Source organism: Saccopteryx bilineata, chromosome 5 (genome assembly GCF_036850765.1).
Source record: "Saccopteryx bilineata isolate mSacBil1 chromosome 5, mSacBil1_pri_phased_curated, whole genome shotgun sequence".
Taxonomy (NCBI): domain Eukaryota; kingdom Metazoa; phylum Chordata; class Mammalia; order Chiroptera; family Emballonuridae; genus Saccopteryx; species Saccopteryx bilineata.
This window is the reverse complement of record NC_089494.1, coordinates 42,298,667-42,370,755: the sequence shown is the minus strand read 5'-3', so window position 1 is coordinate 42,370,755 and position 72,089 is coordinate 42,298,667.

Here is a 72,089-nt window from a genome sequence, read left to right as displayed (position 1 = left end):
TAATAAAAACTATAAAATTAACATTGGTATGATACTATTCAGTGAATTATACACTTTATTGGTATTTCATTATTTTTCCCACTGATTTCATTTTTATTCAAATGCATAATCCTCTTGAATCTAGCACAAAATCTGGTGTCCAATAAGAAACATAATCAGGCTATTCTGCTACGGTAGTAAGAAAAATATCCAATCTTATTCTACAGAAAATCCACCAAAACTTTTTGCATCTGAGTTACAAAAAAATATATAATAGCGCCTTCTAATAAATCTTCCTAAGGTAGATGTGATATTGTGTCCTACTGAGAAAAGAATGAATCATAAAGCTGTGTTTTTACCAGTGTAACATTCATCTAAGTCCTGGAATAGCTTATAAATGTACTTTACAAGATTTACTTATCCCAATTTATTCTGACTGAACAGAATACACATTCAACATAAATTAGAATAATAAATGATATTAAACACAGTCACAGGTATCTATAACAAAACATATCCCTTCACATGCGCTTTTCTTATCACAATAGATACCAAATCTAGAAGAAAATCTTAGCCATAGTATAGTTGTGAAAAAGTCATGTGCTGATGGCAGACAACAGAAAAACAATTTCAAGATTAAGGATCAAGAAAACAATTTTTATTGTATGAAATTAATAAACTTAAATATGAAGATAATATAAATGCAGTTATTAAACTAGTGCTATTTACTGAATCAAAATGCATGACAATTTCTTTATAGTTATCCAACCCTAAGAATTTCATAAGAGGTTAGGGAAATGGAGTAACATAAATAAGCTAAATAAATGGTAGCTTAAAATAATATTATAAACTGATTCATGAGTATTTCCACAGAAGCTGAAAAAGTAATTATGAAGAGAATTAGTTAAATATTTGTTAAAATGTTAATAACAAATAAACAGGATTCAGAGTTATATATAATATTCATGTAAAATTTTTATGTTTTATAGATTTTTGAGATATTCTGTGGAAAGATGTCATCAAGAAAGACTTGTTTTTTTTAAGTATCTTTAATGTTTTCATTAATATTGTTACAATTAATATAATTCACGAAAAATAAAACAGAATTAAACGTGTATAAGTTATCAAACTCTGTATATTTCTTCCTTCCTTTCAGGAAATATTTTAACCATTTAAAACAGGCATAACAATACAAGTAAGGTAAAAGTTTATAGAATATTACACTCTATCCTGTATGTTATTGTTGGGCAGATAAAATATATTATGCTCACTTTGTTAAAGATGGCGCTGCCCACGTGGAGGCTGTTGCCCAGGTGATATTAATGTGTGTTGGGGGCAGGCTGTGGGCAGGCAGAATCCTTGTAGCCTGGGGCTTAGTTTTAGGACTAAGCCTTTCCCACCCTTTTTGATGTGGGGTGGTACAATCCAATCATGCCTCAGAGAAGTGACTTTGTATTAGAGACTTCCTTGTTTGTATATTGGATTAAGGGTTATGAATCTACACTATAAAGTGGGGGCAGAACGGGAGTTTGTGCTCTTGGTTCCTGAGATTATCATTAGAGGAGAGAGCAGAGAGAGGCCATGTGGCCAGGAGAAGCAGCCAAGATGGCGGAGTGTTGAGTGAGAAGTGAGTTAGTGCAGAGTTTGACGCTGGAGAAGGAAGGAGATGGGGAACAGAGGTGAATAAAGTCTGATGAGCTAGAAACCTTTGATTCTAGGAAACTCGGATAAGTCAGTAGCTTTGTGAGCACTGAATGTGAGTTGGTTTTGGAGTCCAGTGTGTATTTTTTGCTTGCCCGCCGGGTGCAAGCTAGGATTCAAGACTATGGCCCATCAGTTTTTGGCTCCGTTGTTTCTTTGCCGACTGTCCGAATCCATGCGAACCTGCATGGGCCAGGCAGCTGTGATGGTAGCCCTGGCTACTGGCTTTACAGTTATGAAAGATACCTTGACCTTGAATAATTCTGAACTTTACAAAGATATAGCCTATATAGCTTAATGATAAAAATGTAGATTCTTAACCTAGACTTTCTATGTTTAATTCTGGTCTCTGTGATCCTGGGCAAGTTGATTAACTCATATCCAAAGTAATCCTGTTAATGAAACCTTCCCCATAAGCTTGATAAAAAAGTAAATGAGTTAATGTTTGTTAATTATTTAGTGTCTCAAACATAAAAAGTTCAAGAGGTATTAGCCAATATTTTGTGTTCTTATTGTCAATGACCCACCTTAGCAGAAATACAAATTTCTAAGGGAGTAATAATATAAAAATAAATAAATAATAAATTTATGTAACAATACATTTAGAAGAAATAACATTCCTACGGAAACTAAGTATTTTTGTTTTACTAAAAGATTTCAGGTGGAAATATTTTAAAATTGATTTTTGTTTGAAAGGATGTCCCAATCTTACTATGATTATTAATAATTAATCCAGTGAAATAAAGTAACATATTTTGCTCAAGACCTTTTAAATTAAGTTACTTTCATATGCTTTCTAAACATCTCATTGAAGGTTAATGAACCAATACATCTACCAGAAATCTCTGAAATTGCAAATGCCTTCAAAAACTATTAGACTGATTGCCACTATTTTACTTCTTCTAAAAGTCATGAAATACAAAGTTGATAATGTTCTTAATCACCCTGTCAGTGTCAGAGCATCTGAAATACAAAGAAATTATACTACATAGGGTGAAAAATATTTACCTGAAGAGATGTACTACATTGGACATTGAATGAAATACCTCAGACTATTTTTTAATTGAATTCTTAACATAATAAATATTTTCAATAGGTTGTAGCATTTATGACATAAAAACATATAAGTCCAACATTCCATGAGTGTGCTTTATACATTATGTTTTAAAGTTGCAACTCTAAGTTTTAGAAGAAATATTGTATATATGTAAGACATTTTACAAAGAAAAAAGTTCTAGAAAAAGAATTTTTTTTCCAAAATGACCTTAACATTTTTCTAAGCTTGACTATATTTTAGACAGAATTCATCTCCCTATCAGCCCCTGACCTTCATATCTTAGAGCATTTACTTCAGAAAATATTCAACTGTAAATTCTTTATCTTTCCTTTTGATATGTAAATTTTATCCCAGCCTCTTGTTCATTTTTCAACCTAAGAGTGTCTTTCTCAAGGACCTGGGAGTCACCTCTTTGAAATGTAAATTTTAAGATAGTATCTTATCTCCCAGTGTCTACTGGAGGCTAAGATCCTAATTCCAGAAGAAAACATAGATGGCCTAATTATATTGACTATCTTCCTCCCTAATATCTTCCATTTATTTTCCACTGGGTCAGTCCAGGATATAAAAACTCTCTTGCCTTTTGTTTTAGTAAGGTTGAGTTCAATCTCTCTCCAGTATTGCAATAGTCTTGAATAAAATCTTACTTGCCTGTTCAACTTGTCTGGTTCAATGTTTCTTTGATATTTATTTCTTTACTTGGATATTTTATTTAAAGTAACATTTCACTGATATCAAAGGTAATCAAGTCTCAATATAATAAACTGAAAGGATGTATCTTCATTCTATTTCACTGAAGTTTGATGCATGCCCCTTTTTTGACAAAAATTATGACATGTCACCCAGGTCGGATTTTTATAAGAAACACTGATAATAATATTCTTTTTGCACAAATATCTTTCATGATTCAAGTAAAAAAATTGACATTTTGTAACAGTTTCTCAAACAGTCTATTATAGAATCATTTAATGCTTCTTTGGGAAATAGGCCTTAGAAGAAAAGCTTTATGTTTGAAGTCCACATATGTGATACCAGTTAGACTTCCAACAATTTTCTATTATTTTACAGTAAGAATATTTGGTTTAGAGAACAAAGAAAATGTATTCTTTTTGGAGCAAAGAGGCCACATGCACACACACACAAACACAGAATACCACATACTTATTCTGTTGCTACAAATTGATTTCTTATGTGTTACTTATCACTAGACTGGGGAGACAAGATGCATATAGTTTTGTTTTATTCAGAATTTGCTTAGAAATACAATCTGCCAAAAATGATAAATGCTTAGAGAGATGGAAAACTAAAGAGCAATTAAGGATAATTGACACCTCATTGTCTTTGAAAAGCATCTATTCTGAAGACGTAAGGAGCACAATACATTGACATTTTTTTACTTGGTAAAAAGCCAAAGTCTACACAGGAAATGTGCAACACTTGGCTAAATTTCTAATATTGCTAATTATGTTGAATAATTGCAAGAGGGAAAAGGAGAGAAGAATTGGATTTGCATGAATAGAGTCTTGTAGTAGAGAGCAGCCAATTTAAAGAACAGTTGAAAGAAGTTTTACACAGCAATTTGGGGGAAAGAAAGTCAACATATTCATCTTAGGTTTTTTATATTGACTTGTTCCACTTTAGATTTGGGCCATATTTAGCATTATTGCTCACACATATTTCATAGATGCTACTGTCTGTGTAGGAAGGAACAATTCTCTTACTCATTAGTCCCTTACATAGCTTGACCAAGTGGTGGCACAGTGGATAGAGTGTTGGCCTGGGAGGCTGAGGACTGAGGTTCAAAACCCCAAGGTCACTGGCTTGAGCGCAGGTTTACCAGCTCGAGCGCAGGGTTGCCAGCTTGAGTGCAGGGTCTCCAGCTTGAACACAGAGTTGCCGGCTTGAGCATGAGATCATAGACATAACCCCGTGGTCACTGGCTCAAGTCCAAAAGTAGCTGGTTTGAAGCCCAATGTCACTGCCTTGAACCCAAGGTTGTTGGCTTGAGCAAGAGATCACTTGCTCAGCTGGAGCCTCCCTGTCAAGGCACATATGAGAAAACAATCAATGACACAACTATGAGTTGTGTCTCTCCCTTCTTATCTATCTGCCCCTGTCTGTCTGTCTCTCTCTCTTTCACAAAATAAAATAAAAAGTACCTCACAGAAAATTAAGCTTTTATAAGCATTAGTATGATGGAATAATATCAATTAGTTTCAACAGTTGAGTAAAGCAGGCACTTATTAGCATGATTTATGGGTTTTATAAACCCTCAGTGACCAAACACAGCTCCACCCACAAGACTGTCATCTTGTTGTTCTTGCCCATTTTTGACCATTATACCCTTCACTAGAACAAAGCTCCCAGATCGGGAACAAATAAAAGTCGTTATTAAGTAGACAGTAGTTTCAAAATTACAGTTGCTGCTAGGTCAAGATGTAAATAATAGCCTCTGCAAAGGGTATTCAATATTAATGAAGTAAAATTGTCACTGCCTTGAAAACAGTAAAGCAATACTTGAGTATATATATATATATATAATATATTTCATAATGTTGTGGAGAATTGGTTATGTCAGTCCCTGATACATTTTGGAAAAAGTTAGCCAGATAAAAAAAGCTGAGGGAAAATCTTTTAACATATAGAGAAAGAACTGAGATTAAGGTTAGGAGGAATTGTTTTACAAAGTAAGCCAGATACTGATGAAGAGCAATGTCCTTACTCCTATTTTTAACCTACGCATTTTCTTCCTTTGACGTCTTTTCATAGCTAGCTCTCCTTTCCCTATTCATTTTGGTTGTCCTTCTATATCTGATTTGCAAAAGATCTAGAAGTAAATGAGCTTAAGCAACAGAAATTATTATTACAGAGAATTAAAAATACTTAAGATAATTGGAAACCTTTTAGAACTCAGTACTGTTTGAGTTTGGGTCCATCAGTGACATTTACTTCCATTAATTTGTACAAAATTTAAATTTTAAATTCATATTGACTCATAATTATAAATATAAATAATGCACTACCTTTAGGATAAGTCAGACTTGCTCACTAATTCACAAATACCTATTTCTTGTTTTTCATACATTTTTTCCTTTTCTACACACATTCTCTTTTTTTCAACTTATATTTTTAAAGTGATAAAAATGGAAAAATAAGAACAATTTTATATATCATGGCAGATACCTGAAACCAGTACTCTGGACCAATAGGTAAATGACAGCTAGTAGGACCGTGAAAGAATAATGCAGACTTAAATGGGCAGATCTTCAGCAAATCAAAGCAATGAAACACTAGTAGGGAATTTGAAAACACTTCTCCGCTATGATATACATCTATCAGATTTTTCTCCAATCATGTTCAGTAATACTGACAAAATGGTTAGTTTTTGGAAGTTGTAAAAGGAGAATTAGCATAATTGAGAGAAGATAGTCAACTAAGTCAATTTGTCCTTGTTGAAAAATCTTCAGCAGATATTTCATCCAAATACTGAACAACTGACAATTATCATATCATTAATTTTAGTTGTAACTACTGTTGCACAGAACACTCTGAAGGTAAGATTGGCTGACTTGAAGGAGAAATTTATAAAGGAATAAATGAATTTAATATTAAAGTTTCATGTCTATGATAGAATATGAAAAAAAGTACCTATGTGTATAGAGTAAAGAAACAACTGAAAGAAATGATTAAAACATTATCTCTCTTTCTATCTCTCTCTGATATAGATATAGTTATAGATACGGATATAGATACCAATTATAGAGCAATAGAGATAGAACTTTAGCTCCATAGAGAGAGGAAAAATTACTTAATAATTTATATAAAAGGAAACATATTTAGTACACATACATCACTAGGGATGAAGGGAATGTCCAATGTGTAACACATTCAAAGTATGGCAGGTTTTTATTAAAAAATTTTAAAGGTCCTTGCAACAAACATTCTATTATCAAAGCATCAAAGACAAATTACTTTAAAAAAAACTCTTAATGTTAAAACATTTTATAATATGTAGAAGAGAGGGGTTTTTGGCATTTCTTAAGAAAGTGAAGACTCACTCACCTTTATGTGGGAATGGACAGGTCTGTCTGTCTGTCACCGTGACTACTTCCACTACTTCCACCTTTGCAGTCCTTTTCTATAGTAATTTATTCTTGATCTACAGCCTTCACTTGCAAAAGTACTGTAATTCTCATCTTCAGAAATTATGGGGTTCACTGAATTGGGGTGTGACTTAAGCATCATGTTTTTAGTAATCTTTTAGCATACTTCTAATGTGTAAGTAAGAGCAAAGTTACTTAGGAGTAAAGGGCAGGGATTGCAATGATTACAGCAAGATAGGTATAAATACTGGTAGAATGTGATTATTTGAAGATACATCACATGTTTTCATCTCTAGTTTCTCTGATGCCTACTTGAGATTTGAAGAATATTAATATTTTCTTATTGGTACTTTTATATCTTCTTTGTAAACTGCCATTGTGTGATATAATCAAAATAAATCTGTGTTCCAGCTGTATAAATGACAGATACTTATTTAAGTATATTATAAATTATGTTAGGCATACTACATGACTTAGCTCATTTATTTTTTTAAAAAAACTCTGAGGTTCAGATTTTTTTTTAATCTCTGTTTTAAAGAACAGAAAACAGGTAAGGAGAAGTAAAGTACTTTCCCCAAATTCTCATAAATAATAAAGAAATGGTGAAGTCATGATTTAAACCCATGTACCTGGCTTAAAGCCTTATATTTGTCTGAGCTATATTGATTTTCACAGGATTGTTTTTAATTAATAGAAACATTACTCCCAAATTGAAAAACTACTCACATCAAAATAGGCATCTGATATAGAATGGCAAAAGAAATGTTTAATTGATTTTATTCAATATACACATATTGAATACTTATTATGCAATGATTATTGAAACAGATAGTGGAGATTCTAACTAGGATGAGAATTTAATGTATCCACTTTCAAAGAAACTCAGGAACTATATTAGTTATTAAAATTAAATTAAATTGAAAATGTACAAGTACTATTATTTGGCCTGCCTCTCTTGAACAAATGATTTTTATACATCATTATATTAAAAATAGTATAATACTTCAATGCAGATAATAAGAACCCTCTGTAAAAATAAGAATATATGATATTACAGATAGAAAAAATTAACCCATTTTCTGCATGGAGTAGAGATTTCTAAATGCAAATGCATTCTTATTTTCAAATCTTTACACACTGTCTTCAATTAAGTCATTGCTGTTGAGATCAAAAGGAAAAGAGAAAATACTGATCAATAAACTTAGTCAAATAATTAATGTTTACCTAATTCTTATGATAAACCAATATTAGTTTCCTATTACTGTTGTAACAAATGATCACAATTACATTAGTGGCTTTTTAAAACAATGCAAATGCATTATCTTACAGTTTTTAAGGTCAGAGGTCCAAATTAGGTTTTATGGGGCTGAAGTCACAGTGTTACAATAATTCAGTGCCTTTCAGAGACTCAGGAGGAGAATGTATTTCTTGTCCCTTCCAGTTTTGATGGTCTGCTTATTGGCACATTACTTGAGCATGTGTTTCCTTTGACTCTGACATGCCAACTTAATTGTTTTTGACCCATTGGCTTAATCTTGGATAATCTTTCTTCACATAATCATATATAGTAAGTACGTTTGATTTATATGGTAACATATTCACAGATTTTGGAGATTGAGGTATAGATATCTTTATAGGACCATTATCTTTTTTACTACATCATACAAACATTGCTTCACTTAATTTTTGCAACCAAATTCAGTAGGTGTTGTATAATGACAGTTGGGATTTAGAGTACAGCTGATCTCCCCAGTTCCCAGTAGCATATATTTAAACATAGATCATGCTTAGATTTCTAATTCCTTTTTGCTGCCTCTGCCACTTTATATTAAATGATCACAACAGATTTTAAAGTTTAGTATTACCCTGCAAAATTTGTTATTTGAAATGAATAATGAACATATATTTGAATTAGTTAATACATACATACATTAGTGAAATTATTCATCTGAAACTACTCATCAAACACATATATATTTAAAATCATTTATCAAAAACTAAAAAAAATAAAGATATGTTTTTAGATTCCTTTTACTACAATATTGCATAAAGTAGGAGAAGATAAATACCACTCACAAATTTATAATAATTGAGAGAAGATACATTACAACTGATAACGCCCAAATGCTAAAAATTCATAAGAAACTATATTGAAAAAATTATATGCTAACAAACTGGATAAACTAGAAGAAATGGATAACTTCCCCAAAATATATAATCTAACAAGACTGAATCAAGCAGAAATAAATTGTATCCATAAAAAAGATCAATCTCCCAACAAAGTCTAGAACCAGATGGCCTTCACTGATGATTTCCATTAAATGTTGAAAGAAAAATTAATACCTATTTTTCCTAACATCTTCCAAATAATTAAGAGAAGGGAAACTTTCAAGTTCATTTTATGAGGCCAACATTACCCTAATGTAAAATCCAACAAGGATACTAGAAAAAAAAAAATCACAGGCCAATATTTCTGATGAGAATAAATGTAACAATTCTCAACAAAACATCAGCAAACTGAATTTAACTGTACATTAAAATAATCATACATCAACCCTAACCAGATAGCTCATTTATTTAGACATCATCCTGATACATCAAGGTTGGGGGTTCGATCCCTGGTCAGGACACATACAAGATCAACCAATGAATGCATAAATAAGTGAAACAACAAATGGATGTTTCTCTCTGTTGCTCTTTCTTTTCCTTTCTTTAAAATCAATAAATAAATATTAAAAAAGAATCATGCATCATAATAAAGTAGAATTTGTTCCAGGACATGAGTATTTTTTAACAGTGGCAATCAATTAATATACCACATTAACAAAATATAGAAAAAAATTATGATTATCTCAATAGATATAAAGACACATTTCACAAAATTTAACATAGTTTATGACAAAAATCCAAATGGAGAGAAAATAGAAATGTCATCTCCATTTGCAAAAATATGTCTTTATATGTGGCAAACCATAAAGATTCCACCAAAAAACTGTTAGTGCTAATAAATGAATTCTGAAAAATTACAGAATATGAAACCAATATTCAAAAACAGTTTCATTTTTATACAGTAACAACAATAAAACAATTAAGAAAACAATCCCATTTATAATAGCATCCAAAAGAATAAAATACTTAGGCCTGACTAGGCGGTGGCACAGTGGATAGAGCGTCAGACTGGGATGCGAAGAATCCAGGTTTGAGACACCGAGGTCGCCAGCTTGAGCACGGGCTCATCTGGTTTGAGCAAAGTTCACAAGCTTAGACCCAGGTCACTGGCTCGAACAAGGGGTCACTCGGTCTGCTGAAGGCCCACGGTCAAGGCACATATGAGAAAACAATCAATGAACAACTAAGGTGTCGCACCAAGAAACTAATGATTGATGTTTCTCATCTCTCTCCGTTCCTGTCTGTCTGTCCTTATCTATCCCTCTCTCTGACTCTCTCTATGTCTCTGTAAAAAAAAAAAAAAGAATAAAATACTTAGGAATAAATTTAATTAAGGGGTGAAAAATCTATACACTACAAACTATTAAACGTTGATAAAGCAAATTGAAGAAGTCACAATAAATGAAAAAATATCCATATTTATTGACTGGAAGAATTAACATTGTTAAAATATCCATATGACCTAAATATATCTACACATAAAATTATTAATGGCATTTATATTTAGTTACAAGATTTCTAGGTGCAAATGCACCTCTTACACTCATAGTTTCTTCATGTATCAAAGCCTACCAAAACCTAAAATATTTCCTTCTGGCAATTCAATGTTATCAAACTCTTTTCACTCTCTTCCCTCCCCGTGGATCCTGACAGGGCCAACAATTCAGCTATTTATTCGCAAGTAAAGGTAGACAGTCCTTCATAGAAATTTTGCCAATATTCCATGACTAGGTAGATTACTAATACTATTTGTGAACCAATCTTGTATGTTTGTTCCCTCCAAGAGCCTCTTGTCTCTGCTCCTTCCTACCTGCCAGTAGTTTTATTCTAATCACAATATTTGATCTATTCCTTCCCATTCAGACCTGTGCTGACTAATTTCTTTATTTTATGTGAATAGCAAACACAAAAGTAAGATTTATAACTGTCTCAAATAAAAGGAGATGTGATAGTTTCAACAAAGGAATCAGCAGTTACAACATACTTAGTACACCTGCTTGTCAGTAAAGATAAGCTCCAGCCCGAAGCTCAGCACACTATCAATATCCTCCAGGACTTTCTGTTTTCTTTTTGTTTATTTGTTATTGCAATAGTCACCATAGAACCAACATTCTGTCTCAAGAATGCAACAAAGAAAGAAAATCTGAACTGCTCTTCTGTAACTGTGGCAGAATATGCATTAATAGTCTCCCTCACCAGTGATGAGAGCCAGTTTCTTTGTTTTCCTTAGTTGTACATATTTTGCAGAAGCAGGACAATAAGGTAGTTTAGAATAGATTCCAACCACTTCAGTTCAAACAGCTCTTTCACCTTCTTGGCAGTATATGATCATGGGCACCTGCATACCTGGGTGCATATCTGGCAAACTTTGTTTCTTAGCTTTTCATCTTTGAAGTGTGTATAAAATGATTTCTTATGTGTATAATTCTGATTAGGAGAAGTAGATGAGTTTATGCATTAAACATTCTTATAAAAGGGTTACACAAATATTAAGTATGATGTAAGCATCACTAATTATTATGTAGAACCTGAAGTTTCCCTTAGAAATGCACCCTCCTCCCAAACACCCACTCCTTCAGTGACCACCCTGAGCACAGGATGAACATTCAATTCATTCTAATACTAGACAGAAAAAAAGAGTAGTAACTGTGAGTCATAGTTGCTTGGCATTGGAAAAAGGAGCAAAAGTCACACAGAGCATCCCAAAATATGATATTGGAATGATACATCACTGCCATTTTCCTGAGATACCTAGGTCTTCAAAGTCCTTTCTAATGAAATATCAGGCCCATTATTATGGCTCAGAATCATGTAGCTGAAAAAAAGTTTGAAGGTACATGCTATATTTAGCACTTATGAGAGGGAGAGAAGCAGGCAGGGAAGAAAGAAGGAAGAAAGAGACAGAAAGAGAGAGGATCTATTTTTTTTTTGCCTTAGTTTTATGTACATTTTCTTCTAAATCTGTGAGCTTCCTAAATTTCAGCAACATAAAGACATGAGTTCTTGTTTTTCTAAATTCATCTTTCTTGTTTCATATTATTAGTTCTGAAATGTTTTTTAGATTTTCTAACCCCAATAATTTCACTTTTGTCCATTAGTAAATCTTTAATTATTCTGAAAATATTTAAAAGAAAAAATAATGAACAAATAATAAAGTAAATTTTCACTTTACAAGTGGATACTATTATCCCTCCTCAAAGAAAAAATATCTTGCAAAATAGACATTCTGTGCTGAGGAGTAGGTCAGAGACACTAAGTGGATATTTTGAATAAAGGGCTTTTCACAAGATATTTGTCGATTTTACCTCATGATCGATTGCTAGTTCAGACTAACCTCAAATCTATTAGAAAATATTCTTTTTTTGTTCCATAAATCCATAAAGAGTTGGCAGGTGCTTCTTTAAGCATTAATTCTCCTGGTCAGACTGAAAAATACTAAGATGAAGAATCCATTGTGCTAACATGAAAAAGAGAAGAGGGTATTCTTATCCAATCAAAATGAGTCACACATACCCTACTTCAATCTTTCCTGCTTCTGAATTTCATCCAAAGGTTACTGATGGATACAAAATTTTATAGTAAAATATTAAAAAACTACTTTTAATTTATTAATATACATACTTTTATAGTTTTAAAATAATACTGGAAATATATATATATATATATATATATATATATATATATGCCTTTCACTGTAAAAATTGCTGAATTTCAACCACATGTTGGCAAAAGTTTTGCTTCTATGTCTCTTGTGTTTATTTTGGATCAGAAGACTATAAATGTGGCCCCTCCTACCAAAGAGCACTCTGTAAAGATAATACTATGTTTTAATGCTCATACACTTTACTTCTCCTTCCACATAGTTTAATTATTACATGTTGCAATTACTTTATATAATAAAGTCCTCTGTATTTTTATGCCTGAAAATTACTTGATTTACATGTGATATATTCCATATTTTAAAAATAAGTTATTTTTCTATTATCATTATTACTGGAAAAGGTATTTCTAAGTAAAATAAAATTTGAGAAATTTAAATTTATTAATTAATTATTAAGTTTGGATGTTAAACTTAGCTGTGCTCAGTCAACAACACAGATTGAATTCTCTGAAGAATGATGCTTATAAGCACTTATTCTGTTAAAAAAAAAAAAAGCCAAAACAAACTATGAAGAATATGAAAGTCAAATACCTAAATAAATCCTTTGAAAGAAATACCTTTATGGTGATACTTCATAGATGTGTGTAATGATGTGTTATAAATCTAATCCTAAATTTTTTGTTAACTTTTTTTAAAATACTGTTAAGAATGGAAAATATAAAAGATACATTGAGTTTGTTCTAAAAATAATAACATTCAAGTTATAGTTTCTTTTAATTCACAGGAAAGCTTTTGCACACAAACATGTGTCAGTTGATGTAAGAAGGACTTCACACTTAATTCAGTGACTCAATTATTTCCTTTGTTCATTCCTATATTAATAAAAAACCTTAGTTCATTCCCACCCCAATTTCATAAAACATGTTTACATTACTTGCTAGATAATCATTCTAACCTTACCCAGTGGTTTATAATACTCCTTTATTATGTGTACCATATCCTTATGTATTTTATCAATCCTGGAATTTCATATATCGCTTTTATGAAACAACAGTGTATTATATTATATCATAAAATAAGTAATGGTAAATATTTTTATCATATTAATACTTTATTTCAATATTTATAATGACCTATAAGATCTCTACGTAGTAGCATTGCCCCGCTTTCAGCCCTCTACGTTCTTTTCACTAGTCTGGTGATGCACATATGAACTGGGTTATATTTACCTTAAAAGGTTGTCATCTACCTAGAAATGATAATAGTATCCCCTTAATTTTAATACAATAATTCACAAAACATGTGAATGTACCCCTTCAGGTAGGCCATTTGAAATCTTTGACGGAAATATGATGCCTGATTTTTCTACAAACCAGTGTATATGAAATCACGTAAAAACTCTTACCACTAATGCTTTTTTTAAAAAATTCTGAAGTGAGGTATGGTAGAAGCGTTTCCTTAAATGGCCACAGGTATGTATAATTTTCTGGAAACAATGTCAAAATACTTAAAGTCTCTGAGATTGTACCAATTTAGTGAAAATTACCATTGGTACCTACTGTTTCTCTTTACATGTACTCTCATATAGTACCCTCCTTCGTTCTTTAGTTTCTGTCTCAGGTTGAAGGCTGATTTTAGCTTTATTAAGTTATTACTCTAAAATATCCTCAATTTTCCTCCTCAAAGTATTCATGATATGAAGCTCATTCTCTTAGGATTTACTGAGAAATTAATTTGCACCAAAGAAATGGCTGATAATAATATAACATTTTGTTCCTAAGAGGAAGCATTTACTATTTCATCAAAGACTTCTGGAGTGAGCATGATTAGCTTGCATGACATAGCAAGGACAGGACTGAGGGTGCTGGGACCCGTGGGCTCACTCTGCCTCTGCTCGTGGATTACACTGGAGCGGAGGCACTGTCCAGATTAAACAACTGCCACCTGCACTGTCTCGTTCTGAAAAATAGAAGAAAGGAGAAGCAAAGTCTAATGTGTATTCAATGGATCAGAATATTAAGATTGAAAAGTATCAAGATGATTAGATTCAGGCAGATCTTAGAAAATGAAGTAGACGAGAGATTTAATAAAGGGTGAAATAACTGCAGATTAGGTATAATTGGAGCTTTCCTTTTATTAGTTATCCCTACTGTCTTTCTCTTTCTAGCACTTACACAAATTCTTCTTTTATTCTTTATTCTTTATTTTTTATTGAATTTACTAGGGTGGCACTGTTAACATAATTATACAGGTTTAAGATGCCCAATTCTACTAAACCTCTATCTGTACACTGCATTGTGTGTTCAACCCTCTCCAATTCAAGTTTCATCCATCACCATTTATGCCCCCATACCCTCCTCCACCTTCCTCTCTCCTGGAAATCACTACACTGTTGCCTTTTCCCTTTTCTTCTCTATCCCTCCACCTCCTTTGCCCCACCGCCTCCCCTGAGACCTGTCAGCCTGTTCTCCATGTATGACTCTGTCTCTCTTTTGCTTGTTAGTTCATTTTGTTCATTAGATTCCACATACAAGTAAAATTAATCTGGGACACATATTCTTAAATTCAATATCAACAGAGGGAGTATTAAAAAGTCAGCATAAGAATGTTCATAGCACTTCATGCTCTGGGTTATTTATGGTGCTAAATATTTATATATACAATTCTATTAAAACATAACTTATAATGCATATAATTTGTTCTCTGAGTTCTTGTTTATATTTGAATTCTAAACTAAGAGCTGTAATTAGGACATTTTGTAAATGAAAAGTTTTATGTTATTATTTTATCTGAAATTTGACATTTTAATTATTTCATTAGTTGATTGATTAGTATATTAAAAAATCAAATATATTTATAGTAGCTTGCCAACTCTTTTGTGGTTTTCTCTTTTAGAATTATATAGATCACATTTATGTTAACTGGAGATTTCTTAGAAAAATATATGTTACAGTATTAACTATCTACTCTAGAAAACATCATGTTATATATGCATTGCAAAAAAGATTCAAAGTCTACTTAAAATGATGAGAACACTGAGTTACATTTTAAAAATGTGCTTTGATAAAATATCTATATGGGGATATTTACATGTCTGAAAAAAGAATGTAGCTGCTGGAGAAGATTAGCCATTAGGAAATTCTAGATGACCACAGGATACAATTTTGCCAGGAAGGAAATAATTATCATCATTGGATTAACAGTCAGTAAATTGATCAATCTGATAAATATACATCCTCTATTACAATTCAAACTATTAATGTGTGTTTGAAATGCATGTGAGAAAATAAGCTTTTGCAAGCCCACATGATAACTCTTCAGACATGAAAAGTATTTTTGTTTAAAAAAGTTGCATATAGAGATAATTTTTGTTTCTATCTGAATTCATTTATTTTTCCCAAAGTTACCTTTTAGACTATGTATACAATAGACTCGATCGCAGATTATAGGTGCTTATATTTTTTATCTTAGCTTCTTTTGTGGCACAGAAAACATCATTAGCTTCTGTTCCAGTCAGCCAAGGTAAAATAACATGAAAGGCATAAGAAGTAATGACCTTCTCTACAATTTGGGCTAAAGAAATATGGTAGGTAAATTGCTTGACAAAATATCCATGATTACTAAGAACATGTATCATCCTCCTTCATTTCAGAATACAAGACACCGATAAGAAAGACTCTCTCAGCCGTTCTCTTCCACCCAGTCACCAAATAGAATGCTTTTGTTTGTGTGCTTGTTCTTTTATTGTTTCATCTGTTACCTTGACAAGGTTCTGTTTCCTTCTTCACTTCAGGTATTTACAATGAGAAGTGTTTTATTTTCATCAGGATAGATAATACAACACTATGCATGTATTAATATGAAATGTGTAATAGCACATTTATTATCATGACAAATATTTTATACCTATTTTGATGACAAATTGAAAAAACAGAAATCTCTTTGCTCATGTAATTTACCGAGAGATTAATTTTGTGATCGTAGTTTGTGTGATGGCTCCAGAATTTTAAGCAGGGCTGTGTATAAGTGCTATAATGGGTAGAGAAACATATAATTTGTCTTCTAAATAGGGACACTTTTAGTAATGAAAAAAGCACAACAATAATTACCAGCTGCCAAATGATCTATAAAAGGCCTAAACCAAGACTGCCTTTGGAAAATTTAGGAATAGTGATAGCATACTATGTGGTAAGATTTAGAAAACTCTTCTAGATTTATATGTGTGTGTATGTGTGTGTAGTATATTTCCTTATATTGTTCTTCTTTCAAGACATTGAATAAACAACTGTATAGTCATTCCAAATGGCTGAAAACAAAGGTAGAATTATTTTAAGAAGTCAGAATTATAATGAGCATCATTAGCATATAAGTAGTTTATCCTACATTCATTTATATATTTCCTTAAATTAATGTATTAGATTAGAGAGAAATGACACTTTGAAAGCACAAGAAATCTGTTCTCAAAGGCAAGTATAAAACATAGAGTGGTTCCAGGGCATGACAAATAGAACACAGTTATCCCCAAGTGATAGTGGAGGCTAATCTAGCTGCTAAGTATTGGTTTGGCTGGAAGACTGGGAGTTCTTGGAAAAAAAAAAAGTAACTTGAGCAAAGATACAGTCGTTAAAAAGAAGATACAAAAATATTAATCCATTATTTCACTAGTTAAGAATTTCAGAGTTGCAAAGGGCATTAGGTATAACTTACTTAAAATTGCAAATTTTGGGGATAAAATCATTGAAACTACAGTAAGTAGGATAAGTTTAATTGTTTTTTAAGAAATTTTATTATTTTCTTAGATGGTAAGTACGGATAAAAATATTTTTAAAATATTATTCCTCATTCCCACATGATTAAGATATTATAGGAGTATAACAGAAGTGAGAACAAATATGAGTATGAGTGTTCTTAAAAGATTTTTATAGCTTAACGATATTTTATAAGATTTAGACGAATTAGACACCCATTGCTACTTGTCATTTGAATTGTTAGGACAAGAATTAACTACTTTTTTTAATGTTTAACATTTTGATAGTTAATAGTAGCAAAATTTAGTACCTACAATATTATTAGATATTTGTTAGATATTTAGTAGACAGTATGTTTTTTTTATAGCTTTGACCTTCAGTAAGATTGGTTGGCAACTCCTTCTATACCCACAGGTTACTGAGGCCATAAAATGAGAAGAAAATTAAATAACTAATGAACTAGATGCATTATATAAAAGGCCAAAGAGGAGGAAGTCTATGGCTTCAGAATTCATAGAAAGTATAAGATATTGAAATATCTGGAAAACAAGGCTTGTACTGTGTGGGAAGGTGAGGGAAGGTTTTTAATCCTTGCTAATAATAATAGATTTGCTAAACTCAGAATTCAACCTCAAAGTAATGTTTTACATACCAGTAATATAGGGTTAGAAACAAAGGTGTGTGTTGTTCAGAGGATTTCTGTAATACTCTTATTCCTTAAGGAAATGGGTAGACAGCTTTAAGGAACTCTGCTCTATAAAGATTGTTCAGTGCCGGTGACAGAAGCTAACATTAGGCAGGAGGGATTATATTGGGGCATGCATTTACTCTGATTTATTCTGAGAAAAAGCAGTAATTCTTGTTCCTACATTCTCACACAGAAAACAAAAATAAATAAATAAATAAGCTCACTGAGGTATTTATTCATCTGTCCCCCATCATTACCCCCCCACTTAGTCTATGTCAGTCTGTCTGAATAAAAGGACAACATGAAAGATTTTAACTTGTTTTTTGCTTATATGGAAATATTTAGCTAACTTCTTTTTGGGTGACTTTAAGTATTCACAGAGCTTAGGTATTTGAATCCTATTTGTGAAAAAATTATATTTACATAGTACAAAACAAAATAAAAGAAATACTAATACAATATTTAGTTTTAAAATTTATAGAGCTTTATAAGTAATGACATTTGTAGATTCTTTTATATTGAGAATAACAGGAAACTACTAACCAAATATTCCAAAATATATATTCTCTCTTAGATCACAAATTCTGGCAGAGTAAAGAATTATTACAGTGATGGTATTACAAGATATATAAATATATTTCTAAAATTACTTTCTCCAAAGAAAGACAATAAGTTGCTTTGAGGGTGAAAGTTAAAACATGAATTTATGCAACAGTCATTCAATAAAATCCATATATTTGTAGTCTACTTTTGAGTGTCAAGTGTTTAAAAATTGGGGCTTTATCTTAATATCATTGGTAAGACATCAAAAATTTTAAATGCTAAATATAATGCAAATTTTTTGAATTTATAAATGTCTATGTATTCCGCAGTTACACATGTATATATATAAACATTTAAATTAACAAATATTGTAAATTTATTGCAATAAAGATATTCATTAGTACCAAATACAGGGTGCTTTCATGTTACAACAGTCTCAACATATGACGCTCACTTTCATAAAATCTAAAAACATTTGAGACGTGAGTGTTTCTGCTTATGCCATTAGCGTTGTACTTAAGAACTACGTGGGTGAACTTGTTTGCGCAGAGCTGAAGAATACACAGTGATGTGAATCCTTGGGCATGTAAAAGGATAAGCCCCTAAGACCCAGTATCTCCAGCACCCTCTGTAAGTTCTCCTGCCTCTCCAGATTCCTCCTCCCAATAGGTCACTCTGTCCCACCTTGCAATGCCCCTTCCAGTGTGCAAGCCAACCACAGGAATAAAGGTAAGAAATTTTATTTCACACTAATTTTTTGTAACTACAGTATAGTGTACCTACAGTACAATATATTTATTGACCTTTCCTTTTTCCATGGCTTAGTTGTGTTTTTATGTTCTAGATTATGATTTTACAATTGTTTTAGGATAGGTAAGTGACTTAGGTTAGGGTGTGTTTTGACTTACACCAAAATTCGGGTTATGTCACTGTCATAGGAACGGAACTGTGTCGTAACAGGATTCCCTGTACATGTAAAAGAAGTTGGCCTTATTATCTTATGAACATTTAGATTAAATATCAAACTCTAAAGGTCTTATACAATAAATAATATGTTGTCTATGATTGTTCTTAAGTGTAAGATTGCATTAGGTACTGACATAATATTAATATAAGGTAGTCCAGGAAGTAACTATATAATCTAAGATATATTATGAACAAGGAGAATAATGTGAACAGTTATTTCTAAAACATAAAACAGCATAAAATGTTTTCTAAATTATACTTTCAGGGGAGAAATAGTAAGCTTAGCTCTTGTGAATGCTTGATCATGATGATGAAAGTAGAATGGAAAATTATGAGAAATTGAATATATTATAGTCTAATGATTATAGTCTATGATATGATCCAGGAAAATTAAGAGAGAATATTGATTAAGGAAGCAAAGAGAAAAGGCAGAGCAATCACACACACACACACACACACACACACACACACACACAATGTATCATATAAAGTGCTTGATACATAATGAGTAAAATATGAGCCTGCCTGTCCTTCCATTCACAGAGCAAATAGCTTTTATATGCAAATATACCACTTAGTGGTATGATTTTTTAATGCTCTTGAATATGTTTTCAAATAGTTTTAAAACCATTTTTATTTTGCTTGTTTGGTATATATTTGATACATATGCATAAATATGTATGTATAGGTACACACATACACTTAAGATTGCTTGACTAAATTGAAATGCCCCACACATATAAGTGCATTGTTAACTTCTCAAAGACAAAAACTATATTTTGTTCCTGTATGCTTAAGTTCCTAGCACAGCTAACACAGTTCATGTCACATAGAAGCAAACTGATTGTTATTTTGAAAATAATCAATTAATGAATAGATTTATAAATAATAAATTCATGACAGAAAACCTAAATGTTAAATATGTTTTTTACTTTTTATTATAGAACTTTATTATTTCTTTATGTTTCTCCAAAACTTACTGTTGAGAATTAAAACTCTAATTCCATTGATTGTTTACCTCTTAAGACATATATTCTTAAAAAAATAATCATAATAACAATGTTAGTTTAAACCCTTCCAATATGACTTAAATTTTTCAATTTGTAATAAAGTCAAAGAAATGTCTACTTTCTTCATTTATGTATTTGAATGAATTTGCATTAAAATTAGTTTCCACATTCTAACAGACTTTAATTTATAAATTTAATGCAAAATACAGAGGTCTTCACATTTAGAAAACAGACCTTTGGGATCTAAGCTCATTATCGTCAAAGTGTGAAGTTTTAATTGTATTACTTATATCTCCTACATTGATATTACTCAATGCCCACAACTTCAGGAAGTGAGAAATGGAGAGGTTATAATGCAGGAGAGATTGATGCTAAGAAGATTCTGAGTTGTCACGATTAAAAATTTTCCACCCATTATGTGAATCTTATTGATCATTGCAGGAAGCAGAAAAATGTGCTGTTCATTGATTTTCTTTGGCTACTGAATGCATTAGGCTTGACACATCTGATGGGTAGGCAAGTTTTCAAAGGAAGCTCAGTTAAGCTAATCTTAGTTCAGAGGGATATTCACAATGGAATAAGAAAATTTGTAATTGCTAGAGCAAATAGAAGAGTCAGAGAACTATATTATGAGCCATATCAGCATAAAAATTAGACATGAGCCTTCCCAAGAGACTACAGTAAAATGTATCAAGACTTTGATGCTGTTTTTTACAAATGTAGCAATTACTGGATAAATTGGGTTTTAGCTTTTCACCCTTCAGCCAAGATAGTTAATGCAAAGCAATTAGTTGTTCTGTCTTCTTAGTAAGGGAGAGTATCAGAATTCTACCAAGTTCATAAAAATATAAATGAAGACATTACATAATAGCATTCTACAAATGAGATTGATAGAAATGTTACTGCCTATAAATTCAATATTTTGTTTCTCATGATTTATTCATAATTCTTCTTATTATATTGATTCTTTATAATACAAATTCAACTATGAATAATATCATAGGCTACTAAAATACAAAGGACAATAATAGCAAATGCAAATCATAAAGCCTATTCTACACTGGGAATTAATTCCCATTTAAGATATAAAGTTAGAAAGTATAATCCTCTATCCCTGTTGGAAGCTGTCTAGTTACTTATTAGTACATCAGAGTGCAGTGTTACTTCTCAGTAGTACAGGATTGGTGTCAAAATGTTATGTATATTTTTCCAGTACATTAAGTACCAGGGCACCGTGTATGCTTTAGGTGAGAATTAATTAAGTTCGCATACACCAAGTGGTCATTTACGCCCACAAACAAACATTTTAGTTTTGGCAATCACCTTTCTCATTTTTTCCAGATCATTTAGCATACAAGCATACAACTCAAATTCATAAGAGTAAGTGAAGACATATAGACTATTAATATCATATTCTAATTTAATGACATTCAGAAAGAAAATTTCTCATCCCTTGGGCACACTAACATGCCTTTCAATGCCTTTGGAGATTTGTTTTTCAATACAGAACACTTTTTTAAATTATCAGTCATGTGTGGGATATTTGGATTTTTAAGAACTATTTTGCTTTTCAATAAGTTAATCAAAGTATTATAAGAATTAAATATTTTAAAATATTACAACAACTACATGTTGCCTTGCCAATTAATCTTTGTACACAGAAGACAGTAACTCTAGTGGTTAGGTGGCAGTTTTAATAAGCAAGGAACTTAAGTCCCAGGTCTGTTTTGGGCACTGCAAAACAAATACATCTCTGTATCCACCCATAAAATCTTAAAGTTGATATAGATGCCTTAATGAGGTTCCTATGATTTTAACAACACTTTGCTCTATCAAGGCTGCATCTTGAAAATGGATCCCACTATTAAAACGGTGGGCAGAACTTATACTTTCTGAAGAGAAGTTGGAAATGAGGTAGCCTCTGATCACTTGGGTCTAGCTCGTGGGTAAACAATTCTCATAACCTTTCTCTTACCTCCTCCAATATTTCACCCTTTGTGACATGCTCTTACAATCTTATAGGATTCCCCTTTTCTGCACTGTGCTCTGCGCAGTCAGCAAGAGATTTCTTTGCACATTGTTGGCTTGTTTGGTGATAATCTGGCTGCATTGGAGACAGATACCACAGCAACAACATAGGCACATACAAAAAAAAGCATAGATTAGGATAATATCTCAAAATAAGAAACAATATTTTTCCCACCATATCCCCATGATCTAAACTATTAGTTTATTATATCCCTAGGCTGGTGTTGTATCACTCAGGATGCTCACTTGTGTCTTCATGTTATGTAAAAAAGGTGATCTATTAGCAGACTGACTGAGTGTGAATAAACAATGTTCTGTATAGATAATGGCACAGGTGCCCCCTCTGAGGCAGTACTACTGTGCAAAGCCATCCCATTTTGGAGAACAACTTTTCTCATTAAAGATATTTTAGTATTCAGTAAAGACAGACTTTGCTGGCTGTCACTGAAATATTTTTGGGTGAATTTAGTAAGAGCTTTTATGTGTACTGTAATGTCCTCCAGGCCAATGGAGGGAGCCAAAATGGCGTCCAAATGATTGTACCAGTTGATAACAGAACCTGACCACCTGGCTCTGAGGAGAGGGAGGTTGGAAATTAATCAAGTTGTGCATATCATACATGTTGACAAGGGAGGGCAGCATCATCATATGGGAGGAGATGGGTTGAGAGAGGAATGTGCCAGACAAGGACTTGTACCTTCTCTCCTCTTTCAATGTGTGTGTGATCCATTCCAGGTATTTCAGCAAGTCCAGTTTGCAGCTGGACAAAGGATCCTAGTGGAGATTGAGTGGCTCCCCTTCACCCAGGGGTGCAAAGTAACATTCATTCTGATGAGACATGCCCTTGCAAATGCTAATAGATAACACCTTTTCTTGGTGTAATGGGGTTTGATCTGTGATGAGATCAATGGGAAAATGGCTGTTTCCCATAACTTCCATACCTTTATGGTATTCAGTATCTTCACAGGGGTCCCCAATCTGGCATATGAGGCAACTAGCCCTAGTGGTTGATCATTCAAATGTGTTAAAATCTGGGATAATATTGTAGTCCACTTGAACAAGGTAGATTTACCTGTTAGTAATTTAATCTGCTGTTTTAATATTTCATGTTTTTTTCTTTCTATAATCTTCTTGCCCTCTTGCTTGTAGAGTATGCAACCTCTATTCAATGTCATGTTCTTTTGCCCAGTCTTGAATATCATGACTTTGTAAATGTGACCTGCAATTACTGTGTATTTATTTGAAGAAATTATCTGTACACAATACTCAACTTCTATAATTCTTTAATGGTAATAGTCTGATTTACATGGTGACAGGTGAAAGCTTCTGTTAGGTCAGATGCAGGGTCCACAAAAAACAAGGTATATTTAGACCTATCACTGAGAGAAATGTAGCCAGTGTAATCAATCTGCCAATCCCTTTCCAAGTGGGAACTCTGTTGAATGGCCCCAGACTACTTTGGACATTGTTTAGAACACACCGGGCATGCTGTCACTGCATTAACCAAGTCACTGTATTTCACAAGCTATCTGGCATAGTTGGCAATACATCATACCACCCAGGCATTATGGTAGCCTCTCTTTCTATGTTCCAATCTGCTGTATCCACTGAAATGTCAGTTGCTAGGGCTTGTACCCAGGCTGGAACACCAGCTTTCTGGTTACCAGGAATTATTGGAGCCTTAAGAGCTGGGAAGTAGAAAACAGTGAAGACTGCCTCAGACTCTTGCAGGTAAACCTACATATCTTTCCATAAATTCTAATCCAACAAGGGTTTATTCCCAATCATCTACCCCTCAGTTTTCCATTATCCAAGTCATAGATTTAATTCTTCAAAACAGCTCAACTTGCAGAGCAAAGTGTTAACGGCCAGAGTGATCACCAGCCATGTAGTTGAATTTAGTCCACTGGCTACTGCAATTTATTTCTGTTTTCATCCAGATGATGTCAATGTTGGGCTGAATTGAGACTGCAGTCCTTGTCGATGGGCTGCTCTGACTAGACTCATCTGTAGACCAGCCATCAGTGGAAATTTTTCCCACTCTTTCTTTAGAGCCTGCAGCAACTAAGATCACTTGAAGGATGGGCATACTCTATTGGGCCTAGTATCACTCGCGTTTCTAGATCAGTAGGCTGGCAGCCAGGATGCTCCTCTGCTGCAAACAGGCATGCCACTTAGTCAGAGTGAGAGTTACACCCATGGCAAAGGTGGGTTGATGGACCATATTTCAACTCACCCCTTGAAAGGAAGGGAAGTTCTTACCATTATATGCCTGAGTTTTTTTGTTTGTTTTTGTTTTGTTTTATTTTTTTGTGAAAAGCACTGTACACACAGCAAGGAGCTGCTGCTCTATGAGGGTGCATTAGGATTTTGTCCCCTTTCAGGGGTGGTGCATTATCCTAGAGGTATTCTTTTTGTGTTGTTTCTGCCCATAATTTCCAGAGCGCAGACACATCTATCTCAAATGATAGTCCTGTTCAGAAGATTCCCAGAGCTTTAATCTGCTTCACTAATATTTTTGCCCTCTCAAAGTTGGCTCACAGCTCTGATCTCCAGTCCCACAAGTGCCCTTCCTTTTCCAGATGGTGTAAAGAACAGAGGCACTGTGCCAGGCAGGGAATAAAATTCTTTCAATAATCCATAATCCTTGCAATGCCTTGTACCTTTTTCATGTTTTTAAAGGTTGCATAAGTTTCCATTTTGTCAATCATAGTTTCTAAGACAATACTGGTCTTACCCAACCAAATGATTCTCAAAACTGTTGTAGCGGTGCCTGGGCCTTGAATTTTCTGTGGGTTCACTGCCTATTCTCTCCCTTGAAAACAGTCTAGCAATCTGCAGCATGTTTTCAACAGAGGACTCTCTACATTATCTCTTTAACTTTATATCATGAATGTAATGGACCATTTTAGAGATGTAGGGAAGGAGAGACAGAGACAGAGCTCTGATTGCTATCCATGATATGATATATTGTGGGCTATGCAGGTAGCCTTCAGGAAGTACTGAAAAGGTTCATTTTTGCCTTATCACACATGAAGGCAAATTGATCTAGTCACTCAGAGTCTAAGCACATAATGAAAAAAAGACTTGCTGGCCTGACCTGTGGTGGCGCAGTGGGACAAAGCGTCGACCTGGAACACTGAGGTCGCCGGTTCGAAACCTTGGGCTTGCCTGGTCAAGGCACATATGGGAGTTGATGCTTCCTGCTCCTCCCCCTTCTCTCTCTCTCTCTCTGTCTCTCTCTCACACTCCTCTCTCTCTAAAAAATCAATAAATAATATATTAAAAAAAAAAAAGACTTGCTAAGTCCAATAAAGCATGGTAGTTTTCTAAAACTAGGGCCAAGGTATCTAAGATTGTGGCAATGTTGGGCACAGCTGCATGGATGTGGATCACTACCTTACTCAATTCTTGGTAATCCAAGGTAATTGACCATGACCCATCTGACCTTTCTATTGCCCACACTGCCCTATTAAAAGCACTATGAGCAAGGCCTGCCCAGTTGGCTCAGTGGTAGAGCATTGGCCTGGCATGTGGAAATTCCCAGTTTAATTCCTGGCCAGGGCACATAGAAGAAGTACCCATCTGTTTCTCTACCCTTCCCCCTCTCCTTTCTTTCTGTCTCTCTCTTCCTCTCCCATATCCAAAACTCCTTTGGAACAGAGTTGGCCCGGGTGCTGATGAAGGCTCCATGGCCTCCATCTCAGGCACTAGAATGGCTCTGGTTTCAACAGAGCAAAGGCCCAGAGGGGCAGAGCGTTGCCCCTTAGTGAGCTTGCTGGTGCATATGGGCATGTGGGAGTCTGTATTAGCCTCCTTGTTTCTCACTATAAGAAATATACAAAAAAAAAATCACTGTGAGCAAAGTGTATAATACCCATTTAGTGTATTACTCCTATTTCCATATGCAATTAGTTTAGTATGACAGTCAACTTCCTTTAGAGTCAGTAGACTTATTTGTTCCTGTTGTCACATAAGTTTATAAATATGATGTATATGTTCGCTCGTTTATACTTTGCATTGGGTGTGGGAGACAGATTGTAAACTGGCAAAGGCTTTATAGCTTAATTTTAAGATTAAGTCTTTCCCACCCTTTTAATACTAAGGTTTTTTCAACATCCTTCTAAACAGTTGCTCTCAAAGTGTGTGCCAGAGCGTGCTGATGCACCCTAGAAAATTTTCAGGTGCACCCTATGGTATTCCAGAGAAATATGTGCCTGTTGGGGAACAAAAACCAACAGGGTTTTGGAGTTTAGATTTTTGGGGGACAGAGGTGTGGGGAATTGGCTATAAGCTGACAGTCTGCCAAACCCCCCACCTCACTTGCCTGATTAGGTTGCAAAAGGCTGTTAAGCTGTGGTGCTGGATTGTTTATACTAGCCCCCATGTTCCCTGGAAAGACTGGAGGCAAGTTTCTGCTATTCTTTAATGGGTGTAAAGTTAAGATGATATGTGTGGTGGGGGTTTTCTGCACTCAACACAATTATAAGTAAAAAGAGAGGAATTCTTCAATGAATTGACAAGGAAATGAGAGTTTGCCTTTCAAATATATGCCCAAACATTGAAGAAATCACTAGGACACATCAGGCTCATGTTTCTCATAAACACAAGAATGAAAAAACTTAACACATTTGCACCAGGACTTGCCGAATTTACTAAATCTTACTAAGAATGTATCTATATATATATATAAAGATAACTTTTTTGTTGTTTTTTTTTAATTTTTAAACCCTATTTTTATAAATTCTAAAAATCATAACTCAAAAAATGTAACAAAAATGTTTTTTAATGTCAGAATAAATTTAATTTTGTCTTACTTATTTTATTTAATTACCATAAAAGTATGCTTGGACTTTATATTTTTTTCTTTATATTTGACTTAATTATTATAACATATTTGGCAGAAATTTGTATATAGTGCACCTACAATTATTTGTAGGATTTTAAATGCACCCTGACTTCAAAAAGTTTGAGAACCACTGTTCTAATACTAAGATCTTCTCAAAACTAAGTTTTTCCCCACACCCTTGACTGTTGCATGATGGGTGGTGGTGCACTCTTACGAGGAATCCCACTTATGCCTCAGATAAGTGGATTTGTATCAGACTTCTTTATTTGTATATTGGCTTAAAGGCTTTAATTTTCTATAATATAAAATAAAGCAGACTGAGGGCTCTCTCTCTGGGTTCCTGCCATCAGCATTGCATAGGAGAGGCAGCCAAGATGGCAGAGTGCTGAAGGAGAAGCCAGTTTGTGCAGAGTTTGTGCAGAGAGAAGGAGATGGGGAACAGAAATGAATAAGGCGGGTGGGGCATTTGATTCAAGGAAAACTCAGATGAGTCAGTAGCTTTGAGAGCCCTGAATGGAAAGGGAAGTGGTTTCCTCCTGTGTATATTTACTCGCTTGCCAAGGGCAGGCTATGATAAAAGATAATGGCCCACCAGTTCTTGGCTCCATTGTTTCATTACCGTCTGTCCAAATTAAATGAGATCCTGCCTTGGCCAGGCAGCTGTGATGGTGGCCGCAGCTACTGGACTTACAGTTCTCAATTAGAATTTCCTCTCAGCACTCATTTTATTACTCTAACCTAGAGGTGAAAATCATTGGTTGAAATTTGCAGATTTTGATCTTGTATAATGAAAATGTCTAATATGTTTTCTGATGTTGGAGAGTTAAAAAAATTTCATAGTTTCATGACAGAGAACACCCAATTAGCAGTGTCAAAAGGAATTTTCAACCATAACTGCTTTCCTACTGTAATCATCAATGGTGCTGAGGGGGGACATAAAACTTCTAAGGGTTACCATAAATAGGAGATTATTTGGCTCTAATACCAATCAGACTCAACATCTTTTATTTCTTTTTTCTTTTTAAAATTTACTTAGAAAATTAAGTTTAACAAGGTAACATTGATCAGTAAGAGTACATAGATTTCAGGTAAACATTTCTGTAGCATTTGAACTGTTGATTATGTTGTATACCATCACCCAAACTGAAATCATTTTCTGTCACCTTTATATCTGTCCGTCTTTATATCCTTTGCCCCACCTCCTCCGCAACATTCCCCTCTCCCACACTCTTCTTGCTCTGGAAACCACTTCACTTTTATCTATGTCCATGAGTTTCAGTTTTATATCCCATCTATGTATGAAATCATACCATTCTTAGCTTCTTCTGATTTACTTATTTCACTCAGTATAATATTCTCAAGATCCATCCATATCATTGTAAATGGCACTATGTCATCATTCCTTATGGCTGAGTAGTATTCCATTGTACATCTGTACCACATCTTCTTTATTTAGTCCTCTATAAAGGAACACTTTGGTTGTTTCTATGTCTTGGCCATTATGAATAATATTGTGATCAACCTGAGGGTGCATGTGTTTTTAAGTATCAGTGTTATTTCTGAAACAAGTGAATAGTTTCCATTGTCTCCAACAGCCCTTAACTGAAAGGAATCTTGACATGCTCTCAACACATGGGTATGGAAGGCACCCACCCAAAATAGAATTACATCCTTGAGGCTCCTGCTGGATCAGGTAGAGCATCAGGGATAGTAGAGGCAGGTGGCACAGGTCTGAAATATTGTTCAGGTTTCAAAGCTTTCCACATACTGACCAACAGAGTGCTGAGTTGCCCATCTATCTTCTTTGCTGGGATTCTGCCAACAAGGAAGTCAAACCACATTTGTTTCTGGGTTACTTTTACTGGATCCTTAAAAGCCATTATGATTGCTTTGTGGTTTCTTGAGTTTCCTCTCTGTTTTTGGTCTTTTCACAATCTATTCATTTTAGAATTTGTCAGTTTTTTTATGATCAACAATGGATTGCTAAGTATCATAAATATCTTGTCCCGTGACTGGGTTCAGCATGAGTATTGGCATCTCACACTGGGTGCTGGAGGCAAGTATCTTGGCTTTCATTTCTGTAGTGACTATGTCCTGATATGGGCCTGCAAAGATGGGCATAGAGAGTCTGTTTCATTCCCAGCTCCCTGGGAATTTGTTGTTTTTCTTCTATAAATTTTTAGGGCCAAGCCCTGGGCAGTTGACTCAGCAGTAGAATGTCAGCTTGGCATGTAGAAGTGGAAGTCCCAGGTTTGATTCCTGATCAGGACACACAGGAATCTGTTTCTCCCTTCTTCCCTCCTTTCTCTTCCCCTCCCACAGCCATGGTTTGAATGAACGAGTTAGCCTTGGGCGCTAAGGATGGCTCCCTGGCTTCTAGGTGTTAAAATAGCTTGATTGTTGAGCAACAACGCAGCAGCCCCAGATAGGCAGAACATCAGCCCACACAGGGGTTGCCCAGGTGCCTCCCAGTCAGGGTGCAGGTAGGAGTCTATTTGTCCACCTCCCTACCTCTCACTTGATAAAAAAAAATTTTTTCAGGGCCCCATGTGCCCAACTAAAAGCCTCTCATTTGTCTAAGCCTCTCTGCAGGCTAGAATAATCTAATCTATAAAGGAGTGATACACTGAATTTCCCAAGTGCCATTCAAGCAGTGCCAGAGAGCAGGGCAGGGCAGGGTGTGTGCCTCCCCACTCCCCATTTCATAGCCACACTAGCCATGCCTGGATACTCTTTTTGCTCTTTGGTTAGAAGTTGGCAACTATATCAATAAGCACAGTGGAAGTATATTCTCTCATCATGAAAGCTTCCTAGGAGTATATTCTCTCACCAGGAAAGTTTCTTGATGTGGGGGCTGCCCCAATGGCTGAGGTTATAGTTCCTATGCTTTTGCTTTCCTTTGTATAGTGGTACCTTGAGATACGAACAGACCAACATACAATTTTTTTTTTAAGATACAAGCTGCGGCCCAGTCTGTATTTTTGTTCAAGATTCGAGCAAAATTCCAAGATACGAGTCGTGATTTGGGAAGCTGCTGCTAGTTGGTGCGTTGACGCACAGGTCTAGTATCGGCAGTTTGATATACGAGTTGATTGACTTACAAGCTCGGTTACAGAATGAATTAAATTCATATCTCAAGGTATCAGTGTATTAGGGGTGGGAAGGCATATTTCATCGGTTTCACTGTTAACCACAACTTCTTCTCTTCACTCTCATTGTTGTAAAGTATTGTACCCCAGATGCTGAAAAGTACTGTACCTCTCTTCTGTGAGTTTACATAGAGACGCCAAGTCCAGATGAATTTTGAAGGGTTTTATTAAAAGGAGGAGATTTATTAAATATGCTGGCTGCATATGACTAACATGGGGCATTTGCAGGCCCAAATTGTGCACGCCAAATACATCTCAGGGGCTGGTTATATACCCTTAATCACACACGGGCTGGGAGAAGCATGATATCATGACACAAGCTACAACATTTGTTCAGGGGATACACAAAAACATTAAGACTTTCAAGGTAACGCAATCAAAGATGTTTACAATCATTCAGGGTTTATCTTCCCTCCTTTGCCTAGAGGTATGTTACTCTCAATATTCCAAGAAGAAAGGTATGTAAATTCTGTCTCTTATTGAAAGGTAAAAGAAGTTCCTCAGTTAACCTTTATTCTTTAGTTAGAACTAAATGACCCATTGTTCTTGCAAACCAGAAACTTCTACACTCTTCTCCCTCCCCTCCCCAAAGGAAAGAAGGAACAGGAAAGCCTATCTTTCCTCCTAGAATATTAATATTAATTTTGCAGCTTTTTAGTACCTTACTACTTCATCACTTCCCAGGGATTTCAGCTTTTGGTGTTCCAACAGGCTTCCTCATAGGCACTTGGATCTTAAACTGAAGCAGCTTGAACATTTTTCAGGTTTGTAAAACTGCACACTAATATCACCCTGTTTACCCTTTAAATTCTTTTAAAAGGGGAATTTTTAAAACTAGATATGAATTTGATTCCTGGCCAGGGCACACAGGAGAAGCGCCCATCTGCTTCTCCACGCCTCCCCCTCTCCTTCCTCTCTGTCTCTCTCTTCCCCTCCCACACCCAGGGCTCCATTGGAGCAAAGTTGGCCTGGGTGCTGAGGATGGCTCTGTGACCTCTGCCTCAGGCGCTAGAATGGCCCTGGTAGCAACAGAGCAACGCCCCAGATGGGCAGAGCATCGCCCCTTGGTGGGCATGCCGGGTGGATCCTGGTTGGGCGCATGCAGGAGTCTGTCTGACTGCCTCCCCATTTCCAACTTCAGAAAAATACAAAAAAAAAAAACCCAAAAAACTAGATATGAATATTGAAAGAAAAATTTAATCATGTTTTCAAAATTGTAGTATTGCTATGAATTCCCAGATTAAAGGGATCCAGTGATTTCTGAGAAATGTTAATACAAATAAATTTGAACCAGATATAATGGAACATTAACATATTGATTAAAGTGAATATCATTTAAACAATTTTAATTTTTTTATTGACTTAAGGAGTTGGGGGAGGTAAAGAGAGAAAGAGAAGAATCGATTCATTGTTTCAGTTCATTGTCCCATTTAGTTGTGTACTCATTTTTTGCTTTTCATATAACCTTGACTAGGAGTTTACTCTGAGACTTCATCATGCTTTATCCACTGAGCCACCCGACCAGAGCTAACATGACTATTTTAACATCAATAAAAGTAAGGACAACTAAAATGATGATCCAACTGACAGGAGCTTACTCATTAGCAAAGTCTCAGGTTGAGTAAAAAAGAAAAAATACATATAGCTTTATTATGTGTACAAGAGCATCCCTTAACATGATGATGTAAAATGGTATAAAATAAATGGAAAAAATTTGATAATTACAAAATATATGAGTAGCAATTTAAAAATTAAAAAAGATGTTTTTTAATAAGTAAAAAAATAGGCCCTGGCCAGTTGGCTCAGTGGTAGAATGTCGGCCTGGCATGCAGGGGTTCCGGGTTTAATTCCCGGCCAAGGCACACAGGAGAAGTGCCCATCTGTTTCTCCACCCCCCTCCCCTTCCTCTCTGTCTCTCTTTTCTCCTCCCACAGCGAAGGCTCCATTAGAGCAATGTTGGCCCGGGCACTGAGGATGGCTCTGTGGCCTCTGTCTCAGGCACTAGAATGGCCCTGGTTGCAACAGAGTGACGCCCCAGATGGGCAGAGCATCACCCCCTGGTGGACATGCCAGGTGGATCCCAGTCAGGCGCATGCGGGAGTCTGTCTGACTGCCTCCCCGTTTCCAACTTCAGAAAAAACACACAAAAAAAAAAGAAAAGAAAAAAAAAGAAAGCAAGAATGGTGGATGAGGATGAGCAAGGAAAGATTGACAAAGAAGTCCTTTGGAGAGAAGTTTTATCTCCAAAAATGTGTATTCTCAATATATATAAATCCAAAATCTTAGCATACTTCTAAGGAAAAAATTGGACACACTTCTCTCAGAAACAGATTGAATAAAAATGTAAAAATAATAATTCTAGATCAATGCTAATCATTATTCATTTTTTGTTGTTGTTGTATTTTTCTGAAGCTGGAAACGGGGAGGCAGTCAGACAGACTCCCGCATGCGCCTGACCGGGATCCACCCGGCACACCCACCAGGGGCGATGCTCTGCCCCTCCGGGGCATCGCTCTGTTGTGACCAGAGCCACTCTAGTGCCTGGGGCAGAGGCCAAGGAGCCATCCCCAGCGCCCGGGCCATCTTTGCTCCAATGGAGCCTTGGCTGCGGGAGGGGAAGAGAGAGACAGAGCAGAAGGAGAGGGGGAGGGGTAGAGAAGCAGATGGGCGCTTCTCCTGTGTGCCCTGGCCGGAATCAAACCCGGGACTTCTGCATGCCAGGCTGACACTCTACCACTGAGCCAACCGGCCAGGGCCATTATTCATTTTTAAAAAATATATCTCTATTCTTAGAATTTACTAGATAATTTGAAACAGTTTAGTAACCAATGAGTGCTTAATCAACATCATCTTAACTTCCTTTTTATGAAAAATAGTTGAATTAAAAAAATTTAGATTGTTGGCCCTGGCCGGTTGGCTCAGTGGTAGAGCGTCGGCCTGGCGTGCAGAAGTCCTGGGTTCGATTCCTGGCCAGGGCACACAGGAGAAGCGCCCATCTGCTTCTCCACCCCTCTCCCTCTCCTTCCGCTCTGTCTCTCTCTTCCCCTCCTGCGGCCAAGGCTCCATTGGAGCAAAGATGGCCTGGGCGCTGGATGGCTCCTTGGCCTCTGCCCCAGGCACTAGAGTGGCTCTGGTCACAACAGAGCAACGCCCCGGAGGGGCAGAGCATCGCCCCCTGGTGGGCAGAGCGTAGCCCCTGGTGGGCGTGCCGGGTGGATCCCAGTCCGGCGCATGCGGGAGTCTGTCTGACTGTCTCTCCCCGTTTCCAGCTTCAGAAAAATACAAAAAAAAAATTTAGATTGTTAAAGTATTTATCAAAAGCAAAAACGATTTAAAAGCAACTTATCTAAAACAAGAGAAAACTGTGACATCAAGGAAATGACAGAGAGATCCCTTTGATAGCTTCCGTTAATATTTCAACAATTTGAACACCAATAACTCAACAAAGTGACTCCAGTTGGGTGCACAGGCACACCTGAAAGGTTTGCACATTGAAGCAACTAAAAGTAGGCAGGGTGTTGCCAGGGGAGAGGACCTGAACAGACACTTCTCTCATAAAGACATACAAACTGCATACGAATATATGAAAAGATGTTCATCTTCACTAGCTATTAGGGAAAAGAAAATCAAATCTATGGTGAGATATCACCTCACACCTGTTAGATTGGCTGTTATCTACAAGACAGGTAATAAGTGTTAGAGAGGTTGTGGAGAAAAAGAGACCCTTATTCACTGCTGGTGAGAATGTAAACTGGTACAGCCATTATGAAAAACTGTATAGCAGTTCCTCAAAAAATTAAGAATAGAGTTAGCATATGACCCAGCAACCCCCCTATTGGGTATGTACCCAAAAAAGAAAAAAACATTTATTTTCACAGACATATGCATCCTATGTTCATTGCAGCATTATTCAAGGTGGCCAAGACATAAAAAAAATCAACTAAAGTATTCTTAAATAGAAGATTGGATAAAGATGATGTAATATATATATATATATATGTATATATGTATATATGATATATATATATGCAATAGAATACTACTCATCCATTAAAAGATGAAATACTGCCATTTGCAACAACATGGATGGACCTTGAGAATATTATGCTAAGCAAAATGAATTAATCAGAAAAAGCTAAAAATTATATGCTTTCCCTCATATGTGAAGTGTATAAAATGTTATAAACAAATTTTCTAAGTTGGTCTGCCCCAGAAAGAGACTCATAGACATAAACAAAGTGAAATGGTTACCAGAGGGAAGGATTGTGCCGAAGGGATAAAGAGGGGGTCCGTATACAGTGATAAAAAGTGGTTTGACTTTAAGTGAGGGGCACACAGCACAGTGAGTAGTTTACGTGCCATGGAGATGCACACCTGAACTTCTGTGTGCCTGTGAACCAATGTCACCTCATCAAATTTAATTTCTAAATAAAACAAAAATATGTTAACCTATATTTATTTTCTCTAATGTAATATAAAAAGTGGTGATTAATCCTAATATTCACCAAATAATTTAAACCTATTACTTGCATAATTGACCCAATATAAAGACTGTTTTTAGGCCTGCCTAGTGGTGGTGCAGTGGATAGAGCATTCACCCAAAGTGCCAAGGTCCCCAGTTTCAAACCCAGGGTCACCGGGGTCTAGGTTTGCTGGTATGATCCTTGTTGGTCAAATAAGTTTGTAAATATGATATATAGGTTTGCTCAATTATAGTTTGTATTGGGTGTGGGGGATAGGCTGTAAGCAGGCAGAGTTGTTATACCCTAAGGCCTTAGTTTTAAGACTAAGCCTTTCCCACCCTAAGTGACTTTGTATCAGAGACTTCCTTGTTTGTATATTAGATTAAAGGTTTTGATTTTTACATATGTGCCTTGACCAGGCAAGCCCAGGGTTTCAAACTGGTGACCTCAGCATCTAGATTGAAGCTTTATCCATCAATACAATTAGTTTCGTTGAGAGGCAATTATCAAAACTACTGGTAGGGAAAGTGAGTAAAGGAAGGATTATAAAGGGGTGTCTATGCTTTGAAGGATTGGAGCTCAATCTCAGTGGGGACCACTGGGACAAAATATTAATTCTTCCTAAGAGATGTCTTCTGAGAAGTGTAAAATATCCTTCATTTTTGTTTGAGCATTGTTAATAGGCTGGTAAATTCTAGCAATTATGGCCTGGTAGATGAAAAAACAGAGTGTTCTGATAGTGAAACCCTTAAATAAAAGGTGTTCATGATAAAAAGCTGTGGTTTATAAAAGACCTGTGTGTGCTAAGGTTATAAACCAAGGCACTGAGAGCATCTTCCACAGTTATACTTTTTCTAAAACTTTGATTATTTATATTTGGATGAATTATATTAAATTATTCAAAGCATTCACAACTTCTTCAAAGAGTCAATAAAATGACTTCAATATAAAATTAATAACATAATTCACTGTGAATTAACTAGTTGGTTACTGTCATTTGTGTGTGTTCATTATTATTCGTTATTAAGTAAAACAATAAATATTAAAATTTAGAAACATAAAATGTTTATACTTACGATAGTCTGCAATTGTATAATAAGAAAAAAACAGCATTTGTTGTTTTAGACATCTTATCTAGAACAATTTGTTTCTGTGCACTCCAAGGCTTTGGTAACCATTATCTTGTAGTTACTGATGCTATATAATTCTGGAGAGGTATCAGGTTTGATTTTCTTAATTTAAAAAATAATTTAATGATTCAAATGTAGGAATAAAGAGGGAATACATGTTTTAGATATTATCTAATATGTATTCCATCTCACAAGAGATATTGGGCACTCAATTAATGTTTATTTTAACTAAATGAACAAGTTTTGGTATAAAATTTATTTGTTTGATTTTATGCTCTAAAAAGGTACTTACATTTGTTCAAGAAATTAAATCAATATAATCAATGTTTAGGTTTACAAAACTGTATTGTATTTAAACTGTGTTGTATTTATTGCTTTTAAATATGCAATTATAAAAATATTTTAGGCTGAGCAAAGTAAGGGCTTGAGCAAAGTAACTAATAGATCTTATTTATATAAAAAGTTTAAATTAACACCATCTTAAATCATGCTATAAATATATGTTTAGCTTCTTAAATTTTATGAAATATCCCTGTGAAGTCCTTATAATTATAAACTTTTATTTTCATAATTTCATCCTGGATCAATGTTTTTTCCTCCCAGCAGAGAAAAAACAATCTGTCTTCTGACTTTTTTATACCCCGTATAGTATTTCTGTTAAATGTAGTAAGGAAAAAATAATTTAAAATTTAAATCTATTTTTATTTCATTACAAAATATTCTTTAGGGAAAACATTTCTTTCTGTGAAGATAATTAATAGTTTTAAAGGGTGATTTCAATATGCATTTGCTTGCAAGAAAATATATAATACAAAGGCTTGAGAAAACAAAAACTATCTATTTCTACATGTGATATGTTCCATGTATCTACTGGGAATGTAACTACATTAATATCCAAAATTAAACCTAAAAAGTACATATTCTTTTTGCAAAGTTAGTCCATGAGGTAATAGCCTATTAATATGGAAAATAAATAAAATATATTACATCTATTTGCTTAATCAATTTATAATTTGTTCCTTAACATTGTAGCAAGATAATTCCTGACACAAATGTTTTCCTTTATGAGCCCTTTCTCTCTTCTCTATATTTTCAAAATGTGTTCTAAGTAAATATTCTTTGTAATAAATTACTTTTCACTTTTGCTGGAAAACATTAAATGTCTGTGAGAAGAGGGGTGCACAACAGTGCTAAGTAAAGTGCATACTGCGTACACTCCAGCAATGATCATATGATATTGTTTACAACCAAAAGCACAGGGTGTGTGACAATATTTTTTTTGTAGTTTGTTTTTTGACTCAAGTAGAGAAATGTCCTTTCTGATTATGAAGGTGTGCTTCTTAGTTGATTACAATATTCACAGACATCAATGGTAGTTGAATGAATGGTAAGTGTTGAGACAGGGTAGAGGTGGAGTATTACAGTAATATGTTATAGTAATTAAATATATAGAAATATATAGAAGGTATATAGAAATAAGTTAGGATATAATATAAAAAGCCATTAAGGCAAGTGAACAAGGTTTTGCCTTCTGGATGAGAACTAATCTACTGTGTAGAGATATGAGAGGCAGACTATGCCTTTCGTGAAGGGCCCAGTTGGTGTGTGTGTGAAGTAATATATAGATCAGGGGTCCCCAAACTTTTTACACAGGGGGCCAGTTCACTGTCCCTCAGACCGTTGGAGGGCCAGACTATAAAAAAAAAACTATGAAAAAATCCCTATGCACACTGCAGATATCTTATTTTAAAGTAAAAAACAAAACGGGAACAAATACAATATTTAAAATAAAGAACAAGTAAATTTAAATCAACAAACTGACGAGTATTTCAATGGGAACTATGCTCCTCTCACTGACCACCAATGAAAGAGGTGCCTCTTCTGGAAGTGCGGTGGGGGCCGGATAAATGGCCTCAGGGGGCCGCATGCGGCCAGCGGGCTGTAGTTTGGGGACCCCTGATATAGATAAAAAGTATTTAGCTTGATGTGACAACTCTGTTGATTAACATAAATAAGAAGCTTCCTTAGGAACACCCTAAAAGTGGCTAGAGTGACAATTTGGTAGATTACTATAAAAAGGGCTCCCTGCTAAACTATCTCAAAAGGTGGCTTGATGTGATAATCCTGTAGATTAATGCCTTTTAGAAGGCGCAGGCCAGTAAAAGGTACTAAAGCCAAGAGGCTCTCCTGCCGCAGTTAGTCGCCCAGACTCCAACGTTGAATGGGGACTGTCTCTGTGCTGCTCTGAACAAGGTCAGCTGAGTGGAGCACACCAACAGGGGCCCCCTTAAGCTGTACCCAGGGGTGCCATAGGATTTTTAAGTAATAAACTGCCTGTGTGATTCAGGCAACTAGCTTGTATGTTGATCATGTCTTTCTTCTGGTGGCAATTGGTGTCGGTATCAATAAATAGAATTTCTCATACCCACCTCAAAAGTAGTCTTGAAGAGGCTGCCAGCCTTGCTGTTAAACAGAAGTGTCCCACTGCATGGGGAAGTCGAATCAGGGACACCTGATTGATGCAGAGCGCAGGCTCTACTAGGACATGGAGAAAAATGTGACCAAGGAAGAAATGGATATCGAACCAGCCTGTAGACTCATTCAAGAAAACATGGGAGTTCTTTAATCATGACACAGAATTTAGTGCTGGGTAGAAATCAACCTTTTAATAAAAATCTAAGGGTAACTTTTGAATAAAACGAAGTTACTATGTGTAAAAATGTTCTCTACAAATGTATTGTAATAAATGTGTTGATACTGTTTGTCAAAATAAAGGAAAAACTATAATGTTTTGATTTTTGGATTTGAATCCTGATTTTTCCACTTAAGGGGTAATTGGATTTACCTGAAATATAACAATAAGTAGCAATTCTTCATATACAGTATATACAGATATAGTATATACCTTTATATTTATAGTATACATAGTATATACATATATAGTATATACCTATATAGTAGTATATAGCAAATAGTATATACAGTATATACAGTATATACATATATAATAGTATATACATCTATACTACTATATTCACAGAACTATTCTAAGAATTAAATGAATTGATAAAAATTTAAAATTCAAATAAGTGAAGTGGTCCGTAGAAAGTGCTTCCATTCATCATTGTTCTTAATAACATACATTAATAATACATTTTAGTAACAGCATACGGGTACTTACTTTTTTTAGTAGAAGACGCCCCTTCAATATGTAGACATTGTATATACTGATAACTTTTAGGTTAAACCATACAGCCATGACAAAAGGTGGATGTAGAAAAAATAATAACATGACCTTTATAGCTGCTGTACTTGTAAACTTAAAGTTTTCTGAAGCCAAACTTTATAGTCCATTAATTTCATGTTATTTTGAAGCTAATTTCAGAATGCCTGCAAGTTCAATAACCAACAACATACTTAAATGTAATGACCTTTGTACTTAAATGTAATGCTTTAATAAGAATTGAGAACTATTCTAACCAGTTACATAAACACTGGGCACTCTTATGTTGCCTTGGTTAAAGCAGTTCAGAAATGAAGTATCCCCCAAATAATTGTTGTTTTTTTGTTTTTACAATATTATTAAGTGATGTAGATTGCTATAATGTTATAAGGAGAAGTCGAAATGTTTTTTTAAATTTTTTTATTTATTCATTTTAGAGAGGAGAGGGAGAGACAGAGAGGAGAGACAGAGAGAGAGAAGTGGGGGAGGAGCTGGAAGCATCAACTCCCATATGTGCCTTGACCAGGCAAGCCTAGGGTTTCGAACCGGCAACCTCAGCATTTCCAGGTCAACGCTTTATCCACTGCGCCACCACAGGTCAGGCTCGAAATGTTTTTATACTGTGTTATTATGAGGAAGGTGGGGCAGGTCCTCTCTTCTCTGAGGAGGAAGTAATGAAAAGAATACAAGGGAAGGGAGCCTGCAGGGACAACTGAGCCAGCCAGTTATAGATGAACTACTTCCTATAGTTCTCTAAAAAGTTGCCTAGAGCTGGTTGAGATATAAAGCAAGAAAGACAGGACTTGCTGAAACCAGTGGTCTGGAAATCCTTTCTTCCTTTTCTGACCCACCGAAGCTCACCATCCCCTCCTGGTGTCATGTGAGTGATGTATACATCTAGACCAGGGGTAGTCAACATTTTTATACCTACCACCCACTTTGGTATCTCTGTTAGTAATAAAATTTTCTAACCGCCCACCGGTTCCACAGTAATGGTGATTTATAAAGTAGTGAAGCAACTGTACTTTATAAAATTTATAAAGCAGTGTTATAGCAACTTAAAGCATATAATAGTAATTACTTACCAAGTACTTTATGTTGGATTTTTGCTAAGTTTGGCAGGATATATCTTTATAAAACAATTTACTATAGTTAAATCTATCTTTTTATTATTTATACTTTGCTACGCTACCACCCACCATGAAAGCTGGAATGCCCACTAGTGGGCGGTAGGAACCAGGTTGACTACCACTGATCTAAATAAAGAGATCACGAGCCCCTTGCATGGACATATGTATTCTGTAAAAGGTATATAACCTGTAAGAAAATCAACTTCGGCGAGCACGTGTCTTTGGAGCTACTATATCCACGTGTTCCACCAGCTTTTAATAAATTCTCTCTTCCTTTAATTAAGGTATCTGAGTGTCTGTCCTCTATCAGGATGCTTCCTGCTACAATTGCTTTTGGCTTCATTGAATTCTATAAGTTGCCTGAGAAGAACCTGGCTTTGATGGGAATGCTGTGACAGATACTGATGTTGGAGCCTGTACTTGATGGTCCTCAGGTACCTGCACTTCTAACAGCTTAAAGTCAAATGAAGGAAAACAGTACAGTGCACCTGTCACAGAATTACCCCAAGCAGTGAATTATAACAATAGTAGATAATTGTTAGATTGCGGACTTCTTAAATAATTAGTCATCTTTGTGCCTTAAAGTAGTAATAAACAAAACTACTTTTTTAAGCATTATTACACTGCATTAACATACTGACAATTGAAAAACCCAAAATTATTTTGTATCTCCTGTGCTTTATTAATAAATATTAATTCCTTTTTTTGGGAAAGGGTTTCCAAAAGCCCTTTTTGCCATTTTCCTGTCTGCATCACCAACATCGAGATTTATCAACCCACTAATGAAAATTACAGAATTCATTGTTAGCAAAAGATTTTTGGGCCCAGAAACCTGGTTTAAATTATACTCAAGCTAAACTGTTTGTATGTGAAAGGAACATATTGCTTATGAGAACATTTTCTATTTGATATTTATGTTCCCCAGCACAAGAGGATTATATAATACAAAGGAAAAATTATTTAGTGTTCATTGAAATAAAAAACTGTTTTATTAACTGATTTCATGTAAGTCAATATCTAAAGTCCTTAATTCATAGGGTACTTGAGAAGTAAAGGACATATGTAAGTAAAACAATTTTTTAAGTGGAGTGCAGCATCATTAAATAATCTACATTTGTATTGTCTAGTATATGGTTCAAGTTTTTTTAAATTACATTTATTGGGATAACTTTGGTTAATGAGATTATATAGGTTTAAAGCATACATTTCTATGATGCATGATCTTCTTATTGTACTGTGTACCCACAACCAAATCATCTTCTGTCACCATATATTTGACCTGTTACCCTTTACTATCCTACCCCATTCCCTCTGATAACTACCATACTATTGTATGTGTCTACACTTTTTTGTTTGTTTTTCTTGTTTGTTAATTTGTTATTTTCAGTTTTATATTCCACATATGAGTAAAATCATATGATTTTAACTTTTTCTGTCTGACTTATTTCACTTAGCTTGATATTCTCAAGGTCCATTCATATTGTTACAAAGGCTATGACAGGTTATATTCTAATTTATCTGCTCATCTCATTATTTTTTCTACCACTCATTATCTTTACTCTTATTCCAAGCATGTATTAGTGCCTTACATATCATTCTTAGTGTTTGTTGAATATATAAATGTGAATAGGAGAGTGAAATATAAGAGCACAAAGAAAAAGCCAGCTCATTCTCTTTGGCAAAGGGCTCAAGGGATTATCAAAATATTTCCTTAACTGAAAGACACATGTAACAGATGGTTTTCACTCTGTATTTGCCAGACAGTTGAATATTTAATTAAAATATGACTTTGAAGAAAATGTCAAAGCAAAGACCATAATGAAATGTTATGGATTAAATAATTTTAAGAATAATTTTGAAGACTTTTTCCAGTATGTTAGGACATTTAATTTCTATGAGTACTTCATGATACTTATTTTTTTCATTCTGTTTTATTTTTTATTGGTTTCAGATGTACAGCTTAGTGGTTAGACTATCATATACTTTACATAGTGTTCACCTTGATATTTCCATGACCCCAACTGGCACCATAGACAGTTTTTGCAATATAATTGACTAGACTTCCTGTGATTTATTTCCCCATGATGATTTTGCAATTACTAATGTGGGTTTCTTTGCCCCCTTATTTTTTTCATTTGAATTTTTGTTTTCTAAAAATAGTGAATCTGCTCAAGAGGAGCATAACCTCTGCAATTACTTCTTTTGTAAATTTGATGGAGAAAAAAATGTAACCATAATTAAGAGACAGGTAAATTTCTAATATTTAAAGCAATAGTTTGAGATACCTTATTTACTATTTCCTTATCCACTGGCCAAATGGCATATTCCATTGCTATCTTCAATAATTTAAATAACATATATCCTGCTTTAAAGCTCTTGCAACCTGAGTAATAAATTTTACTTTTGTTGTTGTTTATTTATTGTGACAGAAACAGAGAGAGAAACAGAGAGAGGGACAGACTGGAACAGACAGACAGGAAGGGAGAGAGATGAGAAGCATCAATTCTTTATTGCAGCACCTCAGTTGTTCCTTGACTGCTTTTTCACATGTGCCTTGATGGGGGGGCTACAACAGGGTGAGTGACCTCTTGCTCAAACCAGAGAACTTAAACTTTAAGCCAGCAACCTTTAGGCTTAAGCCAACAACCATGGGGTCATGTTTATGATTCCACGTTCAAGCCAGCAACCTAGTGCTCAAGCTGCTGAACCCAAGTTCTGGCAACCTTGGCGTTTTAACCTGGTTCCTCTGCATCACAGTCCTATGCTCTATCCACTGTGCCACTGTATGGTCAGGTTATTGATTTAGTATCTGTGCAAGGGGCAAAACCCAAGCCCTACATTTGTGCTTTCATTGTATGGACTGCTTTCCTTTGTCTGAAAGATTTCTGCCTATAATTGCTACTACAAGAGCAGGTATTCTGATTTTCATTGACTTTCAATGATATTTCCTGCAGGTATGCAAAATCCTAAATACAGTTTCTCTATCTAAGAATCTGAAAGTTTATAAACATTAGTTTACTAATCATTTTTGCAGTTGGGTAAATATTACCAATCTGTATCTAACATTCCTTCATAATGCCTTCCAATAGGAAATCTGAAGTAAGTGTGAAAATGCAACATGGGTGTTCCTTGACACTTAATTTCCATTTTTAAGTTGCCAAAATGGAAGTATACTTAGATGTTAAGTGCATTAGATAACATTACATAGAGAACCAATATTACAAATTAAAATTGAGTCCGCAAGAATTCAGGATCAAATACAGCAATAAAATACATATAGTTATTTAAAATTTTAAACTCATACACTAAAAAGGAGTTTAACCCAATGACCTCATTACTGAAATATGACCAAAGAAACTTGAAAGACTAACTCAGAAGAACACATCCACCTCTATGTTTATTATTTATAATTGCCCAACAGTAGTTTAGTGGATAAAATGCTGTGGTACATTCACAAATGGAATAGTACTTGGCCATAAAAAAGAAGGAACTCTTACCTTTTGGGACAGCTTAAATGGACAAGGATACTATTGTGCTAAGTAAAATAAGCCAGTCAGGGAATGACAATGAAAATGTGGTTATCAGTAAAACTAATAATTCAGAAAACCTGATAAACTGGGTAAATGTCACTAAATCTTGAAAAATGTAAAACCAAATGGTAGAAAGCAGTATTAATAATGAATTCAGAAAAATTGCATTAAATATTTTTTTCTTGCTCATTAGATATAAACTGACTATAACTTACTTAAAATTTTGACTTGCAGCTTCTCATCTCCTCTTTTTAATGGCAATGTTTTGTGTTTTATGTTGTTTGAAAAAAACATAGTAGAAGAAATACACTTAACAAAAAAAAATGATACCAAAAAAGATGAGAAGCATCTTTTTTAAGAAAGTAAAGAAGAGATTTTCAGTTGGTTTGTCTACAGGGATAATAAAGTTCTAATCAAAGAGTTGTTTCCTTTTGGAATCTTCTAATACTCTAACCTCGGCTTCCTCATCTTATACACAACCTTCTGTATTAGGGTTACCAAGAATGGTCATTTTACACTTTTGTTTTTTTTTATTTTGTTTGTTTTGTTTTTGTTTGTTTAGTTTTGAGATTTAGCATGTGATCTAAAGTAGAGATTTATGTGCATTGAAGAGAATGCTGTTGGGCAAAATGTTCTGAATACAGCTGTTAGATTCATTTGGTTATAGTTGTTCAAGTCTGTTGTTTCCTTATTGATTTTCAGTCTGGACGTTTTATCCATTTAACATGGGGTATTGAAATCTCCTACTGTTATGTATTGTTATTTATTTCTCCCTTTAGATACGTCAGTGTTTGCTTTATATACTTAGGTGCTCTAGTGTTAGACACTATAATTTACTTTATTATTATTAGATTTTTTAAAAATAAATTAAATGGGGTATCATTGGTCAATAAGAATACATAGGTTTCAGCCCTGGCCAGTTGGCTCAGCAGTAGACAGTTGGCCCAGCATGTGAAAGTCTGGGTTTTATTCCTGGTCAGGACACACTGGAGAAGTACCCATCTGCTTCTCCACCCTTCTCCCTCTCCTTCCTCTCTATATCTCTCTTCCCCTTCTGCAGCCAAGGCTCCATTGGAGTAAAGTTGGCCCTGGCGCTGAGGACGGCTCCATGGCCTCCTACTCAGGTGGTAGAGTGGCTCCGGCCGCAATGGAACAATGCCCCAGATGGGCAGAGCATCGCCCCCTGGTGGGCATGCTGGGTGGATCCCAGTCGGGCGCATGCCGGAGTCTTCTGACTGCCTCCCCACCTCTAACTTCGGAAAAAATACACACCCACAAAAAAATACGTAGATTTCAGGAAACTTGTTTTAAACTATACAAAACATTACTAGTTTGTTTATGCAAAATGAATTTACATATATACTCATATTTTTTCTGATATAATTTCTTTTCTGAATTTCCTTCTTTTTACTGGGATTATCTTTGTGTGAAGAACTACTTTTAATAATTTTTCTTTAAATGCAAGTCTTATCTTTTAAATTTATTTGGAAACTCAGTTTTGTTTTAAAATTATCTTTTTTTCTGGCAGTAAAATTTTAGTTTGGCAATACTCATCATGTTCTTGCTTCTGTTATTCTACTCAGATATCAGCTATCAATCTTATTGTTAGATTTTAGCGTTAACTGTCTTTTCTGTGATTGCTTTTTAATTCTTTCTATGTTGGTTTTAAATATTTTTAAATTATATGTAATCCTGATTCTGTACTTGTGAGAAGAAATGAATTATATTTATTCTACTTTGAGTTTGTTGCACTTCATGAATCTTCCAGCTAAGTATATTTAACTGAATATTTTAATGTTAGGAATTTTAAAGATTTTGTGTGCTAATTTCATTGTCTCAGACATCTTGGAAACATTCTGTTGTTACCTTTGTTCACTGGTCATACTGTCGTGGCTACTATAAAGCTTGATAATTTTGATTTAATGTTGGAATTTATATTGAAAAAAAGTGCAAAGACATGGTAATTTGATATTCCATTAAAGATAGTCCACTGATTCCTCTGCTGAGATGATAGAGTCAAGGGATCATCATCTTAATTGAATCGTGGGCTCAATTTTGTGAATTCTCACTGCAGTTTTGTAAAACTGTGTCTCTCTTTAGTTTATTCCTGTTTCTAGGGCAATTACTAATCTGGTGAATATTTTTTCCCAGCCCAGAAAGTTTGAGAATTTTCCTTATACAGTGTGTCCGTAAAGTCATGGTGCACTTTTGACCGGTCACAAGAAAGCAATAAAAGATGATCGAAATGTGAAATCTGCACCAAATAAAAGTAAAACCCTCCCAGTTTCTGTAGGATGATGTGGCAGCATGTGCGCATGTGCAGATGATGATGTAACACCATGTATACAGCGGAGCAGCCCACGGCCATGTCAGTCGAGATGTGGACGGTACAGAGGAAAGTTCAGTGTGTTCTGTGGCTCGCTAAATTCGAATCTGTGACCAAAGTGCAATGTGAATATAAATGCATTTATAACAAAGCACCACCACATAGGAATAACATTACTCAGTGGGATAAGCAGTTGAAGGAAACCAGCAGTTTGGTGGAGAAACCCCATTCTGGTAGACCATCAGTCAGTGACGAGTCTGTAGAGGCTATACGAGATAGCTACCTAAGGAGCCCTAAAAATTCTGTGCGTGAGCCACATTGAACTTCACTGAATAGGTATGAAACCAGGAGAGTTTTCCTTTTATTTGTTGCAGATTTCACATTTCTGTCGTCTTTTGTTGCTTTCTTGTGACCGGTCAAAAGTGCACCATGACTTTACAGACACACTGTATTTATTAAAGGTTGCAGGTACAGTTTTTTTGCTCACAAAACTATATATCTCCATAGTTTGACAAACATCTTATAGTGGACATAATTATGTGTCTAAAGTCATCATGTTTCTAATTCTTTTCACCCAAACTAAAGCAACCATGAAAAGTTCTGGTAATTTATTTTTCTTAAGTAGAGGTGTTCTAACAGAGGTTATGAACATATTCTCAGGCTTTCAGAGAAATGCATTAGTTAAGATACTTTTTGGTGCAAATGGAAATCAAACAACAATAAAAATAAACAAAACATTTATTTTAACATTATTTAAAAAATAATGTTTGGAGGTAAAGTAGTTTCAAAGTTCATTAATTCATTGATACAATAACATAACATCATTAAAGAGTTTTATTTCTTTATAATTTTCTTTTTCTATATTCAAAATATTAACTAATTTCTCATATCATTATAGTAACTTCAAATATTATTTTATTATAAAGTTTCATTCAAAGGCAAACAAGAGTGAGGACGTTTTTTCAGTCTACAGAAGTCCTTCTCTTATTTCATGTTAGTGAACAGATAGTGTAATTATGTCAGCTAACTTTTGCTGGAGAAACAGAAAGAAAAATATGTAACAATTTGTATATCAAAGCAACAACCATCTATCTGTACCAAAATATGTGGGATGACAGCTTGGGTTGGTCTAAACTTGCATGATTTGTGTCTAATTTGTTTAGTTATCAGTTGAGTTTGCATCTGTAGTCAGCTAATAGTCTGGTTCTGTGCATGTTATGATTGTTGGCTGACTTTGAAATGGGTTGATGGCAGTCGCTAAACCATTGATCTCTAGCAGGTTATTTTGAGATTTCACCAGTGATAGGATTCAAATAATTAAACAACCAGATCTTGGTCCTAATGACCATTTTAAGCGTAAAAAATGATATACTGAAAAGTAGTTTATTTAATACTTAAATAAGAACAGTTAAAGAGGTGCACAAAACTAGATTATGTTATAAAAGTTCTAAAATATTAATGAAAAAATATTAAATAGTATCTGACAAAAAACAATAAAACTGTTATTTAGATATTTTCATATTGCTTCTTGATTGGCAACCTCACTTGCAACTTTTGTCATCTGTTGACGGAATGAACATTACTCCAGTCCGTTATAATATGCTGTTTTGCAGATGAACATTAAAAAAGAGTAAGAAATGTCAATTCTTGATTTCCACATTGGGCAGCTGGCCAGGTGCGTATCTTAAAGAGAACCCTGATGACAAGTGCCATTTTAATAACTGATTCACTAAACTAAAAAAGAAATTAGGTATTGTTTTTTGCCAAACCGGTGCAAACTGGCTGAATCTCACCACTGGATTTCATGTAGAGGAAAGTCACAGCATTTCAAAGAGGAGTGAGAAACAGCAAGCCCAGGATGCAGGTATGTTTCATGCCTCTGTTTTCATCAGGAATCAGGAATACTATTGTACCTCTTGCCAAAGCACATTCTATGGCCAGCCCTAGATTTAAGGGATTCAGAAATAGAACTCTTGATGGAATTTGCTGCAACATCTGATAACATAAAAGGTGTGAGTACTAAAATAGAAGCCATTTTTTACAATGTATATTTATCATGTCTATGACCAAACCAATTATGTCAAAGATAATTAAATTACCCTTATTAACTTAGGCAAATATGAGGATACATCTACTTCTTGAACAAAATTAGCATTATTTATTTTGTGGGAAAAAGCCTGGGAGCTGGCAAAGATCTGAATTGTCAACAGTGCATAGTCTATTTGACCTTCCTCGAATATGCAATGGGCGAATGACCCAACAAATCATTTAGAAACACCCTCACAGACACTTTCATCTTAGGCATAGAAATAAGCACTGTATTTGGATGTGAAAATTCCCTATAATGTAGTTCTAAAAATATTTTCACTTATTTCCTGCCACCTTGATTCCAGCTCTTCCTATTATACTTCAACTACACTATAACTCCCAGTAAATATCAATAATTCAATATCTGTTGCTTTCTCTAAGGAATCTTTCTAAGACATTCATTAACTGAAATGTTTTTGTCTTTATTTTTCTTAGCTGACTGTTAAATTTCAGTGCTGATCCTTTCTTTAATCAAACATCTAACAAAAACCTAAAATACTTATAAATTCTCTCTTTTGAGAAGCATGTAGATTGATGTGTTTTATAGATACTGTTCTAATTATTAGATGTTTATCAGAGTTTCTTTGGTGTTAAAATAAATATATAAAAGGGCAATATGGACTGCTAAAGTTAACTAATAAGAAATAAGGGTGAAATAAATTCCATGAAAAAGATGAAGCAAACTGTTTATTTTCTTTTAACCTATTTTACATTACATTCAAAACAGTAGCTGGAGTTTTAGCTAAAATCATTAATATTGAAGCTTTATGTGATTCTTACTTAGACTGCACTGTTTTATTTATGAAACATCATTGTTTCAAAAATCTTATTTCAGAAGACAAATTCAACCTTATTTACAGTGACTAGTACTCTGACTAGATAATTACAATTTATACCAAAATTAAAATGTTCAAATTGGTTTTAGTCTCTGCTATACTGTAAAGAAGCTTTATGGGGAGCTATAATTAACCTCTGGGAACCTTGAAATTGCTAACCATGCAGATCTCTTAATAATGTGTGATACAGCATAGATTAAAGTCTATATACTGTAGGACTTGCAGCCATAATATATGTAGTGAGGAAAACTAGATAGTTACCAGCAGTGACATGCAGAGGTCATTCATTTCTTGTTTGATTATAAATTTTTAAAATTTTATTTAAAAAATATATTTAACAAGGTATCATTGATCAGTAAGACTACATAGATTTCAGGTAAAAATTTCTATAGCATTTGAACTGTTGATTATGTTGTATACCCATCACCCAATGTCAGATTGTTTTCTATCACTGTATATTTATATCTTTTTAAACCTTTCCCCCACCTCTGACATATGTTCTCCTCCCCCTGGTAATCATTTCACTTTTATCTATATCCATGAGTCTCAGTTTTATATCACACCTGTGTGTGAAATCATACAGTTCTTAGCTTTTTGTGATTTACTTATTTCACTAAGTATAATATTCTCAAGGTCCATCCTTTGTCATAAATGGCAATACATCATCATTTCTTATGGCTGAGTATCATTCCATTGTATATATGTACCATATCTTTTTTATTCCTACCTCTATCAAGGGATAATTTGCTTGTTTCCATTTCTTAGCCACTGTGAATAATGCTGTGATAAATGTGGGGGTGCATGTGTATTTATGTACCATTGTTTTCAATGTTTTGGGTAGATACCTAGTAGAGGGATTGCTGGATCATATGGTAGTTATAATTTTAATTTTTTGAAGAATCATCATACTTTCTTCCATACTGGCTGTGCTAGTTTACATTTCCACTAGCAGTGAATGAGGGTTTTTTTCTCCACAGCCTCTCCAACACTTGTTATTACCTGTCTTGTTGATAATAGCTAATCTAACAGGTGTGAGGTGGTATCTCATTGTAGTTTTGATTTGCATATCTTGAATAGCTAGAGAAAATGAGCATGTTTTTGTATCTTATTTTATTTCTTCTCCCCTTTAGGTACATGAATGCCATATACGTTGACAGTTTTCTCCAAACTAATTCAACCTCTCAATAGCTTAAGCTACCCAGTCAACCTGTAAATAGTGAATGACATTGTTCAATCTTCTGTCAGCCACACTTTAGTTTTTGCCAAGGTTAGCCATAGAGATCCAGCAATATTATTTTCCAAATGAGACCATAGTAGAAAGTAGACCTTTATCAGTGTCATTAGGCTTAAAATATATAGGCATATGCATATCTGTTCCTCATTGCTTCTCCATTGTTACATTTATTCTTATAGAGCTGTCTTTTCATGGTTCTAATAAGGTCTTTGATTTTGTGTTCAGTAACATCAAGGTCAGAACCACAATAGAAAATATGGACACACAGTTTAACACTGGAATAATATGTAACTTAAAATAAAACATGGCAGTACTATTATTTTAGAATTGACATTAGGACCATAGTCACCCACTTTATTTTGAACCTAAACACTAATGCTTTTTGTTTGTATTCCTACACTCACCCCTCACTACTACTAATAATTATTTCACTCAACTCATTTACTTACTCTAGATGGTCTACAGTCTAGAGGAATGCCACAAAGACCATGACATATCTACAGGAGACATAAATATCGAAACTTTACTTTGAAAAATTCAGTTCAACTCAAACACCCTCCAACCTTAGGCACTTAACACCAATTTATCTCAAGAAAATTTAAAATTTTATTTTTTTCAAAACTTGCAACTCCAATATAGCCAGAGGACAATTTTTTTCTTTTTTTCTTTCTTTCTTTCTTCTTTTTTTGTTTTTTACAGAGACAGAGAGAGTCAGAGAGAGGGATAGATAGGGACAGACAGGAAGGGAGAGAGAGATGAGAATTATCAATTTTTTGTTATGACACCTTAGTTGTTCATTGATTGCTTTCTCATATGTGCCTTGACAGCAGACCAAGTAACTCCTTGCTTAAGCCAGCGACCTTGGGCCCAAACTGGTGAGCTTTGCTCAGACCAGATGAGCCCGTGCTCAAGCTGGTAACCTTGGGGTCTCAAACCTGGATCCTACATGTCCCAGTCTGACGCTCTAACCACTGCACCATCACCTGATCAGGCAGCCAGAGGACAGTAATTAATTCCAACTAGTAGAGAATTTCCTGTTGTTATGGGTCAAAAAATTCACAATTATTTCCACAATTGCTCTTTCTAGTAGGCTCTGTTGTATTCTTTCTATATTTCAGAGCCTGTAATTATATTTTTCCCTCAGGCAGCTCTTGAGACCAACTGTTAAGTTGGAAACTGTGCAGGATCTTAGATGTTTCCTTGTTAGTATGATAGCTTGATGTAATTTTATCTATATACATATGTATGTAAACACATACATATATGCATATACCATGTGTGTATATGGATGCATGTATATGTATGTATGTAAATATATATGTTTGTGTGGTGTGTGTATATATATACACACATATGTAGAGAGAGAAAGAAAGAATGTGTGCATATATATATCTTTATCTTCATCTACTTATATCTGGATATATATCTATCAACAATAACGCCATATTTTTGGATCAGAGAACAGACTTTATTTATTCACAGAGCGATCTTAGCAGCATTGATTTTTTATGCCCCAAATCTCCAAAGTGCAATACAATGACAGAAAAATGTCACTGTGCATGCAGGGGTTGCACTAGAGGTGATGAACCCTGAAATTATGAAACCTGGATCTTATGTAGGGCAGCTGGTATATCTGGCCATTTACCTTCTGGGGACAGAGTGAGGGAGACGCTTCTTCTGGATATAAACAGATCTCTCTGGAGAAGTATAGGTGAGTAGAAAGAGAAGGTCTCCAGCTCTCTTCTCTGAAATGTAAACAAAGGATTCAGGATTCTTGTTCTTAAAATGAATGTATGCAACTAGATCTAGGGGAGAGGAAGGATACTTAACATTTTTTGAAGCAATCTCTAACTTCAAATGTGTGTTTGTTATTCTGAAAGCTCTGACCATGCAGAAACATGGAAATGTTCATGGAGCATTGTTTTCTAATTCCAACATGGGTGCTTCCTATGTATATTTAGTAACTATGGCATCTAAACTCCAAGAGATCACTCTATCCTTTATTCCAAACTGTCACTCTTAAATTAACAGCATTCTTTTTTCTCCTATCATCCTGGGTACGTAGCACAATTTTTTCAATAATCATAGAAGATCATTTATTAATGAAAGGAAAGTCAAAATCTGGCAATACTTAGACATAGGAGACAATGAATATGGGGACAGTTAAATTAGCAGCTTAATATTTTATGCTGCCATACCCCCCTAGCTCAGCCTTGTTTAAGCGATCCTAGTTCCTATTTTTACTCAATAGTTTTTGTTATTGATGAATACAGTTTTGCATTACATGACCCATACACATTCTGGTGTGGCAATCCTAACATGTTGGTCAAGTTTTTAAGCCTTACATTCTATCATTGAAAAACACCATCCAAATTTTTGAGCAGGCATCTGTCTGCAGTGGTAATTTATTATGATTATTTTAGTAGCAATCGTTTCAAAATATTAATGTAGAGAAACAGGAGACTGAGAAAATATACTCAAGAGTATTGCAATAATCCAGGTATAAAATGATAGATTCATGAACTAGGGCAGCAAAAGAAATAATAAAAAGGAAACCTTTAAAGCAGGAGACATTTGAAGACAAGAATTGATACCTTTGTTTGAATGTATGGGTGTTAACAAGAAGTCAAAATTACCAACATCAAAGTGGTGAGGAAAATAAAAATATCTTTATTAAAGATAAAGTCAAAAGAGAATGTTAGATTATGTCTCAATAGAGAGCTCATTAGGAAATGTTATGTTTAAATTCTTTGAATAACCAAGTAGAAATGTACTGTGCTCTAGAGTATTATTGACAAAGCAGAAGGCTGCAGAGATCACAAGTATGACAAAAGCAATTCTACTTATGTTCTTTCCTGATTAGAACTAGTCCTGGTCATATTCACTCAATGAAGCTGTTCTTCTGGTGGAAATTTAGTATTATAGAAAAGTAGGACATGTTTTTCTTATGAAGTATTCACATATTTCTACCTGTCTTACTATTTTTAGAAGCATAACATGTCACAACTGGCATCAAAACTTTACAGCTACTTGTCTTGTGAAATATTTATAATATGTTTTTAGTATGTGTTCCAGAGAATATTACTTTCTATCTTAAAAACAAAATTTCACATAGTTCAACCTCATTCCATTATGGATAATATATTACAGGCATAGCTAGCTACCTTGGTGAATTAGTTGTATATTCAAGTTAGGTGAATCAATATAATTGTACTTCTAATCATGACTCTTTTCCTGTGCAATTTTAATTAATTTTATGGATGAATAGGAAATGTGATTTTAACACTAATGACCAATTGTTCCTTTTAAGTGTTATTTCCAAAAATGCTTTCACTAATCATTTGCTTTTCTTCTATGTAACACACAGGTCACAATATGATATCAACACAGACTTTGATAGTTTTACCTACTTTTCATACAATTTCATGTGATTATAAGCATTAAAACTTTTTAAACGTTTTTAATTTATTTAACTGATGCAACTCGCATTTTGTTATAATTCAAGAGTAAAAGTATATAAAAATCTTGAACTAATATAACATTCTAATTTATTTTATAAGAATTAAAACAATTATGCTCATGTTAGTACACAAGCCTGGTATTTTAAGTTATAAAGTATGGTGCATATATGCATGTTAATATCAAAAACTGATAGCAGTTCCCAAGAACACAAACTCTCTCTCTCTTTAATCTATAGACTATGCTTTGTTATATATACAATGGAACAGAGATAAACATGTAAGTGGTATACAGTATAGTATGTTTAATTTTTTATAGAAAGTGCTACAAATGGGTATGCTGGTAAATCAAGCTGTGATGTTTTGCAAACTATGGGTCACTTAGACCAGATAGAATGCCCTTGATAAACAATTTAACCTGGACATACATATATTCCGTCACAAGAGGAAGAGGTGAACAGAAAACCTTCATGTGTATGAATATAATCAACATACCACTGTCTTGTAATAGCACATTGTGATACTGTGATTTATCAATGTTCGTCAAAATTTTACATATATTTCATCTTTGCCCACAGTTCCTGGCTCACAGCTCCCCAAACCCTTGAAATTTTCTAAAAGTGTTGAGAGTGATAAAGATGTTTTTTGTTATATTAGTGTGATTATCGTTGGACCTCAGTTAAGCATGGAAACTAGTTGCCAAGGAGAACCTAAAAGATGATTAGAAATTTGGAACTCTTTTATTTATTTATTTATTTATTTATTTATTTATTTATTTATTATTCAGGGTAGGCACAGACAGACTCCTGCATGCTCCCTGACCAGGACTCACCCAGCAAGCCCACTGCCAGATGATGCTCTGCCCATATGGAGCGTTGCTCCATTGCTCAACCAAGCTCTTCTTAGGGTCAGAGGTGAAGAACATAGAGCCATCCTCAGTGCCTGGGGACCAACTTGCTCCAATTGAGCCATGGCTGCAGGAGGGGAAGAAAGACAAAGGGAGAGAGAGAGAGAGAGAGAGAGAGAGAGAGAGAGAGAGAGAGAGAGAGAAGAAAAATAAGAGGGGAAGGGTTGGAGAAGCAGATGGATACTTTTCTGTGTGCCCAGATCAGGAATCGAACCCAAGACATTTATATGTAAGCCCAACGCTCTACCACTAAGCCAACCAGCCAGGGCCTGTTTGTTTGTTTGTTTTATGTTCTTTTGGTTTTTAGGTGAGGAGGGGAGATAATGAGGCAGACTCCTGCATGAGCTCTGATCGGGACCCACCCTGGCAACTTAGTCAGGAGCCAATGCTCTAGTACCGAGTTATTTTAGCACCTGAGGCTGTCATGCTCCAATGGAGCTCTATCTTCAGCACCTGGGACCATGCTGGAACCAATTTAACTACTGGCTGAGGGAAAGAAAGAGAGAGAGAAGGGGAAATGGGAGGAGGAGAGAAGCAGATGGTCACTTCTTCCTGTGTGCCCTGGGACGTCCATATGCCACACTGATGTTCTATCCACTGAGCCACCAGTCAGCACCAGAAATTTGAAACTTTAATACCACTCTCTGACTTCCAAGGATGAAAGAGACACTAGAGATTGAATCAATCTTCAATGGTCAATGATTTAATCAATGATAACCATCTAATAAAAACCTAAAATTGTAAGGATTCAGAGAGCTTCTTTCTGGATTGGTGAACATGTGACTATCTGGGGATATAGGCACGATTAGGGGATATGGAAGCCCTATGCCCTTTCTCTATACCTTGCCTTTGCATCTCTCTTGTGTTTGGCTGTTCCTGAGTTATATCCCTTTAATAGTAAACTGTTAATCTGGTTAAGAAAAATGTTTCTCTGAGTTCTTAAGGCAACTGAAACAAAATAAAATTCTCAGATGAGATCTTGAGAACTCTGATTTACAGAAAATCAAAGTACCAGTAACAAACAGAACATATGACTTCCCTCTGGAGTCCAAGGAGAAGGTCCTGGGAACCTCCAATCTGTAGCCTGTGTATCAGAGGCATAAGTAACCTGAGTTGTGATTGGGTGGCTTCTGAAGTGCTGTATGATACCCAGTTGGTGTCCTAATCATAGCTTGTTGGTGGTGGGAAAGCCCTCTCTCCCATGAATTGGAATTGAGATATGGAAGCACGTATGTGCTTTCTCTGACTTTCACTGTAGGTTTAAACATGCAATTAAGGAGAAAAGTCTCTTAGAATAACACATTTTTATTAGGGCTTTTGTTATACAGGAATATGCCACAGTAATCCTCCATGGCTTAAACTTTGAGAAACATCGGTTCAAAGGAAGGACACTTTTATGGACAGTAGTCTTGATGCTGGAAATTTGTATACAAAAATAACTGGGTCATAATGATGAATAAACTCATAGGAAAGCTAGTGCAAAGGCAAATTCTGTCTATCTTTGAGACAGAAAAATAGTTTGATTAAAACATGTTTTTAAAAAAAATTTACTATATGCTTCCATTGTGTGATCTTTCTTTACAAGTTGTAAACTGAATGAGCTAAGAGAATATTAAATAAAATATATTTGTAAGAGTACTGCCTACTTGTGAAATGCTTTATTTGTGAAAATGTCTTTAGGGGACAAATATGAAGAATGCCATGGAAGCAACCTTATGATAAGTCATTTGTTTTTCTGTAATCTGCCTTATTGTTTATCTTGTTAAGAAACTTGTTGAGCAATTTTGCTGGATCTTCTGGCACCTGACAGGAGTATCATCAGTCATTGCATGGGCCTTGGCCTACAAACTCTTTTATGGGATTCAGGAGGGATATGGATTTAAATTTTAAACTGGTTTCTGTCAGTGTGACAAATGAACACCAGAAAACCATAGGACAATGGTAGAATGTTGAAATGCATGTCAAAAGTACTGAGCCAATCTTCAAGAAGAATCAAGAAAAATAGCCTTAAAATATTTCCAGATAACACCATTACTATTATTCTATGGCCAAGGCAAAAGACCAGCCTACTACTGAAGCTTTCAACTTTGTATTATATGCAGAGGCAACATAATTGCTTGCTTAAAGTGATTAAGTCAGTACAATAAAACAACGACAACAAAAACCCTGTTAATAAAGCCTTGAATCTTAGCATCAGATTTTTCTGAGGAATCAAAATAAAAAAGATAATGACATCTTACATTTTCTCCCAGATTAGTTTGCCTGAATTCATTTTTTTTTTTAGCAAACCAATTGTTGCTTTATTCCTTTAGTAGTTATATATAATTGTGATATGCGAAAGTGTTATTCAAATTTTTAAAATATGTTTCAGCTAGAAAGAACTAGAAGAGATTACAGCATTTTGATGAAGTGCATTTTAATAGCTCTAGGGATTCATAACACAAATAATTGAAGCAGTGACTGGTGTGTTATCAGATGTAGCACAGTGAGGTTTGCCTCAGGCTGCGGATTCTATACTTAGAAGTCAAAACTAGGAAATTGCTGGGTTTCAAATCTTCCTATTCCCTGCAGTTTTTCTTTCTATCATTGTGAAGCAGCTTAACTGTTATCTGTAATAAAATCAACTTAAAAGTGGTTGAATGTTGATATTTTAAGACAAGTAATTTTAAGGTTGTTTTGGAATTACTTCATATGGAATTTTAATAAAACATACATTTTATAAAATTTTTCAATTAAACATTACACAATTGCAAAGGTTTTATTGCTGCAGAGTTTGGGTGGAGGTATCTTAAATGCAAGTACCTTTTTATAAATGTGGTTTAAATATTCATATAAAGATTTGTTGAATATTACCTTGATCTGAAAAAGTTTTGTGAAAACAGACCCTACTTTTTTAAAATTCCCCTAAAATGTCTTTTTACTCTAAAATGTTGCACTCGTGTCATTTTTATGAACACATCATATAGTAAATTTCCATCCATTTAAAATACTAAAATTCAGTTTAATTTTAAAACATGTGCCTGATATCAAATTTATTTTGCAAATAATAAGTAAAAAAATAGCAGATGAGGAGAAATATGTGTTTACTTTTATTAGCATTTTTTAATCATTAAGGTAATGAATACAGTAAATAAAAATTTAATTATGATGTCAAAATTTAATCTTTGCTGAAAATACAGGATATTTATTTTTTATTATACAGAAATGATTTTCTATTATTACTTCTTATTGATTTTTTAGAGAAAGAAGAGAGAGAGAGAGAGAGAGAGAGAGAGAGAGAGGGAGAGAGGGAGGAGAAGCAGAAAGCATCAACTCATAGTAGTTGCTTCCCATATGTGCCTTGACCGGGCAAGTCCAGGGTTTTAAATCAGTGACCTCAGCATTCCAGGTCAACACTTTATCCACTGTGCCACCACAGACAGGTCAAGCAGAAAAAGTAGATTCTAATAGGAGATGAGCCATCCTATTCAAAACAGACATAGCTGGATAATGGTAAACCAAATATGATACATGCTTGGAAATGATTTGAGCATTTTAGAAATCTAAGAATCTACAATGTAAAAATTCTCCCAAATTTATCATTATGATTAATTGTTCATTAACAGATAGTCAGGCCTCCGATTATTTTTTTAAACAGGCCAGAAAATGAACAACATAGGTCAACTATGATGTTAGTTTACTGAATTTCAATTCCATTACTCATTCCATATTTCCTTTCAATTATGATACATTACAAAGAAATTAGTATTAATACTTCAGTTATATCCCCTAATCCAACCAATGATTACTGACTAAAATGAAAACCACACTCTGGATCTATTCTATTGTTGATGTTTAAATCCAAATATTTAAATTTCCTAGAATAAACTACTGACCTCTCAATGGCTTCCTAATTCTTTTACTTCATTAATACTACCAAAACATTCCATTTCCAATAAGCCTGCAGCCTTCTTCACTTCCTTTCTTAGCAATAGCCTAAAATCCCTGGTTTCTTTGTTTTTTGCTTTCCAAATAAAGAAACCTCATGGTCTACCATTTGCTCTTTCATACTCAGAAAAAAATTCAGTGCTCAATTCCAGATCCATGTATCCATAATTGTTCCCCAAGCTCAAGTACTTAGATGGGGCTTGGTGATCAATTCTTGTAAAATGGAACATGGGCATAAATAATATGCAAGTTTCAATTTAAAAATGTCAAAAGAATCTCTCTCTCTGTCTTTGTCTCTCTTTCTCTTTCTCTTCCTGTGTACCTGTGTGTCTCCCCCTCCTTAACTCCTTCCCTGAACTAAGCTACTGAAAGCAGAAGACCCTAAGATGCTAGATATAAAAAAAAGTAGTAGTAACTTGGACACCTGGTTCACTTGGAGGAGAACATTAACACTGGGCTATAATACAAATTGAAAAATACATATTTTTTCATTGTTAGGGTTTACTTAGTGAGTCATATTGTTTCTTCTTATAATTTAATAAACCTTCTATGACTATGCCTCATACCTTTCTTTAATTTTAAATATGGCATAATTTTTATTGATGTGTTATTTAATATGTAATTTTAAAAAAATTTTGGATAGCATATTTTATTTTAAAATATATTGCTTAAAATATATTTTACTATGAGTGTTTAGAAATGTGGCTTGATAATATGGTATTTGAGTCTATGACTTTAGAAGATTTTTTATATATGCTTAAAATTAATGTATATAATTGCTTTGCTAGAAGAGTTCTGTATATCCACTTCTGTTCATCAATCTGTGATACATTATGCAGGGGGAACACACAAACAACACATCTTGAGAAGCAAAATAAGTTAGACAGAAGTCAAGAATCATATGATTTTATTCACATGCGTGATATAAAACTGAAAGCAATAAATGAACAAACAGTAAAAACAAAAGTTCATAGAGACAACAATACACTGGCTTCTAGAAGGAAAACGAGGTAGTAAAAAGTAAAGTGGGTCAAATATTTGGTGATGGAAGGAGATTTGGTTGTAAACACACAACAAAATACACAGAAGATGCATCATAGAACTGTACACTTGAAATCTATATAATTTCATTAACCAGGGTCACCATAACAAGTAAAATTTATTTTTAAAATCTTAGTTACAACAAAGAAGACTTTATATATGTTCATGTTATACAGATCAAATACCTCTCTGATTCGTCTTTTTTAAATTAAATTTACCGCAGAATTTTTTATATCTCATATGCCTTTTTTTTTTTGTATTTTTTTTTTTTTTGTATTTTTCTGAAGCTGGAAACGGGGAGAGACAGTCAGACAGACTCCCGCATGCGCCCGACCGGGATCCACCCAGCACTCCCACCAGGGGGCGATGCTCTGCCCCTCTGGGGCGTGGCTCTGTTGCAACCAGAGCCACTCTAGCGCCTGAGGCAGAGGCCAAGGAGCCATCCCCAGCGCCCACGCCATCTTTGCTCCAATGGAGCCTCAGCTGCGGGAGAGGAAGAGAGAGACAGAGAGGAAGGAGAGGGGGAGGGGTGGAGAAGCAGATGGGCGCTTCTCCTGTGTGCCCTGGCGGGGAATCAAACCCAGGACTCCTGCACGCCAGGCCGATGCTCTACCACTGAGCCAACCAGCCAGGGCCCCTTTTCTTTTTTTAAATTTAATTTTCTTTTTTTTTTTTTTTGTATTTTTGTATTTTTCTGAACTTAGAAGCGGGGAGACAGTCAGACAGACTCCTGCAGGCACTTGACAGGGATCCACCTGGCATGCCCACCAGGGGGTGATGCTCTGCCCATCTGGGCCATTGCTCTGTTACGGCCAGAGGCATTCTAGCACCTGAGGCGGAGGCCATGGAACCATCCTCAGTGCCTGGGTCAACTTTGCTGCAATGGAGTATTGGCTGCAGGAGGGGAAGAGAGGGACAGAGAGAAAGGAGAGGGGAAGGGTGGAGAAGCAGATGGGCGCTTCTCATGAGTGTCCTGGCTGGAAATCGAACCTGGGACCTCTACACACTGGTCTGACACTCTACTGCTGAGCCAACCAGGCAGGGCCTCAAATGTCTTTTCTTATAAGGACACTACACCTATTCATGAGGCTTCCACCCTTATGCCCTCATAACTTCCTAAATGCCTCACCTCCACATATCATTACACTGGAGAGTAGTCTCCAACATATGAATTTGATGGTACTTGAACATATTATACATTCCATAGCTCCTGGAATTTGTTTTATCTCTTTAATTTTTTTTTTTGTATTTTTCTGAAGGTGGAAATGGGGAGGCAGATAGACTCCCGCATGCGCCTGACTGGGATCCACCTGGCATGCCCACCAGGGGGCGATGCTCCGCCCATCTGGGCCGTTGCTCTGTTGCAACCAGAGCCATTCTAGCGCCTGAGGCACAGGCCACAGAGCCATCCTCCAATGGAGCCTTGGCTGTGGGAGGGGAAGAGAGAGACAGAGAGGAAGGAGAGGGGGAGGGGTGAAGAAGCAGATGTGCGCTTCTCCTGTGTGCCTTGGCCGGGAATCAAACCCAGGACTCCTGCACGCCAGGCTGACACTCTACCACTGAGAAAACCAGCCAGGGCCTATCTCTTTAATTTTATCTCACTGAATGACATTTAAAACATAAGCTCTATTATAAATAATATAGAACTCTTATTATTTTCTTCAATCTAACATCTGTGGGAAGGCCATTCTCCATGGTGTGTCTACACTTCTTAGATTATTTTTAAGAATATTCATTTGTGCAGCTGACAGTTTACATAATTAGAATTAGTATCTTCCTCTAAGTCAAAGAGTAGAATTATTCACATTCCAGAATACAGATAATATCTGCTTGGAACAAAGAATGGGTGTTTCTTATGCCGGGGGTTCCTCAGCTGGGCTTACTCTACTCATGCTGTCATTGTAAAAGTCTCAAGCTATACTGCTGCTTAGAGATCACTTGTTTTCCAACAAATTATTTTCACATGTTTACATATGCTATGATTATTGACATAATTGAACTCTATTTTTAAAGTTTGTTATGTTTTTTTTTGTTGAAATTATTTTTTTTATTTTCACAATATCTATTGCTTGAATAAATTTTCCTTTTGCAGTATTCATTTCTCTTCTGGTTTGAATGTTCTACATATGTTTCAGAACATTTAATGACAAGCAAATACAAATAGAGATTTTTTTTTACCAATGTATAAATTATTCAGTATCTGTTATTGTTAGGGTTAAATCAGCCCCTGTAAAACTCATACTCCCTTCACCCAAACATTTTGTAAAAATAGAGTTAATTTGCTTGCTATTCTGTCTTCTAATAGCTGCTTGGCCTTCACTTTGAAATGTAGCAAAAGCTTACCTTCATAAAAGAGGTCTAAAGAAGTTTGCATTGGGGAGGAACTTGACCATTAGGGGAGGTTTAAATCACAGTAGTTGTTGGTGAAAGCACTGGGAGACTGACCTATTGGCTGTTTTAAGGATTTACCAAAGACACCAAATTTGTGTTACATCAAGGAACTTGTGTCTCTGCAGTAAAATTCTCCTCATCAAGTCTGTAACAAAGGGCACAAGAATTCGATATGCTAATCTAAGTTTGCCCAGGTGCACAAACCCCATGCTAGCAAATTCTCTATATGTAAAAGTCCTCTCCTGCAGCTGAGGACTGATACCATTTGGTCTCAGTCCATTTGCCCCCAAGCAATATTTAAAATAAAATTTCCTTTGAAACACACCAGCCTCATGTTTTGTTTGCCCCACAGTTACTATCTTTCAGTTATTCAGCTAACTTAAAAAAAATTAACATGCTAACATTAAAGGTTTATCAAATTAGCTAATTAAAAATACTTTAGTTCCATTAATTTTCTTTATTTCTATTTTTATATATTCCCACTGTAATTTGTATTATTTTCTCCATTCTGTTGGTTTTGAGTTTATTTAGCTCTTCTTTTTCCAGCTTCTTCAGGTGAAAATAAGGTAATTGATTTGAGATCTTTTTTCTTTGCTATTATAAGCATTTAAAGTTTCTTTTTTTTTTCTTTTTTATTATTTTTTATTTTATTTATTGATTTTTAGAGAGAGAGGAGAGAGAGAGAGAGAGAGAGAGAGAGAGAGAGAGAGAGAGGAGAGGAGCAGGAAGCATCAATTCCTATATGTGCCTTGACCAGGCAAGCCCAAGGTTTCGAACCGGCAACCTCAGTGTTCCAGGTCGATGCTTTATTCCACTGCACCACCACAGGTCAGGCACTTTCTTTTTTCTATTTTCTTATTTTTATTAGATTAATCAGTTTGTATTTTTATTTAAAATAAAGTATTTGTTATTTTTCTTAGATTATTAAATTTATTGCTTAAATTTTTCTAAATGTCTAGAGTTAATATGTCAATGTCCCTCATATCTTCAATTTTTCTATATTTTTTGCATGTTGAAAATAGGTAAAACTTTATTTTGAGATTGATTTTTAAAATAGTTCTGTTAACAATTAACACATTTATAAAATAGTACTTTTAATAATTTTATGATTCACCATTGCTGTACTTTTTCTTTGCATACAACTAAATTTTTCTTCTAAATTGAGTTCATAGCCTTATAACTTTTTCATGAGGAATCTATAGTCTTTTATATATCTGTTTCATTATACAATAAAATTGTAATTTTCTTGCATATCAATTAAAACTATTTTATTTCATCAATTTTAGATGTATTTTATATGCAAATTATTAATTTTGTTTTTTTCTCTTTCTTTAAAATATAACTATAAATGTAAATTTGTGATAGGTGACAGAAATAAATGATCGCTATACTTTAATATATTTTGAATTATTATTGGATGGCATCTAATTTTTTTCTTGGTTGAAAAAAATTTTAAGTTATCTTTATTATATGTAAAATATTACTTGTAAATTTTCTTTTGAAAAGCAAACAAACCTAAAACTTTCATTTATTTATTTATGATTTGAATCTCTATAATCTTTAATTAATTGAGAGTGGTAACATAGAAGTGATTTTGAGACAATGAGAGTAGATGTATTAATATTTCACTTTTGTTTTAAACTTCTTTCATAATAGCATACTTTGTCTGATTTAATAAAGAATCTTAAAACAATGTTATGATAAATGGCAAATGAAAAAAATAGAACTTTTTTGAACTGTATAAAACTAATGTTTTGTTGTAATAATAATAAAAAATATTTATCAAGTTATAAATCTGCCTCTTCCATTTTTTTTACCAGAATATTATCAATATTTTTTTCTTTTATTTTTTAGAGAAGCAGAGAGAGAGAGAGAGAGAGAGATAAACTGAGCTGTTGTTGTGTGTGCCCTGACCGGGGATCAAACAAGTAACCTCTGCACCCCCTGATGAAGTTCTAATCAACTGAGCTATCTGACCAGGGATTAATTTTTATTGATATTTAGAGAGACAAAGAGAGGAAGGGTGAGAGAGGAGAGGGGGAAGGGAAGCGTTCATTTGTTGTCCCATTCAGTCGTGCGCTCATTTGTGGCTTCCTGTGTGTACCCTGACAGGTTTAACCCTGCAACCTGGTTATTTCAGGATGATGCCCTTAACTGACTGAGCTAACTGACCAGCGCCTCAATATTTTCTTTATTTGACTCAAACATTATTTAAATTTTATCTGTTGATTATGTGTAAAAGCATTTTGTCCCTATTATATAAAACTATCCTACAGATTTTAGGTGCTGGTTCTATTTTTTTACATGTTTCTAAGATCTTTGTCCTAATGCTTTGCCTCTGTTAAGACAATAATATGTACTAAAATTTTACACTATATATATATTTTATTAGAGGGTTTAAATTCTGTCCCCAATCACAGAAATTGACAGTAATTAGTTTAGAATTAGTGTTCAAAACATGTAAATTCTCATTTTTAAACTCCATTTAAAATTCCTGAGATTAATTAATTTTGGAAATAGCTAACTTCACCATAATATTCATGATGTTTTCATATATAGATTTAAATTTTTCTCCAGAGTTTTAAAAATCCTTATTATTTTAGGGCTACATCATTATGAAGTCCTCTGTTTTATTTTAAAAAATCTTATTCTTTGACTAAATACAGTTTCATGGCTGAAAAGCTTCTTTTTGTCAATCTCAAGCGACTGCTTCTAGCAGGCCATTTGTCATTTGAGAAGTAAGTAGTGCATGACCCAGGTGTGAAGTGAACTGATGGAAAATTATGAATCAAGTTAGCAAGGAGAACTCCAAGGTTGGCTTGAAATACCAGGGAGACCTATGCTATCAGGAATCATGGGAAGAATTATGGAAACACTTCATGTAAAGCATTAATGAAAACTATCCCAAGAAAAATATGAAGTTATGCTGTATAAGGCCAGTAGAATTAAGGTAAAATGTAAAAAAAAAAAAGTCTTAAAAGTGTAAAATATACAACAAAACTAATGATTTAGTCAGTCTTACTCAAAACATATTGCCTATCTACTATTATGGAACAATATGTTATATACTGAAGATCAAAATACTAAATAAAACAAATAAGATCTATATTTTAATAAATTTAAGAGTTAAGAATGACAAGATTAAAAATACATTTTTTTTCTCTTGAGTATATACATGCCAGTCACTCTTTAATTCATTCTCAACTCTTTAGCAACAGTAGATTAAATTGAGGCAGTATAATTAGGAGTAAGGTGGAAATCTTAAATATATGCATTATAGTCAAAATTATGCAATATGCAATAAAAATTAAGATATAAAGGTATGGTGAAATTTCAGTTGCTTGCCCTAACAACATTGATTATTTTTTATCAGAAAAGGTATATGTTACTTGAAAAATATCTCATAAGTAAAAGTGAAAAAGAAAAACCAAAGTTATCTGTTATTATGTCTACCAGTGACTGTTCTATTAATATTTATATATATATTTGTTCAGAGGTAATCTATTTATATAGGACACATTTAGATATACTGATTAGTTTTACTACCATGAATTATTATATTTTTAATTTTCTAACTCCCTCAATCCTCAAATTCAATTACTGTGCATCTTATCCATGTGTCTTTTAAATATCTTGATCATTGCTGCTGACCTGTGTTAGGTTTGAGTTCAGAGCCCCTTTAAACTCAAACTCTCCTCACCTAACCTTCCACTAGAGTAACTTCTTCATTAAGCATCTCCTCACCTGACCTCCCCCTCCCCTTAAGCAATTCCCCTCATCCCAGCAGGGTCTGGGAAGTATCATGAGACAAGCCCTTTGGGAGGGGCAAGAGGGTTGGGAAAAGGGAGACAGTCTGTGAAGGCCACAAACCAAGATACACTAATCTGAGCATGTCCAGGTGCACCAGCCCCCACATCAGCAGACACCTGCAGTAGTCCTTATATCAGACAACCCATTCTTTTGCTATGCCCCTAGGGCAGTGGTCCCCAACCTTTTTGGGCCACAAACTGGTTTAATGTCAGAAAATATTTTCATGGACCAGCCTTTAGAGTGGGACGGATAAATGTATCACGTGACCGTGACCGAGACAAGCATCAAGAGTGAGTCTTAGACGGATGCTTATGAACAGAGGGAATCTGGTCATTTGTTAAAAATAAAACATCGTTCATACTTAAATATAAATAAAACGGAAATAATGGAAGTTATTTATTCTTCCTCTGCGGACCGGTACCAAATGGCCCACGGACCAGTACGGTCTGTGGCCCGGGGGTTGGGGACCACTGACCTAGGGTCTCAGCCATCTGTTAACAGACACATAGATAAATTTCTACATAAATAAATTTCTAATAAAACTCATCAGGCCTTGGCCCTGGCCGTTTGGCTCAGTGGTAGAGCGTCGGCCTGGCGTGCGGGGGACCCGGGTTCGATTCCCGGCCAGGGTACATAGGAGAAGCGCCCATTTGCTTCTCCACCCCACCCCCTCCTTCCTCTCTGTCTCTCTCTTCCCCTCCCGCAGTGGAGGCTCCATTGGAGCAAAGATGGCCCGGGCGCTGGGGATGGCTCCTTGGCCTCTGCCCCAGGCGCTAGAGTGGCTCTGGTCGCAGCAGAGCGATGCCCCGGAGAGGCAGAGCATCGCCCCCTGGTGGGCAGAGTGTGGCCCCTGGTGGGTGTGCCGGGTGGATCCTGGTCGGGCGCATGCGGGAGTCTGTCTGACTGTCTCTCTCCATTTTCAGCTTCAGAAAAAATACAAAAAAAAAAAAAAACCCAAAAAAACCTCATCAGGCCTTGAACATCCTTCTTTTGGCAATCTAACAGCCTGTTACTCAGGTAGGCTATCTTCATCTCTAGCCTTTACTGCTTACAGCCATAAATGGGCTCAAATATCGACTCTTGTCCTACTCTAAACCATTTATCTGTCTGCCACCAAAGAAATTTTTATTTTTAAATAGGAAAAAAGGATTATGTTTCTCCCACATTAAAAACATTTTTTTGCTATGACATTTCACTTTTGATCACATCTAAAATCCTGAGCACAGCCTAATGTGGCTGTCCTGGCAGTAGGTTCTTCTTTAGACTCTCAGAGCATGGCTTTCCCTTCACTAAACTGGACAACAATCCGAGGAAGCCAATCACGTAACCCAGCATTAGGCAGATGATGAATGTGCTTAAAATGTTCTTGCAACATGACAACTTTAGCTGACCTAATTCCTTGTTATTCTATGCATTCCATCTTAATTTTAATTTTTCATGACTTCCCTAATCCCTCAGACAAGGTTGTACTCAGTAATTCTCTTTAATAATTACTATACTTGATGTAACTTATTTTAGGTTTTCCATTCTCTTGAACTTTTTAAATATATTTTTATGCAATGTATATTGTTTACTGATATATTTTCACTCAGTAAATCTTGATTGAATTAATAGTTTTTGTAATCTGATTAGTATACATTTTAGATATATTTGTACATTAATAAATTTATCTATATATCACTGATATATTGCATTGATGATTTTACTATACTTTATTAAGCGATTTGTTCTTGAACATAGGCAATTACTATATTGATACAATTGTAAACATAGGTGTAATGAATAATTTATATATTTGCCCTAAGTATATATTAATTTCTTTACTTAAATATATGTATTAGAAGTAGATTGTTGGATAAAATGTATATGTGCTTTTATTTTGAAACACACATGTAAAATATATTGCTAAAATGAGTTCAAGACTAGCAATAAATATACCGATTTTTTTTTCATATCAGAAGATTTCAAAAGACAGCGGCCATAAGGATATGGTATCTGCAGGCTATTATGAGTCTTAAGTTATGCTGCTCTTTCACTTTATTCTGAAATAATATTTTAACGTATTCTTACATTCACACTGAGTTTAAAATTTAACCCTTTGTTCAATAAACATAAAGGCTAGTTATTTATAATGATGACAATAATAATAATAATAAAATAATGACAGTAATAAGTATCAACAGTAAGTAGTACTAGAAGTAGAATGAGCAGGACAGGAGGTATAGAAATAGCATGAGTAATATAAAAATCTTTTTGAATTTAAACAATATCTCCATTAGTTATTGCAAGTCCTTAGCATTCAGTGCTATTCTATTGCAGTAGAAACTCTCTTAAACATTTATAAACAAGTACTGTGGTAGATTAGGAAATATTGAGCACTAAAATGGGTTATTGAACATCTATTGAATGACAAGCAGCCCAAGGATAGGCAAATTGTTTTCTAAGAAAAGCGTATGTAAAACACAATGGACAGAAAAGTCTTTTTAGTGTCTCTAATAACCTATTAATCCTATTTTTTACTTAAATCTTCAAATGTATCGTATTGCACTCTAAAAATATATCTTACTTCATCATTATAACCATTATAATGACCAAAAATTTTCTCTTTAAGATTATGACCTTTTGTTCTACTTCTCTTCAGTATGCCTGAAATACTGTAATCACTGAATAAATAGCAGTAATAATGCTTTACAAATAGAAACTTTATCTTAAGAATGATTTAGTAGATTATTTCAATTTTATTTCTCTTGTATGGCCAATTTTGTTTCTTTTTGCAATATCTGCATAATATTTAAAATTGTAAAGAACTACAACACAGAATAGTGGTTTGTTTAATTTTAGATTTTGTAGAAAAATTAGAAATACAAATAAAATAGGAGATCTGTGGGAAAAGTAATACAAATAATATGAAACATATAGTATAATACGTATTATATTGCATATAATTCTGTAAACTATTCTGGATCTGTTCAGTAGATATTGAACCAATTTAAAATGCATGACATTAGTTCAATATCTGTTAAACAGAATCCAGAGTAGTTTACAGAATTAAAAATCAGTAGGACCTGTTTGGAGAGTATGGAGTCTTGAATAATTCAGGTTCAACTTAGTGGAATTTTTGTTTGGGCATGTTTATGGATTTTTATATTGTAATAAAACTTTCAAGACTACAACCAATTATTTTATTCAGTATTTTTCACTTTTATGAAATATTTAATATTCATATACCCTGTTAAATATAGACTAAAAAGTAACAAACACAAAGTCTTACCATATTATTGCACACATTTTAAAATCTTTGAAGTTCTCTGATAAAGCAAGTGCTGAGGTTTATTTAATTTTGATTCCTGTTATAGGTGCTTTATACCATGATATTGACTTTGGTTGTGAACAATGCTCCTAGTAGAATTGATTTATGATTCACTCAGTTTCTATCCAGACAGTTTCCAGTGAAGTGACAAAGAAGTTCTGCTTCTATACCCATCTAATCAATGGAAAGCAAAGCAAGACCAGACAAAACAAAACCCTTTCATAAGGTGACTAGGAACTAAATGTCATGTTGTGCGTGCTGTGTGACTATAAAGAGTGAACACATTTACCTTGTTAATTGGCATTGTTATGTGTTTCTCAAAAGACCAATTTATACCTGGTACAGAAACTATAAAAACTGTTCTTGCATTAAGTGGGTTGTTAAAAAAAATAAATAAACATTTATACATTTTATATGAAAGTTAATATCTGTGTTTATAATTTTTGTTTTTATTTTCATTTGTGAGGATATAGATAGTCAAACATTTAAGGAAAAAATAGTAATTGACTAAATGCCAGAAAATATTCAGTAGAAAATTGACTAATATATTTGTGTTACCTAATGATTAATGTAACACATTTTTGTTTTGTTTTTTTTTGTTTTGGCCAAACTTAGAAAAGACTGTAGATGCTCTTGGGACTCTTCAGATTAATAGTCAATTGCTAATCCTTGTAATATATTTACTGTAGATTAAATAAATGTATTACATAATAATGTAAATAAATGTATATATTTTTACTTGATCCTCAAATTACATTTATTTACACTCAATGGTGTTTTTCTGAAGTATAATAAAAATCACAATGCATAGAACATAATAATAAAATCATATATATCACCTTTATATTATTAAAACCTAAATGTTTGGTAGCATATTGGGGTTAAAACATAAAAGTTATTGAGTCGGGTCAAATAGGTGACAAATAGTAAGAGAAAGATAAGGTAAGAACTGATTTTAATGGGTCTTGTATGCCATAATGACCTCTAAGGAAGACTAATTAATTAAAAAGAAACTAAATTATTTCTTTGTATTATGTTTCAGGAATATGTGAGAGGAAAGTGGGGAGAAGAAAGAGTCTGACAACAAGATGGATAGATAGAATTATTATTGTGGAGTAAAGAGTAGAAGTATCAGGAACGTTTCTTGGGATGACCAGCAATATAGAGAATGAAGAAGGCAGCCCTGGCATGCAGGAGTCCCGGGTTCGACTCCTGGCCAGGGCTCACAGGAGAAGCGCCCATCTGCTTCTCCACCCCTCCCCCTCTCCTTTCTCTCTGTCTCTCTCTTCCCCTCCCACAGCCAAGGCTCCATTGGAGCAAAGTTGGCCTGGGCACTGAGGATGGCTCTATGGCCTCTGCCTCAGGCACTAGAATGGCTCTGGATGCAACAGAGCAATGCCCCGATGAGCAGAGCATCGCCCCCTGGTGGGCATGCCGGGTAAATCCCGGTCGGGCACATGTTGGAGTCTGTCTGACTGCCTCCCTGTTTCTAACTTCAGGAAAAAAAAAAAGAGAATGAAGAAGGTAACAGAGGGTAATATAGAAGAATCAGCTAGGGTGTTTCTAAAATGTCTAGCTTAAGTCTATACGTAGATCAAAATGCCATTGATTAGAATGTAGAATGAAATAGGAATTATATCTGGTAGATGCGTAATGACTATGAAGTATTCAGTCATAGGTCTCTTAATTTCTGAGTGAATACAAGAAATATCAAATAAACTCTCACCATATCACCATTCCTGATATGAAGAAAGCTGGTATCATCATGGCAGATTTATTATATTGGACTTCACAAGGATAGACTTACATTTTTAATATAGGTTTGCCTTCTTTGCATACAGCACATCTGACAGTACTATTACTCATAGATTTACAAAATATTGCATGGATCACCATGTTATGTTATATAATATTGTCTGCCAAGGGAGTGATAGCAAAGAAAGTGTGACATGTTTCCTGTATGGAATTCGCTGTTCTTTTCATGTGTTCCATCAACCAGAAGCACTTGGCATAAAAAAAGCAATGTAATGACCCTTGAAATATTTATTTAGAGTTACAGGTGGCCTACTTGAATCTCCCGCATGGGGTCTCAGACTTTATGATGAAACATTTGTCTGAGATCAGAAACTAATATATGACACAGTCTCCCCATAAGCCAGTAACACAAGTCCCCAAACCAATAATAAAGATAGGAATAGTTTTCTGTCATTATTATACTTACTAATCTATTTGAAGAATGTTTGTCTTGTTTTCATTACCTTAAACTTGTGCTTATAGAGCATTTGTCCCAAGGGAACCCTACAACCATCAGGGAATTCAAAAACTATTCCAGCAAGTTGGAAGCTGAAAGATATTCTTCATAATTTGGCATTCTTTTCAGATTAATTAACAAATCAACATGGAACCTATGGTGTTGATTGTTCTTGATTACTAGTGAAAATTGTGTCTTTGATACCTACCAGGAGACAAAAATCTTTGAAAATCAGAAGAAATTCACTTAGATTTTTTCTAGAACTCTTTCCTAATGTGGTCAATGTAAAACTGTTCATACTAAAAAAAAATAGTCAGCAGTATCAATTTCTGTATAAACAACACTTTGAATTACCAAGTCAAGAACCCAGTTTATCTGCGATAAAGAAACGTATCAGGGACACATGAAATGATTAGTGTCTTTTATTATTTAGACACCAAAAG